Genomic DNA, 60,948 nt, shown 5'->3' with positions numbered 1-60,948 from the left:
AAAATGGAGCCTGGCTGGGCCATCTATGGCCCTCCCAATCTCCATTTCTGGCTGGGATGGCCTCCTGCAACCCTTTGCCAGCGAAAATGGAGCTCTTGAGGACTGCTTGCGAGACAGAAATAGAAAGGTATTTCACTGGCAGAGCCACTGCAGGCCGGTCCTTTGCTGTTTCCAGGGCAGTGCCAGGGGCCAGATCTAAGCAGCCTGTGGTCCGGATCTGGTCCCCGAACCTTGAATTTTATACCCTTGCTCTAGCTGGTTGCTATAGAGTGGGATTCAAAGTTCATTCTTCTGCAAAACCATATTGATATCTAGCCTTGATATTTGATGTGGAATTCACTATGCATATACTTAGGTAACACCTAATTCTTCTCTGAACAGAGGTACAGGTAGGGTTCAACTTACAGCCATTTGTTTAGTGACCATTTGAAGTTATCAGGGCACTGAAAAAAGTTCTTGCACTTAGCAACTATTGCAGTGTCCCCACAGTCTCACGATCAAAATTTAGGTGCTTGGCATGATTGCTATGGTAACCTGAGTTTGAGTTTGAGTTTTATTAAATTTATATACCGCCCCCCTCTCCCCACAGGGACTCGGGGCGGTGTACAGACAGTACATATAAAACAACAAAGCAAGAACAACAAAACATAGACAACCAACATAAACATACGGTCTGTAAAATACCTGAACTCATTTCAAGTTAAAAACAGTCTAAAACCAAATTAAAACCCCAAAATTTACAATATTAAAAAGCCATCCAGGAAGGTCAGTAATAGATTGTACTTCTGAGCCGACTTCAATCAAGCAAATTCAGTGGGGACGCAGGATTCAATTAACTAGTTTAGTTTAGTTTAGTTTAGTTAGTTTAGTTTAGTTTAGTTTAGTTTAGTTTAGTTTAGTTTAGTTTAGTGTCATTGCACATCATACAACTAAATTAAATGCCATCCTCAGCTGTGGCAAAAAAAGGTTGCAAAATTGAGCTTAACACCTGTCTTAATTAGCAATGGTAATTTTGGTCCTGATTGTGGTCATAAGTCAAAGACTACCGGTAGTATAGTTATTTCATTTCATTTTGTGCTTCTTTTTAGGAGGAAAAGGTCAAGCTCAGATCTGACAGAACTGCCACCTTTCTTGCATCCCAAAGTATAATTGGATCTCCAAAAACTATACAGGTAGTCCTTGACTTACTGACCACAAAGCAGCCCAAAGTTTAAGTTGCTAAGCGAAATATTTCTTAAGTGAGTTTTCCCCCATTTTACCTTTCTTGCCACAGTTGTTAAGTGAATCACTCCAGTTGTTAAGTTAGTAACACGGTTGTTAAGTGATTCTGGCTGCCCCATTGACTTTGCTTGTCAGAAGATCGGAAAAGGAGATCACATGACCCCGGGACACTGCAACCGTCATAAATATGAGTCAGTTGCCAACTTTGATCATTATGCTGCAATGGTTGTAAGTGTGAAAAGTTAATTTTTTTCAGTGTTGTAACTTTGAACAGTCACTAAATAAATTGTTGTAAATCAAGGACAACCTGTAAATCTAATAATCACTGACCAGAAGACAGGAATTAATCAATGCAGAAGCGATTCCTAAAATCGAATGCACCATTTTCAGGAAATCGGAACTCTGCACTATTACAAGAAAAGAAAGAGAATGCAAAATGAAACAGAAATGACTGCCACCCACCAATTACCCTGACTGTAACCTATTCTGATTACATTCCTTATATTTGTCAAGCTTTCTAAATCTTTCATCATTCCGAGACCAAATCCAAGTTCCTGGGAATAACACTACAATGAAGTATACTGTACAAACAGCACATTTGTTTGTTTTTGATAAGCTAAGTTCCTTCTAAGTCAGGGTCAGAGGTCGAGAAACCATTTGGCATTGATACATTTTTTTATAGTGGCTGGGGATGTGATCTATGCATTTGCAAAATGGCTGGCAGTGGAGGTGAAGCCATACTGCATAAGTCCCCAGAAGGCAAATGGATAGGATACTGCCACACACACACACACACACACACACCAGCCCTCTGCTCCCATCTTACACGTAGCCATGATTTAAATCTTCTAAGAGTGTATTTGCTGTAAATAAAGCTGACATTAAAAGCTGTGTTTTGCTTTGCCCTTCTTTAATTTTATTTAGGGCAAAAAAAACCTTCCAAAGGGGAGAACGGAGAAGTTGGTAGGTAGTAGAGAAGATAATTGGGAGAAGATGAATAGTTTTTCTAATTGGAAAAGTTTAGAAGATCATCTAAAGTTTGGAAGATCATCTAAAGAACATCTAAAAAAAGAGACCAAGGATCTAATCTTGATATCATAGGAATACTGTATTAGACTTTGGTGACTTCTGAGGCTTTGGTGCCAAAGCATCAGAAGTCTGGTAGACCATTTTCCAACTAACCAATTTGTAAAAGCATTTAATAAATCTTGTTACAGGTAATCCTCGGTTTATAGCCATTCATTTAGTGAACATTTGAATTACAACAACACAAAAAATGTCATATCTGTTTTTCACACTTATGACTACTTGGATAGCCATCTGTCTGAAACAGTATAGGGTTTCCTGCCTAGGCAGGGGGTTGGACTAGAAGACTCCAAGGTCCCTTCCAACTCTACTATTGTATTGCATTATTGTATTGTATTGTATTGTATTGAATTGTATTGTATTGTATTGTATTGTATTGTATTGTATTGTATTGTATTGTATTGACTATTGCAGCATCCCCAAGGTCACGTGATCAAAATTCAGGCTCTGGGCAATTAGCATGTATTTATGATGGTGGCAATGTCCTGGGGTCATGTGATCAACATTTGCGACCTTTGGACAAGCAACATCAATGAGGAAGCCAGATTCACTTAACAACTGTATTACAAACTTAACAACTGCAGTGATTCACTTAGCAACTGTGACAATTGTAAAATGGAGCCAAAACTCACTTAACAACTGTCTTGCTTGACAACAGAAATGTTCGGCTCAATTGCGGCCGTAAGTCGATGACTACCCGTGATTGGAAAAAACTCCTGCAAAGATCTGTTCCGTTTCTGAAAATCCACACACTGGTTCAATGAACAATAGAGTAAAGAGGCCAATTGCACATTTGCATTATTTGGGAAAAGAGGATGGGGCTGTCCCTCTGATGTGCAAATAGTCAAAATTATTTCAGCAACATTTGCTGATCTTCTTTGCTCTGTCATGGAAAGGAAAATGAGCCCTCTGTGAACTCCATAATCAGGAAGTGATGGCAATTGGAAATAAAAGCAATTGCTCAAACATTTATGAGAAGGACAGGAAGTGGGCCTTTTTTAATGGGCAAAAATGAGGAAACTGCGTGCATAGTTGGACGATGCACTGAATCATAAAAATTAGAAAGAAATCCCAATAGAAAGGAAAACAAACTCAAATACCCCTCAGAGGTGTCCCCTGGCTAGCTGAAAGACAGAGGGTGAAATATGGGGGTGGAGGCCTGCTACAAATTCTTAAAACACCCCAAAAATCCAATGTAAGATCCCCTTTCACACTATAAAAGAGAACTGAAATGCATTTATCTATTGTCTATCGTCTGCTTGTCTGTCTGTCTGTATATCTATCAATCTATTGGTATCTCTAATCTCTAATCATATATATACACCCATTCCATCCACCCACCCACCCACCCATCATTGCTTTCTCCCCCCCCCAAAAATGTAACTTCTCTAGTATAACCTTTATTGTCCTTGTACATCATGTATACAATGAAATCTCTAATCATCTCTCTCTCTTTCCTCTCTCATCTATCCATCCACCCACCCACCCACCTATCTACCTACCAGTATTTATCATCTCCAATCATCTCTCCCCCCATTCTCTCTCATCTGCCTGCCTGCCTGCCTGCCTGCTTATCTATCTATCTATCTATCTATCTATCTATCTATCTATCTATCATCTCCATATCTATCTATCTATCTATCTATCTATCTATCTATCTATCTATCTATCATCATCATCTCCATATCTATCTATCATCTATCTATCTATCTATCTATCTATCTATCTATCTATCTATCTATCATCATCTCCATATCTATCTATCTATCTATCTATCTATCTATCTATCTATCTATCTATCTATCTATCTATCTATTTATCTGTCTTCACTGATCCATCTTTATCTGCCTACCTTCCTACCTATCTTTATTTATCTATCTTTATCTGCCTGCCTGCCTGCCTGCCTGCCTGCCTGCCTACCTATCTATATAATCTCTATCTATCTATCTATCTATCTATCTATCTATCTATCTATCTATCTATCTATCATCTATATATATATATATATATATAAATATATATCTATCTATCTATCTCTATCTATCTCTATCTATCTCTCTCTCTCTCTCTCTCTCTCTCTCTATCTATCTATCTATCTATCTATCTATCTATCTATATCTATTTTTATCTGCCTGCCTGCCTACCTGTTTGCCTACCTGTCTATCTATGTTATCTGTCTGTCTGTCTGTCTGTCTGTCTGTCTGTCTATCTATCTTTCTATCTTTCTATCTGTCTATCTGTCTATCTGTTTATCTGATCCGTAGAATTACCAAGAGTTGGATATGACTGACTGGATTATACCATCATATCTGTCTGCCTGTCTGTCCTTCCATCTATTTACCTGTCTTCTTTCTTCCTCCCCTCCCTCCCTCCCTCCCTCCCTCTCTTCAGCATACAGGGGGATCTCTGAAAGGACCTCGGTTTATATTTTAGTCTTCTGTCAGTGCTCTTTCTATCCTTATTCCCATTTTACAAATAGACTGACTACTGGTCTAACCAATTACAATTTGTTCCTAGCCGAAAGGTTGGCATAATGATGCCACACCCTGATCCAAAGTTCCTCCCTTTGAATTCTCTTGAAAGTTCCTGATGGCATCTAGCAATATTTCCTAATTCTCTTCCTGAGAAACATTTTGGAAACAGACAAAAAGATGCTTCTTAGGAAATGCTCAGATAAGAGAAGCTGTAGCCTGCAACTGCATAACAGGTGGCGAAAGAGACTCAAGAGAGCAGGAACCCTTTGTAACCGCTGAGGCTGTGAAGGAGATAGTAGAAGATTTGTACTTTCAGACTTGCAAGATTATGTTAATGTAGGCTTAACACTTAATAAAGTAATATTAATACATCTGATTGCGTTTTCTGTCTGGTCTACCTGGAAAGATTGATATTTCCTTTTTCTTCCAAACTGCTGACTTAAAGATATTTTTTTCCTGGAGAGATTTGAGGGCTGAGACCCAGTTAATATGAAGCCATTGAATTTTGATATATTTAAACAATCATTTTTCAGCATCTAGTATCTTGTTGATGACATGGATCAAAGAGTAGCTTATATTGTACGTCTGGTTATGTTTTATTAGGCCATAAAACACTGAAGTTAGGAAAGTACTAAGAACAAATTAAGTATTATAATGCACTTAGTGCAGGGCAATCATGATATTTGCATATGTTCCCATTGGCAGTATAAACTTTTTTTTAAAAAGCAGGATAGATCTTCAGTCTTACCAGTGGGGTCCAACCTCGGTGGTTTTAAGACCTGTGGACTTTAATTCCCAGAATTCTGGGAGTTGAAGTCCGCAAGTGTTAAAACTGCCAAGGTTGGACATCCCTGATCTAGGATTAATAAAATCATGGAAGCATAAAATGACAGAATGGAAAGAGATACTGGAGCTCTCTATAAAGAGTGCAGAAAAGAGCAACAAAGATGATTAGGGGACTGGAGACTAAAACATATGAAGAACGGTTGCAGGAACTGGGTCTGTCTAGTTTAATGAAAGGAACGAGTAGGGAACACATGAAAGCAGTATTCTGATATCTCAGGGGTTGCCACAAAGAAGAGGGAGTCAATCAGTGGTGGGTTGCAAGCAGTACGCCCCGGTACGGGCATACTGGATCCTGCCTGGAGCATTGGGTACCGTTCTGGTACGGTGCTCTGGAGGGCCCACCCAGCCGCCCGAGCTCCTTGTCGTCTTTTAAAGCTGTCGGCGCTTTTGCGCATGGTGCATACAGCGCCTGTGCGACACTCTGCCAAGCAGCTGGAGCGTCGTGGAGGCTTGCAGAAGCGTCATTTCCAGCTACAATGCATGTCCACGCTGTGCATGTGCATGTAGGTGACACCGGGGTCTTTCCAACCGTACTGGTTGGAACGGAATCCAGAACCCACCACTGGAGTCAATCTATTCTCCAAGGCACCTGAGGGTAGAACAAGAAGCAATAGGCGGAAACTAATCAAGGAGAGAAGCAACTTAGAACTGAGGAGAAACTTCCTGACAGTTAGAATGATTAATCAGTGGAACAGCTTGCCTCCAGAAGTTGTGAATGCCCCAACACTGGAAGTCTTTAAGAAGATGTTGGATAGCTATTTGTCTGAAACGGTATAGGGTTTCCTGTCTAGGCAAGGGGTTGGACTAGTAGACCTCCAAGGTCCCTTCCAATTCTTCTCTTCTCTTCTCTTCTCTTCTCTTCTCGTCTCTTCTCTTCTTTTCTGTTCTCTTCTCTTCTCTTCCATTCCATTCTATTCTATTCATATAGTCCAATCCTCTGCCCAGTTCAGGAATTGACCATTGGAGCCTGTGACATGCGGTGATGTTTATGACTGGTGAGGCTGGTGACCCCTGGTTGCTCCGATCACACGGGCGCAGCCCAAACGGAGAAGTTTCTTTTCTCAGAAATGTCAGAAAGGGACAGACAGGCTGCCGCAGTTCCACTGAAAAGACATTTCTGAGAAGAGAAACTTCTCCTTTCTCCTCCTTCCCCCCCCCCCCTTCTAGCACTGACGTTGTTACCTAGGCATTTTTTGCATCGGGCGAGCCCGGGATCCTTGCAAGGGGAATGGGAAAATGTGTGCAGGCGGCTCCTCAGCAGCGCACAGCCTCAGATTAGTGCAGCTGTGTTTCCCTTCCCCTGCACACGTGGTCCCATTCCTCTCCTTCCTAGTCAACATGAAGGGGACCGTGGCTGAGCTGATTGAGGCTGGAGCTGAGGAGCCTCAATCAGCGCAGCCGCGGTCCCCTTCATGTTGACTTAGGAAGGCGAGGAATGGGACCACGTGTGCAGGGGAAGGGAATCACGGCTGCGCTAATCTGAGGCTGTGCGCTGCTGAGGAGCCGCCTGCACACATTTTCCCATTCCCCTTGCAAGGATCCCGGGCTCGCCCGATGCAAAAAATGGCGAGATCGGCACACTTGGGGCTGCTGCTGAGATGTCCAGGGAGGCTAAACCAAGCCGCGCGCCTCTCCCAGCCACTTTCGCGGCTTCCCGGAGTATTTTTTTTAAATTTTTCATGATGAGAATGGTGCGGCTCTGCCTTCCCTGCCTCCCCTGACTACACATCACTGATTGGAGCATTTAATTAATCGGGATCATTTGTGGAGGGATGGAAGGGGGTATCCAAAAAGTCAAATGGGTGGCTACATCCTTGTGATGGAAGTCTCCCCCATGTTAGGTATATTGCACATGCAATGCACATTAAAAGGGGTTGAATCACAGTCATCTCCCTGCACTTTTGGGATGCCCCTGCTTAAAAGATTATACAGTGAAACTCCTGTTGTGTCAAGCTTCAGTGTTATGACGCTCCAGTAATGAACTAGCCCTCATGAGGCACTTATGATACATGGCAACCCACACTGAACCCAGTTGCGGGTTTATGGATCATGACTTTTGGTTTCATGTTAAATCAGCCTTTGCTGTGAACCAGATGTGAACCCCAGGCTATGATATTCTTGATGCCAGAATTTCTCCATTAGCATTATTAGCAATAGACAAGATTCGTAACCACCCGGAGTGACTCCATAGGTGCTAAATGCTCGATCTAGCATTTCTAGCTCCGTGATTTTGGTGTTAGGAATTTGACTGCGCCCCCTTACCAAGGCCATATCAAGGGCTGAGGAATTCCCAGCCATTCAGCAAGACAAGGCAGGCCTGTTTCTGGATCACCTGTGCCTAAGGAAGGATTCACACAACTCCTCCCCTTTTTCCCCACCTGACACGTGGCCTCTTCTCTCTTTTCCACAGCTCAGTCATCCTCTCACACCTGGCAAACAACCATCTCAGCCAACGCTACCTGAGCTGGCCCATTTAGCAGAAGCCAAGCCTCCCTATGAACCCCGAGGGGAAGGGGGAGTCTGAACGTGTGTTTAATTGGCACGTATGACAAAGAAAGCAAGAGGGGGAGAGAGCCATGATCTCTCACAAGGGAGTGAGCCTTGATGTTAGGGCTGCGCTCTTGGCGGCGGTGACTACATGTCTTACATGTTCAGTGCTGACGAATATCATCCGAGGCCTGACCTGAATATTGGTGTGGTTGATGAAAGCAGATGTCCATCAAGATCCATCTTTTGGGTTGCCCTTCCTAGGTGCTTGGAATGCCATATTGCCAAGTCCTGGTAAGCTATTTCCCCCCATCCTTTGACCCTTGGAATATAGGTTCCTTCATACCCTGCCAGACCATGCTATTAGGCACAATAATAGCTGCAGTCAGCTCATGTGATTGGCCTTAAGTTATCAAAAGTTATCCATGAGAATGTTTTAGACTTTTATGACCTTCCAAAGACCTTGTGGCTTTTGTTTATTTTCGACTAAAATCTGTGGCATAAACCTCAACTTTATACCATGGTTTATGTTGCAACTGTAGCCACCGATGTTTTCTCAGTAAAAAGGAAACAGGATTATAAGTATAGTCTTTATTGTCATTGTACTTAATTGCAATGAAATTGGTTGTATTTGGATTACACAAATTGGATTACACAAATTCGTAGAATTAAAAGTGAAAGAAGAAGAGCAGATCTCCTTCTGGTCAACCCAACACCTAGTGACCTCATGGACATGCCTTGGTAGTTTCATGATACATTGCGGAATTGGCCTGTTGTGACCCTTTTGTCTTACTACAACTCTACTATTGCTAATAGTTCCCCACCTATGTCCTTGCTTCATTGTTCTACCTCACTATTTGAGATCATTCAAGGTCAGGTACTGACAAAAAATGGGTAATTTTTTGTTGTCCTTCCTTGTCCACCACTTAAATGGTGTTCTCCTGGCCCATTCCTTCTTTTTATTAATTTTAGACCAGTGTTTCTCAACCATGGCAGTTTGAGGATGTATGGGCTTCTACTCCAAAATCTCCCAGCATAGCATAGCTGGCTGGGAAATTCTGGGAGTTGAAGTCTACACATCTTAACACTGCCAGATTTGAGAAACGCTGCTTTAGATAAATTCTTGGATTTTTCTAGCTAATCTTCTCCTAATTCTGGTTGTGAAAGTTGGCCCATAAGAAAGGCTGAGCGTTAAAGAATGGAGGCCTTTGAACTCTGGTGCTGGAGAAGACTCCTGTGAGTCCCTTGGACTGCAAGGCGATCAAACCGGTTAGTCCTAGAGCAGATCAACCCTGTCTGCTCTTTAGAAGGCCAGATCCTGAAGATGAAACTCACTTTGGCCATCTGATGAAAAGAAAGGAATCACTGGAGAAGAGCCTAATGCTGGGAAAGAATGAGGGCAAAAGAAGAAAGGGATGACAGAGAATGAGGTGGCTGGCTGGAGTCACTGAAGCAGTAGGCGTGGGCTTAAATGAACTCTAGAGGATGGTAGAGGACAGGAAGGCCTGGAGGAACATTGTCCATGGGGTCATGATGGGTCGGACACGACTTCGCAACTAACAGCAACAGTTCTGGTGGGCAGTTCCATCTTGGAGAGCTAATCTCTTTGATTCTCCCTCCTTCTTGTTCTCCTTGCCAAAGGTCTGAGCACCCAACATAGCAGTACACATAGCACCTGAACACTTCTTGCTTAACCTGTCCATCTCTACCTTTTTCTACCAACCTTGGCCAGAGGGAAGGAGGAAAAGGAAGAGGATGTGGAGAGGGAGGGGGGACAGGAATAGAGGAAGAGGAAGGAAGAGCCTCCAAGAATGAGGCTCTTGAAATGTGGCAGTGATTAGATGATGGCTTAGAAGTTTATTTTTCTTTGGAGGTGTGCCCTGCACAGTTTTTCCAAAAGCAAAATATATGCATTGATCTGAACATTGGTGGTCCAATCTAGAAGGGGGTTGCAGCAACCACAAAGAAAAATGAGTTCAAATAAGGGATCGGGAAAGCAGAATATGGTTTCCACTAAAAGATAGCAACTTGACATTTGTTTAATGAACCTTAATTGCTGTTCCTGTTGTTTGTATTGCTAAGGAAAACAGTTGTAGAACATTTTGTGATAAATGCCAGCCTAACTTTATCATTCCTGGCTAAGAGACCCAGAATGATTCATGGATGCTGCTTTATGAAGGTAGTCATTCAAACACAGTTTCTTATCTTACTCCTGGGAGAACTTTGAAGAACAGGAAGATACATGTCATTCTAGCTAAAGAGAGACTGAGCTCATGTGCTTGGCTGCAGGTCCATTCACACATCCACAATGAGCTGTTTCCTCCTGTCCTTGAAATAGAAGGGAAGATATTACTTCAGAGAGTGCGGACCCACACTTACTTTTTATAATGAGATGAGACAGGAAAATAACTCAGGTTGCCTTCAAGGGAGTAGTTGGTTCTCGAATGCTGGGGAGAAGCAACTTCATTTCGCTTACAGATCTCTAACCAAAGAGGATTGGATGGGATCGCTGGTGCTTTCTGAGCTTGTTGGTTTTCCTGCGAACGTTTCATTACCAAACTAGGTAACGTGATCAAGTTTAAAATGTGTAATCCTTAACTCTGATGATGTTACCTTCACACCTTGATTGGTTAATGAAACATCTGCAAGAAAACCATTAAGCTCAGAGTGCACTGTGGATCAAACAATTTAACCCTGAGCTACAAGTATTCTCTTCCATTAGAATTGGATGGGATTGATACCACAATGCAGCTCAAAAAGAGAAAAAATGTAAGGACCAAAAAGATTTAAGTAGCCGAAAGAACAACACGCACCAAACTGGGACTGCAGCATTATAATTCCAGATTTAATAATATAAATTTCTAAACAAGACAAGCGCAGTTCCAGAACACCAACTCCATCAGTCAGCAACAAGAAAAAGACAGGAAGAGGCCAAAGAACAGCTAACCAACTTATAATTCTGCTTTTTCACTAGCCCCTCAGAGTTTTCATTCCTCCTTGATGCCTAAGTTTATCTAGCACCTTGTAGGGAAAGGGGGAAGGCTGCAAAATGCTGGGATTTGCTGGGAGGATCATCCCCTGGCCATGTAGAGCAGTGTTTTTCTACCTTAGCAACTTTAATATGTGTGCATTTCAACTCCCAGAATTCCCCAGCCAACATGGGGAATTCTGGGAGTTGAAGTCCATACATCTTAAAGTTGCCAAGGTTGAGAAAAAAACAACACTGATCTAGGGACTCAAGTCAAAGCTGAAATCCATTCTGTTAATTGTCTCAAAGGTGCTTTCTCAAGAAGTGACTGGACTTTCTGGGTTTTTCTTTGAAGACATATCACTTCTCATCTAAGAAGCTTCTTCAGCTCTGGCTGGCTGGTATCTGGAGCATTGGCAGAAAAAGGGCATCAATTCCCTCTGGCAGCCACTATAGAAATGGACATGTGGGGCCCCACGGCTGAATGGAAAAGGTAGAATTGCAGTGAGAAATGTCTGGAGCTGATTGCCGTGGGTCCTGTCTTCCTTACTGATTCATTTATCAAGTGTCTTAGCCACCCATCTCCAAAATTACTCAATTTCACAAGATTTTTTTTTAAGTGAATAGACCACATGAAACAAGAGTATAGTCATTCATCCGGATGGAGTAGATTAATAAAAAATCTTTCCTACGTCACTCCCAACTTAACAAGACCCACCAAGTACCTTAACTCAAATTCTGGAGAAAGAACCACATTTTAGGGCTCCTTTGAAGGCGGGCAGGATAAGTGTCACATAAATCTTCGGGTGGGGGGGTGGGTGCTGTGTTAGAGGAGGCTCACTTCCTGGATTCTTCTAGATAACATTGATTGATTGACAGGACCCCCAGCAAGCCAACACTGTCAGGCATGTCCAGGATGGCTGAATCGTTATTTTTCTAGGACTGCCTGAAAGAATTTGAGCAGGGAAAGGCAAAACAAAGAAGGGGAAATAGCTGAAAGCTGAGGCCATTTGAGGGACAGAATCAGGGGTGGGTTCCTGCCAGTTCTAACTTCTTCTATAGAAGAGGTTCCACAAATCTACCGTGCCATTTAGAACCGGTTCCAGCTCCCTCCCCCCACCCGTCCGCACCACGCTTGCCCTGCCCACCTCTAAGAGTCCTATCTAAACCTTAAAGTCTTAAAGCTGTCCAGTTTGAACATCCCTGGGGGGTTTTTTTCTAAAGGGATGGGGAAGCAAGGGTCTTGTAACTTGACAGCTTTAAGACTTGCACACTTCAATGTCAGAGTTCCTGATCCAACATGACTGGAGGAGGAATTCTGGGAGTTGAAGTCCGCAAATCTTAAAACTGTCAAGTTTGAACACCCCTGGGGTTTTTTTTTCTAAAGGGTTAGGGGTGCAAGGGTCTTGTAACTTGACAGCTTTAAGACTTGCGTGCTTCAATGCCAGAGTTTCTGAGCCAACATTTTGGTTGCTAAGCAAGAGCGTTGTTAAGTGAGTTTCACCACATTTTACAAGTTGGCCATGCCCACCCAGTCACATGACTGCCAAGCCACTCCCACTCAGTCACATGGCTGGCAAGCCACTCCCACTCAGTCACATGGCTGGCAAGCCACTCCCACAAAGCAGGCCACACCTATAGAAGAGGTTCTAAGAAATTTTGAAATCTATCACTGGACAGAATATAACTGTGGAATTAAGCAAGTTGTCCGTGTGGATATTTGCGTTTTACTGTATTTGTATATTTATAGCAATTGTAGTTTTCATTAAATGGCTGATATGAGTGTGTGTTGTTGCCGAGGGGGTATGGGGGTTATTTTATTATTTTATTATTATTATTTATTTCTTCTACATTGTGTTTTTATTTTCTAAAATGCCATGAGCAAATAGGCATCTATACAAATTTTCCAAAACAAATGAATAAATAGTTTCCACAGGGGATCAACATCAGCTAAAGCATCGTGATGCAGTAGCAAAGAGGCATTGCAATGCCCTTGTCCACCATCTTACCTGTATTTCCCATCGAACGCCACTGAGCAAATACTGCAAAAACAGCTATAGATCTGGAACTCCTCCCTGCTTGGGGAAGATGGGAAGCCTGGAGGTACAACCGATTTGATTTCCTGTAGAGCTGGAGTCAACTAATCTGCGAGCAGGAATTATGGGCACTGAGAGCTTGGAAAGGCAAGGATTGTTTCTATCTGTATCCTTGAAAAGGAATTCCTGCATATATACGACCCAAAGAATCAGCAAAAGCTGGCAAAAAAAGGTTGTCTGAATCCATCTTACAAGAGGCAAGGGGGAAGCCACATAAATTCACCCCCCCCTCCGATTCCTAAATCAGCAAGACCATTGCTGTCAATATTTTGGCAAAGCATATTAGGTCCTTGGTGGGGGGGAGAGGAAGATGACTAATTTGGCTTCAGATTTACACATGCTGAAAAATGCCAGATTGTGCAAGGCAGAAGAGGTGTGGTGGGGGCGGAGCGACCCAGGGATCCTCCTCCTGCAACATGCCTAGAATATATATAAACCTTGAGTCCTGCAGAGAACAAGCAGATGCAAAGAAATAACTTGGCAAAGATGACCAGACAGATAAGATCTGCCAACATTGGGCTGATTCTGGCCTTGGTCCTTTTGGGTGAGTCGCTAAGCTTGGATAAAGGGTTAGTGAGACCAGGTGTGTGCCTGGGCTTTAGAGCGCTAATTTGATTTATAATTTATTACAAGTTGATTCAGTTTGGTGGTTGGATAATCTGCAACTTGTTTATTTAAAAGGTGATTGGGTGAAGCATCTACCTTCTCAGCAAACATTGTTCTGTGGCAACAGAAAACAAAGCCAAATTTGTAAGCCAAACCCAGTATCTTTGGCTAAACAAATATTATCTGTGGTAGATTAGTTATTAGAGTTCTACCATGTGCCATATGGTACTCATGGCTGGATAATGGGTGGGAATAAGGGCCGTTCATTACCCTGCCAATAAAAAATCCTTATAGTATTTACACTTTTATGGGGGTAAGAGATGGCAGAGGTGCGTTGGAGGGAGATATATTAGCAAATATGGTAGAAAGATTAGCAAAAAGCGGGGAGGGTATGCAAGTGATCCGTGCTTTATCAAAAAAGTGCAAGAGACTGGAACTTAATTCTTGAAAGTTGCACAGTTTAATCTCATTTGATTCTGGCTATTTCTGAAAAAATGGGATGTACTCAGTATTAGAAAAGATCAGCTATGGACGCCATATCCTTTTTGGGACAAACTGGAATAACCAATAACATAAGCTTAACAGCAATCTGATTCTGCAATCTGGTACTTCTGTTTAGAATAAGTTTAATAATGTCTGGAAGTGGTGCCCATGGAGGCATTCAGTTCAAAATCTCCCCATCACTCATTTTGAGAGGGAAAAGGGTGAAAGAAGGGGGACTAAGCAAAGCCAGCTGCGTTGACTATCCTGGCTGCTCCAGGCTGATCTGTAAAAATCAGTACGTTTTTTTCCCCAATGTGGCAATAAGGATGAGCATCCCTTCCTCTCTGCAAACCAGGGGTTCCTATTAGTCCTGGAAGCAGGCGATTTCAATATATATTTTCCAATTTTGTACAGGAAATGAAGACAGTTTCACAAGAGAGCAAGGGGTAGTGATGGAGGGAGCTGATTCACGTATGACCCTGAGCTGACCCTGAGCTAAAGTTTCAAACTGGAGGATTACCGTTGATGATGCTTGTGTAACATACAGCTGCCACCTTTAACAAAGTGCAGTGTACATATTGGATCTAGACCAATGTTTCTCAACCACAGCAGAACTTTAAGATGGGTGGACTCTAATTCCCAGAATTCCCCGTCTTAAAGTTTCTAAGGTTGAGAAGCATTGGCCTAGATTTGTCTAATCTCAGTTTCCCACTATAATCAGTCAAGCTTAGGCTATTCATAGCTAACTTTTCATATGTGTTTCTGTGAGTCTTAAAACATGGTTAAGGATGAACCCAGTATGGCACGGGAGAGCACACATGTACTCCTACTGTAAAACTTCCCATGGGTAATATTTCTTCCACTGAGGATGTTACAAATGAAGAACATATTGTACAATATTCTTCTGTCTGTTTGTATAGTTCTTGATAAGTTTGCAATTATGATCAATTGATCTCCCTCCCTCTCACCCTCCCTCCTGCCAACTAATTGTCTGTCTGTCTGTCCATCCATCTGTTCTAGCCAGCTAGCCACTCTGCCAGCCCAATCTCTTTGTGCAAAGATGTTATACTGGGGAAATCTCCCCCTGTTGAATTTTTGCCTTTTATTCTTGCTGCCATTCCATGCCTTGGAGACACCAAAGCAGTCAAGAAGAACAAGCTACCATCTTCCAGGGGAGCTATCAGCTAATGTAAAGTGGTTTCTCAAAAGTCACATTAAAAAGCTGTTGTGTCTTTAGTTATGCATTCACACCCTTCATCTTGAACATCCCCCCCTCTTTGCTTCCTGGGGGCAGGTTTCCTTGCTTTTTCCCTGAATCTCTTTCATGGAAGGAATCTGAAGAAGTGGGAAAGCCAAAGAGTTGTAGTTTTATTTGCTAAAAAGGTCAATATTGGGAAAGGTGCAATTATAAATCTTCTTTCCCAGCTGAGCAGCACAACCTGTTTTAAATGTCAGGACTCCAACCCCTTAACCTATGAAATGCTAGTTTAAAAATACCAGTTTTGTTTGCCATTACCATTCCTTATTCTATCAGACACAAGCGGGAATTCCTTTGAGATTCCAGATCTCAAAATTGAACATTTCATTTGATTTTTCTCAAGATTTCAAAGCAGTTATACAAGGAAGGGGCTAGCCACGAGCAATGACTGCAGAAAGCCTCAGCATCCGTTGGGGAATTGGGAAGAGATCAAGGCAGGAAGATGGCAACTGTAGGTCCGCTCACAAAACAAGGAAGTTTTATACCCAGAGTCTCTGGTGCCAAACTGGTCAATTCGACTTTTTGGACTTCGCTTTAGAGAGTGATTGAGAGAAAGGCACCAATTGTAGGCATTCCTGCATTAAAACCAAGTTCGATGTGCTGGCACATTATGATTTATTGATTACTAAGAAACAGGGTAGCCATTTTTCTGGGGTTTCCCTTTCTTTCTCAACCCTTATAACCTTCCATCACGAACACTGGGCAGACAAAATATTGAAATAAGAGATTTATCCCACCTTTTGTGAGTTTCCCACATTTCCCAGCTCTTTTGTTCTCCTGTGCTCTGCGCTAGTGCTTGCTGTATATCCAGTTACTGCTGTTGCTCAAAACTGGCTTCCTAATCTGGTTTTTTTATTCAAATCCGCCAACCATCAGTAAATGCAGCCATTGAAGGAGGGATTGGGGGGTTGTAGAAAATGAAATCCTTGGTTCTTCCTTCCCTGCTACTGCCAGCTGAGATCCTGGGGTGTACGCAGGTGGGTTCAAAAGCCAAGATGGCAGCCATAACTATCTGGACATAATAAGAGTGGCATGGCCATTTTGTTTTTTTGTTTTGGCCGCCATCTTGATTTTTGTTGTGGCTGCCATCTTTTTTTGTTGTGGCTGCCATCTTGATTTTTGTTGTGGCTGCCATCTTGATTTTTGTTGTGGCTGCCATATTTTTTTTTGTGGCTGCCATCTTGATTTTCATTGTGGCTGCCATCTTGATTTTGTTGTGGCTGCCATCTTGATTTTCGTTGTGGCCGCCATCTTGATTTTTTGGGGAACTCTTCCCGGTGCATAGCCTGGAAGGTCTACCAGAAGATAAAGGGTTTGTCCCGCATTCCTCTCAATTTTGAATCATAATTTAATTCTAAGGAGGGTCTGGCCTATGAGACAAATGTGGGAAAGAGAAAAATCCAGAGAAACATAAGCACCGTTTCAGTTTTTTTTTTTTTAGCAGCCGGGGGAAAAATTAATTCTTTTTCAAACAGCTAGAAAATAAGGAATTTAGCTAAATATAGGCTGTTTTTAAAGGAAAGCTCTATTTCCCTCAGGGTGATATTTTTTCTTTTTATGGACAATATTCAAAAGGATTCCATACACACACACACACACACACACACAGAGGAAGAGAGCTGCAATCTATATAATTGGTTCAGAATTTCATGCAGGTGGTTCTCGATTTATGACCGCAATTGAGCTCATAATTTCTGCTGCGAAGTGAGGCAGCCGTTACGTGCGTTGTGCTCCATTCGACGACCTTTATTGCCACAGATGTTAAGTGAATCACTGCAGATGTTAAGCGAACCATGCGGTCGTTAAGCAAACCTGGCTTCCCCCAGTTGACTTTAAAAGTCACAAAAAGGTGATCATGGCGTGACCCTGGGACAGTTGCAACCATTTGTAAACACACAAAAAGAGCTACATTTTGATCACACAACCACCGGGGGATGCCACGATGGTCGTAAGTGCGAAAAACAGCCCTTTCCTCAGTGCCGTTGTAACTTCAAGCAATTACTGAACAAATGGTTGTACATCGAGAATTACTGCTGATTTGTACTCGCTGTATAAATTGAACTGGATTCAAAGGATGAGGTCATGAATGACGAACGGGAAGGCGGATGTGGGCCCCGAGGGAGCAATCCCCATTTCTTTTTTTCGGGGATAATCTTGCCTCCGTAAAATCTTGTTTCAGGCAGCAGGCCTCTGAATAAAAGGCATTAAGTCACGCTTTGCAAGCGTTACGCCTACCGGGAGTTTATCTTAGCTCATGCTAAAACTCTTAGTCAAGGCGGCTGGCGTGTCCCATGTTGAGAGAGGGGGAAGAGTTCCCATTTGACAAACAAAGCCACACCAACCTGCGTTTTTAGTGTTTCATCTGGATTTCAGCCTGTCTTGATGGCTCCTGGTCATCAAACAAAACATGCATCCAACTTCAGCTGAACAGACGTGATCTCATTATATTATAAGGTTGCAAAGCAAATAGATTTTTTTCTGAAGCTGAATTGAGCCTAAGGGAGCAGTAGAGGAGGGTTGTTGAATCTAAATTTGCCAATCTGGAGAGCAAAGCGTGACCCAGATGTTGACTTTTAGAGCAGTGTTTCTGAACCTTGGCAGCTTGAAGATGCGTGGACTTCAACTCCCAGAATTCCCCAGCAGCTGGCTGGGGAATTCTGGGAGTTGAAGTCCACGCATCCTCAAGCTGCCAAGGTTCAGAAACACTGCTTTACAGAACATCTGGTTGGATGGAGCAGATTGGTATAGATCTGACCTGTATTCCCTTCAACATGCTAACTCGAGTTCATCCTATTTAACTTTCAACATTTACTGAGGCTCTTAATGGCAATTTGCAGGAATAAGCAATTTACACTTCCATTCAGTTTTACTATAGATAGCCCTCAACAACCATTTGTTTAGTGAGCATTCAAAGTTACAACAGCACTGAAAAAAGTGACTTATGACTGTTTCCTCACACTTACGACCATTGCAGCATCCTCTTGGTCACATGATCAAAATGCACACTTGGCAACTGGCATGTATGTGTGATGGTTGCAGTGTCCTGGGGTTACACGATCCCTTTTGCAACCTTCTGGCAAGCAAAGTCAATGGGGAATGAGGATTCACTTAACAACCGTGTTACTAACTTAACAACTGCAATGATTCACTTAACAGTGAATGTGGTAAGAATGCTCATAAAATGGCACAAAACTCCCTTAACAACTATCTTGCTTAGCCACAGAAATTTTGGGCTCAATTATGGTCATAAATCAAAGACTTCCTGTACTTAACCAACCGCTGCTGATCAAAGTCGAGTCCCTTTGGGGAGAGGGGGCGGTATAAAAAATCTAAATAAAAGTAAAAGTAAAGTAAAGTAAATAGAAATATTTGTGACAACCAATGCTAAAAAGAAGTCAATTCAAATATTTGTGGCCAAAATTTCTCATCACTTCATTGTTAGGAAATGAGGGAAAAATCCCTACAGGAGCAATTGAGGAAATTGCTTCTATTTGTTAACTGTTGCAAGCAGCTGGAAATTGCCTCTCCAAGTGAGTAGCCCCTTTGAACTGAATAAGGCATGACTAACATGTCTGAAATCACACAACTGCAGAGATAACCCAGGACAAACATGACCATTTATCTCAAAGGCAATTCTTATCTATCAAATAAATTGACTTAGAGCCAGTTAGATATTCTGCAGAAAGCTGAGGACATTTGTGGATGAATTTCTAATTGTTGATACTTTATCTTAGTTGTATGAAATTTTAAATGTCTATTTTGTAGCAAAGGGGATTTATATGTGCATTTAACCAACTGTTCAGATATTGGATTTTTTAAAGGGGATTTTAACACAACCGTGTTTTTTGTTTTTACCAGCTCTTCACAAAGGATCATCAGTTCCAGGTATGATTATAAATGGGCCATATTTCTCTTTTATTTTGCAACTTTCTAATTATATAAAATCACATAAAGGTTGGGCTGAAAATGGGCTGATTAGTCTGGGAGCCTTCTATCCTAGGCCTGAAAGGCAGCTGCAAACAATATTTGGGTGGGCTTAAAATGCTGTCTTCTGGGTTTAAATTGGAAAAATTGGTCTTGCATCATATTGATGTGATCAGGGCTATGTCAGAAACAAAGCATGCCCCCCCCCCCAAAAAAAAACCCAGTTACTTGCTTTGGAGCTGTGCATTTCACCAGTTAGTAAGAGAATCAAGCTGGGCGGATTTGACCTCGTAGACACCCTCCTACCTGTCAATGACTACTTCAGCTTCAATCACAAGCACACAATAGATATAAACTTAAGATAAACCACTCCAAACTCGATTGCAGAAAATACAACTTAAGCAATAGAGTGGTCAACGCCTGGAATGCACTACCTGACTCTGTGGTTTCTTCCACAAACCCCCACAGCTTCAACCTTAAACTCTCTACTGTTGACCTCACCCCATTCCTAAGAGGTCTGCAAGGGGTGTGCATAAGCGCACCAACATGCCTACCGTCCCTGTCCTAATGTCCCAATTTTTTTGTATCCATTTCATGTATTCATCATCATGTTTATACTTATACCTGTTATCTTATACATGCTTGACAAATATAATAATACTAATACTAATAATATAATAGGGCAAGACTTTACTGCTATTAATCCCATATGGTTAACTGATTATACTTTTAATAATTTTAAAGAGAATTTTGGGAGTTGAAGTCCACACATCTTAAAGTTATCAAGGTTAAGAAAACCTGCTCTATCAGGTGAGGGCCAGTTTGGTACAGTTCTTAAGACACCAGGCTAGGAACCAGGAGCCCGAGTTAGATCCCACCTTAGGCATGAAGCCAGCTAAATGACTCAGGCCAGCCACTCTCTCTCAGCCCTAGGAAGCAGGCAAGGGCAAACCACTTCCATAAAACTTACCAAGAAAACGGCAGGGACTCATCTAGGCCATTTCCAGGAATCAACACTAGCTCCGAGAGATCAAAACAAAATTGGATAACCTCTCTATAAGATATCCTTTTTAATTTTCCTTTTCCCCAACCAGAATTAACATGTGGACTTCAACGGCCTGTTCTACGGATAGCGGGTGGCGTGAACGCCCAGCCTGGCGAGTGGAGGTGGCAAGTCAGTGTCCAATATCAGAGCCAACATATCTGTGGAGGAAGCCTCATCAATAATCAATGGGTTCTCACTGCTGCCCATTGCTTTTTCGAGTAAGTGAAGATGGGTACCCTTTTCTTCACGCCCTTAATATGCCTTATACTTTCCTTATACTTTCTGGTGACTCATTGGTGGCTCAACCTACTTCTGCCACCATTCCCCACTGAGGACTGTTTTGATTTAAATTGGCAGTAGAAAGCTGCTTTTGTTACAACTTATGTAGTTAACTTTGGGGCAGCCGCATAAAAATCCATTGAACCCCAAAAGGCCAATTTTCTGTAATGCTGTTCTGTTTCTGCATTCTCTGTAGCTATAATTCATTTAAATGTTTGATAGTATCACTTTGTTGTAATTTTAGATGTTATCATATTTAATGTAATTTTAGACTCTAAATTAGAATTTTAATTCAGGCTGCATCTTGGACCTCACTTAATGTTAGATTATTTAATAAATGTGTTTTAACTTTGTCTTAGAATTGATTTTGTTCTTCACCACACACAGACACACAGACACACTAATATCCATCCATATGTCTGTCTGTCTGTCTGTCTGTCTGTCTGTCTGTCTGTCTGTCTGTCTGTCTAGCTATCTAGCTAGCTATTCACAGAGTATTCCTCTTGTACTAGTCTACAATTGAAAGGAGTTGAATCAAATTGAGCCAGTAGCTGCTGAACACCAAACTAAATAATTGGGTTGGCTATTCTGGAACTAATTCTCCAGAAAGATTAAAGACAGGTGCACAATTTCCCCTGGGGATCCCTAGGACTGGTACTTTAGGAGCCCCTGAATGAAAAAAATACAAGTATTCCTCGACCTATGACCACAGTTAAGCCCAATTTTTTTGCTGCCAAACAATACAGTTGTTAAATAAGTTTGTCCCCATTTTATTACTTTTCTTGCCACAATTGTTAAACAAAACTGTAATTAAATTAGTAACACGGTTGCTAAGTGAAATCTGGCTTCCCCATTGACTTTGCTTGTCAGAAGGTCACAAAAGGTGATCACATGACCTTTAGACATTGCAACCGTTATAAATATGAACCAGTTGCCAAGCACCCGAATTTTGATCATGTGATGATGGGAGATGCTGCAACAGTCGTTAAATGTGAAAAATTATCGTAAGCCACTTTTTTCAGTGCCGTTGTGACTTCAAACAGTCACAAAATGAATGGTTGTAAGTCGAGGACTAGCTGCAATTAACAGGCATTTCAGAACTGTTCTGTCTGTCTTTACCAAAATGATCAACTCTTTTCTATCAATTAATTACAAACTTAAAATATTTACCCCAAGGTAATCTTTCTTGAACACAGTGCCTCCTGTTGGAGCCCTGTGTTTAATCATCCTCAGTCATTTATACCGACCGTGAATCATGGGAATTATGGTCTGGCACATCAGAATCAGAATCTGAATTGAGTTGGAAGGGGCCCTTCGAGGTCTTCTAGTCCAGCCCCCCGCAGTAACTGTCCAATCCCTTCTTAAAAGCCTCCAGTGGTGAAGCGCCCCTAATTTCTGCAAGCAAGCTCTTCCACTGGTTAATTGATCTGTTGGGAAGTTTCTCCTCAATTCCAAGTTGCTTCTCTCCTTGATCAGTTTACATCCATTGTTTCTTTTCTTACCTTTGGGAGCTTTGGAAAATAAGTTGAATTTTCTTTGTGGCAGCCCCTCGAATATTGGAGCACTGCTATCAGTTCCCCCCCTAGTCCTTCTTTTCTCCCAACTAGTCAAACACAAATCCTGCAACTGTTCTTCATATGTTTTAGTCTGCAGGGCTTTATTCATTTTAATTGCTTTTCTTTGCACTTTTTCCAAAATCTCAGCACCGTTTTTTGTAGTGTGGTGAACAAAGCTGGATGCAGTATTCTAGGTGTAGATGGCAGAAAGTTGGGTGGAATTACAGCTCTCTTACACGGATGTTGTTTTATTCCAGGATTGGGAGAGAAATCCACGTGCAGCACTGGAGCGTGATCTTGGGAACCGTAAAGCTGAGCGGCAGGAGGTTCAGAGGGACAAAACGGAATGTCTCCATGGTTATCCCTTACGAAAACTACACCAGCTTCATCACAGGCCATGACATCGCTCTGGTGCGCCTGGCCAAGCCTGTGCGCTACACCAAAGACATCTCGCCCATCTGCCTGCCCTTCGCCGAGCACCGCTTTGCCTTTGGGACCCAGTGCTGGTTGACTGGCTGGGGAGACGTCGCGGCCAACGGTGAATAGAAGGGGTTAGAGAGTGGAGAGGCCTGGAGGGTCTTCATATCTGGCTTCAGGAATATGTAAAAGACAGATTTTTTTTTTAAAAAAAAGGTCTGGAGTTTCTTATTGATAAGGAGAAGGGTTAAGGCAGAGTTCCCCATCGTTTCTGGCTTTGCGGACTGACAGGGAGGAAGAGGGGATGGTTTTGCATGAGTGGCAGTCAGATGCGCAGCTCCATCTGCACAAGCAGCGAGCATACACACACACCGCTTGCACAAATAGACTACATGTACATGCGCTCAGCCACTGCATGAGCAAGTGTGTATTCCTCTATGCACTCGCCTACCACTTCCGCAGCCTGGTTCTGACCAGCTCAAGGCCCCACCCAGGGGTTGGTCCTAGACACGTTAAGTGTCGATAAAACTATGGCTCGTCATCATCTTACTAGTTACATTCTTTCTCTCCCTCTGTGAAGAGAAACTGGCATACTGAGAAAGAGGAAGTCCCTAGGTCAGGGGTGTCAAACTCGATTTCATTGAGGGATCATCAGCATTGTGTAGATCTCAGGAGGCAGAGTGGGGGTGGCTAGCTATATGTCACTCATGTCAGGGCTGCCTGTGGTGGCCCAAGAGCTCTGCTAGCGAAATTGGCTGTTTCCAGGGTGGCCCTGTGGGTCAGATTTAAGCACCCCGTGGGCTGCATCTGGCCCCCAGGCCTTGAGTTTGACAGCCCTGCCCTAGGTGATTAGAACCCAGGATCCATGGAAGCTGATGGGATTAGTGGATACAGCCCCATAAAGAACCTGGAAGAAATGGGGGCTGAAGCCAAGCCGAAGTGGAGATAGAACAGGACAGTGTCTTGTCTAAGAGGCTATAGGTAGTCCTCAACTTATATTCGTTTAGTGACCAATCGAAGTTACAAGTGCACTGAAAAAAGTGTCCATTTTTTACACAACCACAGCGCAGCAAGGTCACACGATCAAAATTCAGGTGCTTGGCAACTGCCTCATATTTATGACGGTTGCAATGTCTCGGGATCATGTGATCAATTTTTGTGACCTTCTGACAAGCAAAGTCAATGGGGGAAACCAAATTCCTCTAACTACCATGTTACTAACTTAACAAGTGCAGTGATTCATTTAATAACTGTGACAAGAAAGGCCATAAAATGGAGCAAAATTCACTTAACAAGTTTCTCACTTAGCAAGAAAAACTTTGGACTCAATTGTGGTCATAGGTCAAGGACTACCTGCACAAAAGGCAAGAGAATCAGTGTGCATGTGCAAGCAAGCTAGTTTTTCTGCGTGTGTGCTTGAGTTTATCTGGAGTGTGTGCATGCATGTATTTCAGTGCAAAATGTTGTGTTTAGGGTTACCGTTTCTGCAGGTTTAACTTCATTTCTTCTTGTCTCCCAGTCCATCTGCCAGACCCCATGCCCCTCCAAGAGATAACCATGGATCTTTTGACTGTTGACACCTGCAACTGCATTTACAGCAATCTGCGCAACAGGCGGATCGTCAACCCTGCCTTGCCTGGCATGGTCTGCGCCATGACTCCTGACCGCAAGAGAGGACCTTGTAAGGTTAGTCAAACATCACACTCCCAACCTCCAAAGAAGCATGTGTTTGTCTGCCACTTCCTAACTGTTGGAATACATGTTGGGGTGTACTTTATATTGCAACAACTACAGACGTATTCAGCCAGTAGATGGCAGTATTTACAAGTTTGGATCTATACATACTCTATGCTCTTTTGTTGTAAGTAGAGTTTCCTGTTACAGTAATATAGTTGAGCGGTAAAATACATGGTGATTATACTCTTTGTTTGCTCTTATGTAAATCACTTATGTGGTGCTTTATATAAACAGAATTTCTAACAATAACACTGCTGACCTGTCAGGGAATTATGACTGTCCAAATGAAGTCAAAGACACTGACATGAACTTGTAGTTTATAGTTTTATATAAATAAATATATTTTACATCTATATTTACAGCAAACAAGATAGTCAGGCAAACAGAAGATCATGAGGTAAATCACAGAGCATATAGGGCAGGGGTGTCCAAACTTGGCAACTTTAAGACTTGTGGACTTCAACTCCCAGAATTCCCCAGCCAGAGTTGGCTGGGGAATTCTGGGAATTGAAGTCCACAAGTCTTAAAGTTGCCAAGTTTGGACACCCCTGATATAGGGCATACCGGGGAAAAAAGGCAGGGAAAAAGGGAAACTGCCCCTCCATACCCACAACCACCAATCACGGCGTAGATTGCCTCATGTAGGAGCCAGCCCTCTCCAACCAATCAACTACAACTGTGTGTTTTGGCTCATTGTACAACCCCACTCTTCCAGCTACTAAATTTAAATATTTTCACATGGCCCTACCTTGATAGAGAAGAGTTGGTTGATAATTTTAAAGCAAAGAATGTAAATCACGTTTCTAGTCCTGTAGGTCTGAACTTGGGATTCTGCAGCAATGCTTGAGGAAATCTTTGAATTCAGAGGCTAGAAAATGTTTCAGGAAGTTGTACAGTTCCCTCTTTTCCCTCCATTTTTTTTGTGTATGGCACAGAGGGAATGCAACATGGTGAAGAAAAGGAATTCAGCCGAGGGCCTTAAGTATAACTTGAGATAATTAGATCTACCCTAATATAACATAATAACAAGATTGGAAGGGATCTTGAAGATCTTCTACTTCAAACCCCTGCTCAAGGCAGGAGACCCTATCCTATGCCATTCCAGACAAATGGCTGCTAGTCTCTTCTTGAGAGCCTCCAGTGATGTAACACTCACACCTTTTGGAGGCAGGTTGTTCCATTGATTGCTCTGTCACGAAATTTCTCCTTAGTTCTAAGTTACTTTCCCTGATTAGTTTCCATTTGTTGTTTCTTGTCTTGCTTGATACTGTTCAAAATAGCTTGACCCCTTCTTCTTGGTGGCAGCCCCTCAAATATTGGAGCACTGTTGTCATTTCATCATAGTCCTTCTTTTCACTAGACTAGACACATCCAATCAGATTTATTCTCCAGACCACCCAAGGGCAGGACAAGAAGCAGTGGGTGGAAGCTCATCAGAGGAGATCAAATCTTAAAATAAGGAGGAGCTGCTTAACTGTGAGAATAATTAATCAATAGATTAATTAATCACATTTTTGAAGTTGTGGATGCCCCATTGCTGTAAGTTTGGACTAGAAGACCTCCAAGGTCCCTTTCAGCCCTATATTTCTATGATTAAGACCAACAGATTGCCAAGTTTTACTGGATGGTTTTATCATCAGTGAATTCATAATTCTCATAATTAAATAAAACTAGAGATAGGAGCCAAGGAAAAGAATTATGAATTCATAATTCTTTTCCTTGGCTCCTATCTTTTTTCCCTTCATCTACTCTTTAATTTAATGTTGTTGCCCATCGAAGGCTGGGGAGGTTCAGCCTGAGGCATCTCCTTGCCATTAGCTTCCAGTGGTGGATCATGCAGTAAGAACCTGATAGCAAAGGAGGAAATGGAGACAGACACCAACCAATGTGCATGTAGAGAAAATGCAAAAAAAACCAACAACAACCCTCTTTCCACCCTAGGGCGACTCGGGCGGCCCGCTGGTTTGCCTAGAGAACGGCCGATGGTTCCAGGTAGGGATCATGAGTTCCTCCTTGAGCTGTACCCAATTCTACGGACCCACCCTCCTGACAGACGTGAAATCCTACACCAGCTGGATCCAGCATCATGTTGAAGGAGCCTCATTTGCCAAACAGATTGAGCCCATACCTAACACCACTGACAGTTACATGTGCACAGGTAAGCATCTTCACATCTGGTTACTGTGAAAACCTTCATTGACAACCCACCTGTCCAAAACCTCCCTTCAGGATTTTGGTGACATTCCGTACTTTCTCCCACTTGCTTTCCAATCCAGCTTTCAGTTCTGCATTTTCTTTTTCCAGAGAAGGAAGGTTTAAGCCAGAGGTCCTCAAACTTGGCAACTTTAAAACTTGTGAACTTCAACTCCCAGAATTTCCCAGCCAGCCATGTTGAAGGCCAGACATCTTAAAAATACTAAAGTTGAGAAACATTGCTCTAACTAGTCACCAATTCTATATAATTGCTGTCTTAATGTCCATGCAAAACTGGCCCACATTTTATGGAGCAGTGATTTTCAGCCTTGACAACTTGAAGATGGGTGGACTTCAATTCCCAGAGTTCTCCAGCCAGCCCGGCTGACTGGAGAATTCTGGGAATTGAAGTCCACCCACTCTAATCTTAATTTAAGACCCATTTAGTGCATCAGAGGGAAGAGGGATCAATAGCCCTTCCTACCTTGAACTACAATCTCCATCCCCACCAATGATGTTGCCTGGGATGATGGGAACTGGAACACAATCACATTTGAAAGGCCACATGATTCCCATCTGAATCTTGCTTCTTATCTGGGCATATCATAGTTTAAAGCTGGATGCTCTCATCAGTGCCTTTTTTGTGATGGGAATTATATGGCTTATCTGTTCATCTAGGCATTCAAAGGTCACATCCAGGAGGATGTGTAATAATTCTGTTCATGTGGAATAGGAACCTTTTGGCTACATGTGGATTGAAAAACAGAAAAATGTTTTCCCTTTCACAGTGACTTGCTAGGCCTCTTTTGCTTCTTATTTTATTGTCCCTGTCAACACACTGTGAAAATCTTTAGCATCACATGTGTGCGTTGCTTGGAGATGTTCAGGATTCATGACTGGCACAGCCCTGCCAATGTAGAAGAGGGGATGATGGGTGTAGCCATATATATGTACTGTACCTCTTGCCTTTGGGGACATAAGATGAAAAGTGATGCATCATTTTGCGGGTAGTCCTCTTCTTACACCTACTTGTTTAGTGACCGTTCTAAATTACGGTACCAAAAAAAGTGACTTATGACCGTTTTTCACACTTGCAACCATTGCAGCATCCCCATGGTCACCAGATCAGATTTTGAACACTTGGCAACTAGCAAGTACTTGTGACAGTCGCAGTGACCCTTGTGGCCTTCAAAATGTGATTGTGTTCCAGTTCCCATCATTCCAGGCAATATGTGATGCAAACTTTGACAAGCAAAATCAATGAGAAGCCAGATTCACTTAACAACCGGGTTACTAACTAAAGAACTGCAGTCATTCCCTTAGCAACTGTAGCAAGAAAGTTCATAAAACGAGGCAAAACAACTGTCTTGCTTAGCAATGAAAATTCTGGGCTGAATTGTGGTCATAAGTTGAGGACTACCTGTCTTCTTTATTGATCTCCAGGCTGTGGGGTCCTGCAACAGGAGAACAAACAGTGGCCTTGGTATGTAAGTCTACAGTATGAAGGAGAGCACGTCTGTGGAGGCACTTTGATTGGGGAACACCACATCCTGACTGCTGCTCAGTGCTTCATCGGGTGAGTAGAAGATGGGGGTGAGGCAGCCTTTGAGTAGGGAAGAACCCATGTTGGTCAATATCCACATTCATCTCACTGGCTCTGGATTAGATCTGAGAACTTCTTTTCAACCAATGGTGTCCTTTGAATGTTCTCAAGCTTAGCTAACCTGACCCATTCATTTCTCTGTATCGTAAACATGAATGAATCTGGCACCAATCTGGTTCTGATGGTGACTATTTATTTATTTGCATCCTGCCTTCATTATTTTCACTAGGTGGCAAATATATCCAATGTGACTTCACTCTTCTATTTTCCCTCAACAGCAACCCTGTGAGGTTGGTTGGGCTAAGAGAGAATGACTGGCTCAAAGTCACCCAGCTGGCTTTCATGGCTAAGGCAGGACTAGAATTCCCCATCTCCCGATTTCTAGCTTGTGCCTTAACCACCAAACCAAACTAACTATGGTGGAATTTCAACTCCCAGAATTTTTGGTCTGATTTTTACAAAAATCAGGATATCTGGAAACCCTCCCTCTTTATATCAAGTCAAACCCCAAAACTGCAGTCCAAAGTGATTACAGACAATCCTTGACTTACAATTATTTGTTTAATGACAGTTCAACGTTACAGCACTGCTGACAAAAAGTGACATGACCAGGCCTCCTACTGATGATCACTGCAGTGTCCCCATGATCACACGATCAAACTTTGGGCGCTTAGCAACCAGCACGTAGTTATGACGATTGCAGGATCCTAGAATCACGTGATCACCTTTTGTGACCTTCCCGCTGGCAACTTTAATGTCCATTAGGGCATTTTTTTGGGAAACCTGACACCCATGGGCTTACAGCAAACAAACTCAATGGGGGATTTTTCAACAACTGCAATGATTTGCTTAACAACCACATACATTTGCTTAAGGAGTGGGGCAAAAGAGGTTCTAAAATTGGATGTGACTCAGTTAATGTCCACATTGCTTAGCGATAGAAACTCCAGTCCCAAATGTCATAAATGGAGGACTATCTGTATTCAATCCAATCTGATTGCACAGACTTTCTTTTTTTGTTTAACTTGGGCATCATTCTTTTTCCTTCTGCATGATGTTTTCCAGACGCCAGGAAACGGAAGGCTGGGGGGTATTGCTGGGAGAGTATCTGGAAGGAAGGCAACAAAAATGGCAAGAGAAGAGAACTCTCAAAAACATTGAGCTTCATGGTCTCTACGTTGACATGATGGAAGGTTACGACATTGCAGTAGCCACACTGGCGCAACCTGTGGTGCTCAACAACAGCATCTGGGCCATTTGTGCCCCATATGCTGCCCACCAGTTCCCCCTTGGCTCTACTTGCTGGACCCGTGGGCGGAGAATTGGTACGTTGTGGATCAGAAGGATGGGAGAGGGTGATGGGCTTTCCCTCTGGGATAGGCTTTTAATAGAACTTGTAATCTGATACAAGATATGGTGAAAAGAGAGGTTGTCACAGCTCAGGATGCTGCCTAATGTTGAAGAAATCTATGGTGCTTTGCAGGGGAAAGAAGAAAGGAGATTAGAGATTTAGAATTAACCCCCCCTTTTTTCCCCCCTTTCTTTTAACAACCACGTAATCTCTTGCATTGGGGTGGAGTTGGGGTGACTGAATGGAGCTGAGCTGGCTGGCTGCCCTTCCTGATGCCTATATGGGGTTCATAGCAGATATTTTCTCTTTGCATCCAGAGAGAGAGAAATATCTGCCACTACCTAGCATTGAATTCACAGTCTCCTGATTGTAAGGCAAGAGCTCCACCTCTAGGCCACCATGTCACTCATTTAGAATTACTCCCCCTGTTCAACAATATTGTTCCCTCTTTATCCAGATGACGGTGGGATCCCAAGCCCTCTGCAAAGTGTGCAGGCGAAAATCGTTGGCCCAAAGAAATGCAACTGCCTCTACAATGCGACGAGTGATCCTGGGAGAGAAATCCCCATCATTCCTGAGATGATCTGTGCAGCGCCACACAATAGATCCATGCGTTGTGAGGTAAGGCATTACCATGTCTCAGCTTAGAGGTGTTCATAAATGATATAAGTGAAAAAAAATGGGAACTGGGTTATCTCCCTAAAACCGAATTGTCCAGGTCTTTTTTCTTGCATGCAGCTCCATTCATTAATAAGAGTTTTATGCAATAAAAAAAAATCCACTTTAGATTTTTGCACGTTTCCCAAGCACTTTTTGATAGATTTGATAACATACACACATCTACATGGGTGCTGAACTTATTTTCTGCAAAATGGGAGTCAATGCTGTTTCTTACTTTCAGAAGGGAGTGCACCCATTTTGGAAAAAATAACATTTTTTTTTGTTAAACACCAGTGGTGTTTCCTCATTCTCCTGCATGGATTCAATTGAATAGGGAACAGGAATGCTTCTTTCAGCGCAGCTTTTAGATTTGAATGTTCCCTGAATGCCAAACTCTAAATTTTTCCTCTGTTTCCCCCAAAATAAGACCCCCCCTGGATAATAAGCCCAATCGGGGTTTTGAGCACATGTGCTAAAATAAGCTCTACTCTGAAAATAAGTCCTCCCCCCAAAATATTGCAACACAGTAGCAGCCATGAGGTGACCACGCTCGTCGCCTTTTGCACCTCAAAAATAATAAGACCTCCCCCAAAATAAGACCAAGTGCTTATTTCAGGGGTCAAAAGAAAATAAGACCCTGTCTTGTTTTCGGGGAAACATGATACTAAAGTGAATTCAGGAGTACTCTGAGTTTATCCAGTGATACAGCAGCTTTGGGTGTACTATGAAAAGATACCATTGCTGGAATAAAGTTTTCATTACATGCTGTGGCTTAGAATCAATGGAATCAGAGCAAGGGCCTTTGCCCTGATCATTCCCACAGTCAATTGTTATGAGCAGCACAATGCCAGAAGACTGAATTTATGCAAATACTGGGATTTTTCTTTTTAAAGATTTGAGATTTCTGGATTGAACCCTGAAAAAAAATGAAAGGAGCAAATATATTTGATTTTGATGTCTTCTGTTTTAAAATTAATATGTGATTTAAATATGGCCTGTTTTGTTAGATGTTTCAGAGATAAATTATGTTGAAAATGGTGCACTTAAACATTTGTGGAAACTTTTTTAATGCAAATTGACTTGCTTGGTGTAGACTGTTTCCTAACTTCAGGGAAACTATAATTCCTTGCCGCAGTAAAAAGCCAAATGGACAGAAAATACCCTAAACTTTGAATAGTTAACTATTATTTACCCATTATTAACTGAAGCACTGATATTCCCTAACCAGAGATAAAGCAAAATTCAGGGCAATAACCAATTTCGTTGTATACATGATGTACAATGACAATAAAGGCTATACTACGTAAAAAAATCATTTTTAAAGCAGTTGAGCTGTCCATCGTTTGTGGTGCTGAAATATTCAATACAGGGCCATCTTAAGGCTGTGACCAGCTTCTCATTTCAAAGTGCTTTTTGTCAAGTACGTTGCCTAAAATTTATGTCATTCCCCTACTCACAACTTCAACTGTTGTCTGTTCATGCACATCCTTTTGATGTGCATGAACCTTTGGGTGATGAAACAACACCCTGCAATCCAAAGTACCATAAACTCTCACAAGTTGTTTCTTTGACTGTTTCTTAACTTTAATCCAATATAGAATTCTTTATGTTGATTGGAGATGAAACCCAGAAGTTCTGTCTCAGATCTTTTCCTCTTTTAAGTCAATGAAACAAAAAAACGAAGCCTAGAATTTTCACCCATCTGTGTCACATAAGAGACACTGAAGAAATACCATACTATTGTTGATAGGCAGTACCATTAATGGAGCTCTTAAGCAAAATAGCATCTAGCTGACCTTACCTAGGCATATAAGATAAAGCTATTATGGAAAATTGAAAAAAAATGCCACAGAATAAAGTGGGATAAAAATGATTCCCCAGTTCTTACTTAACACGTAAAACTTTTGAACATTATAAGAAGAAGCTATATTTGAGACTAATAATCAAGGACAATTGAATTATGATTCACAACTGCTGGTAATAATTTTTTTCTAGAATCAATATCCAGATAACCCAAATAGCATTGCTTATTTCTGCCTGCATTACCTCTGCTTCCTTACGATTTGGAACTGTTACCCTGCAGCTTCCCATTTTGTTGGCTTGAGATGGTAATCTTGTTATTCTTGAATCTCTAGGTAAGCATCGGAGACCCCTTGGTTTGCAGCCAAAATGGGGTGTGGTTCTTGGCTGGAATTTCCAGCTTTGGGAATGGATGTGGAACTATAATTCGTCCAGGAGTTTTCACATCGGTCAAGAACCATGAAGAGTGGATCATGAATGCTGCCTGGTCCGCATACTATAATGTGCAAAAGCCCCCTCTACCAAAGGCCGTGGATCAAGAGACTTGCCTGACTGCCTAGCCTTCTTGTTAACATCTAGCAAGCTCATAAATCAGGATTTCTCTTACAGTGAGGGGTTGAAAGCAAACTTTTGCTTCATCTTATGATCTGTATGTACATCTGTCTTGAAGCAACTTGAATCTTGGTGTAATCCGACAAGCCAGAGAAATATCTACAAGACCAGTCACATCCTTGGAAATTCTCTAGTCACCACTGCATTCATTTATTTATGTTTCTCAACTGGGCAATGTTTAAGATGTATGGATTTCAATTCCCAAAATTCCCTGCCATGTGTCTTAAAGCTGCCAAAGTTGAGAAACACTGCCTTAGGCACCCTGTTCATACAGTTACATTTCTCATTTCATTTCATTTTTTAAAGTCTGTGGTTGTCCACTCCTGAACCTGAAATATCAGGATGGCAAATATTTATTTCCTTTTTTTCCACTTTCAAATAAGCCTGGGACTAAACTGATCAAAACTGACTTGCCCATTTTTTACACTCCTAAAAATCCATTTTCAAAGGCTGTGAAGCTTGTATAGTCAATATGCCCTGCTCTTTAATGCTTTGGAATGTTCTTATTATTTTCTAAAAAACAAACCACACACACTAAGTAACCTGTGTACTAAATATGAGCTTTTTAGTGTAAGTAGAGTCTTGCCAATTGGTTACAGACAGCCCCATAAAATTTACATTTTGTTTCAGTGATTATGACTCTCTAGTATCTCAATTGAAATATTGAGACTGACATACTTCTCCCAATGCATTAAACCATGATATGGTTTGTTTCCTTAAGCTTTAGCTATTCTACAAACTTAACTGCTGTGCTTTATGGCTTAGCCATTTGAACAAACCTTAAGGGTTGTTTGTTATACTGTGTATGCCATGGTTATATACAAACCTTTGTACCATGTTAGCACAGACTACAGATTCCTTGGCTTTTGTAGACAAGCCAGGAATCCAGGTTTCCTGCCCTCCTCTTTGCTTTCTTTGAGCCTCAGCACTTTATTTTGAAAGCAAGATGTGGGTAGAATCTTGGATTTCTTGTGTGAATTAAAAAGCATCCAAGCTAATCTTGAGGGTTTCTTTTTTGAAGATGATAAAACTGACATGGATTTGTTGGTGTATTTATTTTCAATGTTGCATTTAATGAAGTAAGTTATTTAAACATCTCTAAACTCTGTCCGGTCAACATCTGATTATTTGTGCATGATAACGTTGCTGATTGTATAGGCTTTAATTGTTGGAAACCAGCATCTTGTACTCTATAAGCATTTGATAGTTGATCTTCGTCTTTTTAAAACGTCTTCTTCCCCAGGCTGATTTATAATATGCTACTATAATATGATACTTTTCTATCTCTGTGTAGATAGATAGATCTATTTATATTTGATAACATGTATTTATTAAATTTTGTTTTTCTATTATGTTACTGTGAAAATTTGTTTGGAAAAATGGGATATAAACAACAATAAAAGAAAGACAAGCATTACCTTTGTTTGTAATTTAATATTGCCACAATAATATTACAGATGGTCCTCAATGTAATGACCATAATTGAGCCTGGAATTAGTTCTGGTCGTCAAGCAGGTCACCATGTGACTGGACCTGATTTTATGTCATATTTTGAGGCAGTCGTTAAGTGAAAGCCCTGGTTGCCAAGTAAATGCATTTTATCCAATGTGTTTTTTTTATTTTCTCTTTTTTGCTGGAAACCAGCAAAAACTGTTGAAAATCAGAGTCACATGATCGTAGGATGCTGCGAATAGCCATAAAGGCAAGTTAGTTGCCAAGCACCCAAAATATGATCACGTGACTACAAGGGGTGTGCATGTAGTTGTGCAGCCATCGTAACCTCAGACGCAGGTTGTAACTTTTTTTTTGGGGGGGGGGTGTCCATTGCAACTTTGAATGGTTAGACTACCCATCATCCTAAAATATGTGTCTCCCTCAATACAGTTCAGCAAGATGTCTATTCAGTAAGACGATTTCCCTATTTATGGACCCTTCAAGATAAGCTTAAAGCTACAGAAGGGCACATTTGCGCATCTATCTAGTCATTGACAATTTGGCACAAAGCTCAAACTTGCCCAAATCTCAACAGATTTTGAGTTTTATGCTCTTCTTCAGGAAGCCTAATCTTAAGACGCCTTTGAAAACGAGCACCGAAAAGCCATCGCTTGGATCAAGGCACTCCTTAAAAGTCGCTGCTTAAAGCAGCACTTTTGAGGAACTCTGGAAATTATCACCAAGTTGTCGCTGCGAAGCTTTGGAATCACATCTGCACCACCGTCCTCGTTGATGTGTGTGGGCGTGTGTCCTCGGGATATGTATTTGTGTAAGAAGTGTTAAGATGGTCGCCACAACCGTGAGATCAACGCCTGGTCCTTTTTTGCTTGCGTGGTAAAACTTGGAGGGGGGAAGGGAGTAATTGCACAGTTGTGATACCATCTTAAGTCTTCTTGAACCCCTGCTTGGGGACAGCCCTCCTGCTGCATTTCCTGGCAAGAAAAGGCCATCTCAGCTTGGATACAAATTATTTGGCTATTCACAGAGCCCACCGCGGGTTCTTGGGTGCCTATTTGCAAGTTATTCCACAGACAGGCTTTTAATTATGAAACCATCAGGGGCTAAAATTGAGCCTCCCTCCCTTCCTCCCTCATCACAAATTAGGGCAGGGCTTAAAACATTCATTTATATATAACTGTTCACTAGAGCATTTCTTAGCCGGGGTTGTAACCGTTTTATATATTCCATCAGAAAACACATCTGCCATCTGGATTCGTAAATGCAGAGGTCCCCAACTTTTTTGCTTTGTTTTGTGGACTGGTGGCGGCGGCTTTGGGGAATGATTTCATGTACGCAAACTGAATCCTACGCATGTGGAAGCTTCGGGTGCTCACCAGCCACTTCGGTGGTTCATTTCCCTATGGGCCACAGACTGGTAGCAGACCACAGCCCAGGCATTGGGGGACCCCTGCATTGATGAGATCTCTCTCCCATTCATCCATCCATCTATCTTTCATCTATTCATTCATCTATCCAATCGTTAATCTTTCATCTATCTCAGGGGTGTCAAACTCAATTTCATTGAGGGCTGCATCAGGGTTGTGTTTGACCTTGGGGGGCTGAGATGGGTGTGGCCAGCTCAACATCACTCATTCAGGGACAACTGCGGGGCCCCGAGTGCTATGCCAGCAAAAACCAGCTCTCGAGGTGCTTTCAGCTGTGACAGCCTCCTGCAACCCTCTGCCAGTGAAAATGGAGCTCAGGAGGGCAGCATACAGCTCTCCCAAGCTCAGTTTTCGCTGGCAGAGGCACTGAGGGCCAGTCCTTTACTATTTCCAGAGTGGCCCTATAAGCAAGATCTGGGCCCTGGGCCTTGAGTTGACACCCCTGATCTATCTAATCATTCATCTTTCATCTAATTATTCATTTAAATTCATTTTTCCATCCATCCATCCATCCATCCATCATCTATCTCATCATCATTAATCTAATCTATATAATCTCTAAACAATTGCAAAACAACTGATATTCAAGATGTTAGAAAATGGTTGGTCCAGTCAGTGTTACCGAATGCCATAGGCTGCAAGGAAGCTCTTAGAAATGGATCCCATTGATTTCACAAGGCTTCGCGAACACCACCTTACTCAGATGGGGCCCCAAATGTTGGAAAAGAAACAGGCCAAAATGGAAAGCCCCACTGGAAATTGTCTTTCTGTAGGCTCCAGTCTGCAGACGACAAAAAGGAAGCCTAATGCCAGACAATGGCAATGAGTAGCTTGGGTAGGCCTTGGATTCACCCAAGGGTAGACTTTACAGCCTCGGGAGATCAAGCTAACCGATCTGTCTGCTGCTTTGCTGAAGACCTCAGCTAGCTTGCCTGAAAATAATTTGACCACCCCCTCTCCATATTCAAAACAGCAGATAAAACTTACTTTAAAATTTTTTAAACTGTTCATTGAAGTGTTTCACAGTTCAGGCCTAGGCACCAGGGGGCACCAGATAGCTTTCAAAAGAAATTCCCAGGCCGCTAGACATAGTTAGGAGGCCTCTTCCTCTAATCAGGGAAAAATAGCCATTACTTGCTTGGTAACCTGAACTATAGCACCAGTTCCTGCCAGACGTATGCTGGCTGGGGAGGATGGGGATTGTAGTCTAGCCCATCCAGAAGATCTTGATTTGGGAAGGCTGGGGAGCAGAGTATCAGTTGTTTCACCATCTTCATGAGGGCAGTGGCAGCTGTGGGTTTGTATGTCAGAACAGTAAAATATGTTTGAAAATGTCTCCTCCTTCAATTCTGCTTTCTTCACCACCACACGTACACAAGTACACACACACACACACACACACACACACCATCCAGGAGCTTTCAAATCTAATGACATCAAACCATGTCTTGAATCGTATTGAGTGCCTGCGCTAAAGGAGGAGGGGAAACATTTGAAAACGTACGAAACTCAAAATTTATTTTCCTTTTGTGAGGTTTCTTTCTTTTTTTGCTGAACCAGAGCTAAAATGTCAGTTATCCAAAACAGCAGCATAAACAGGAGTTGATCGTCAACATTCTGGAGTTATTGGGCATCGTTAAGGATAAACATTGAAGGCAGAAGGAAAAAAAAAACACCCCCAGATTTCAGCTGGCGAAATAAACCAACATGAGTCCCTCCCACACCCTATGAAAAATATTACCCGCCTATGTTAGAAATTCTATAAAACTTTAATCACAAATGAAGAGCTCTTACCTACTTAAAAACATTTATTCTTTCACTGAACCAAATTCTACCTGAATGAGAACAAAATTGGGAGCTGGCCTCAGAGCAGTAGTGAAACAGGTACCCATGCCAACCCCAAAACAGAAGAAGATAGCCTGGTGATGGTCAAGTTTCTAGTCCTCTTGTTTATTTTTTATGTTTTCATAATCCCACCCACCGCATCCCTGTAGTCTAAAAGCTGATCACTATAAACCATTTGCAAATTCTAGGGATTATGAGGGTGACAGCTCTTTGATGCGTCCCCAGTAATCTCTGGCTGTGCCTTGCAGAACAGGGGAAGCACATGGGGATGCTTCATTTCAAGTCATCTGCATTCTGGCTGTCTTTAAAAAAAAAACACCCCAGGGTGTTTGAAAAACAAGCCCATCTAAGGTGGTTTCCCCTTCTCTGTTTTCCAAGCTGTAGTGAAAAGCCCCTCAGGGGTTAAAATCCCTTCTCTGCAATCTGATCTGCATCCAGATCAACTCTAAAGGGATCCAAGCACTCTGGGCAAAATAGAACGGAAGGGATCAGGAGTGCTTCCATAGTTCTCTCAAATGGAGATTTCTTTCGGGACAACAGAAACAAGGAAATCTTCCCTTTCCTGCTCTGTTCGTCTTTCCAGTGTTCGACTGCCAGGCGTATTATCCTGAGCCACCCTCGCTGCTGCTTTGCATTGTTAGCCTTGCTTGTTGAGAACTGACATGGGGAGAAATAAGGGGCATTGTTTCATATTGGGCAGGATTAGGTTCGGTGACTCTTTCTCGGGGGGAATTTAGGGCCAGGGTGGATGGGAGAGTAAATGCCGCCATTAACAGAAGGGTTTCCTTCTAAAAAGAAATACAAACAATCAGGGGAAGAAAGGTGGCCTGATACCATTTGTTCCAAACCCTGTGCAAATCCCATGAAGAACAAGACTAATTAGCTTTCCACACCAGCTAGAATCCCAATTATTAGGCTTATACTAACAGTATTATTTATGTTGGGAAACACTCCCCCAACCCCAACCCCCCATCCTGCCTGGCATCTTAAAGGCAAAGTGGCAATTGAAGAGAAATCGAAGAAGAAATTAAGTGCCTTCCCCGCCATCTCAAAATTAACGGCAGGACCAAAACCCATCGGGATGCGGCAGAGCTCAGAAAGTCGAGCGCCTTGGAAGTTTTCTTCCAAAATAAAAAAAAAGCACCCCAGGAGCTTCTCTGAACCTAATCCCGTTTGGCGTAAAGAGAAACGAAGAACGTGAGATCGAGTCTGGCCATGAGAATCACCCTAAGGGAGAGTCCGGATCATAAAGTGATCTGTGTGCATTGCTGTCCCTTTTCCCGCATCAGCTGGTCACCCCGTATCATCATCTAAAAAGATGGACAACCAGGAAGATCTTGGTCCAAAAGATGGTGAGGGTAGCTAAAGCCAAGAAGCCTTCTCAGAACTGGCTTCTTCCAGATGCAATTGATGGCAGCACCCATCACTCTCAAGTCAATACGGTGGTAGGGGTGGTGGGCCAACCCATTCTGGAGGATGCAAGGGGGAGATCAAAGGGGGGGCTAGAAAGATGGAATCTTCCTCCCAAGAGATAGGCCTTTAAGAAGTCTCATTAATTTCAGGAGGTAAATGGTGCTTCTTAATTACTCATTTACAAAATCCCCAATTTTTTTTATTTTTATTTTTTGCTCAAGACCTATTCTGATAAATCACAGCCAGCAGAGGTTTTGCCAAGGAGAGCTTCCTCACCCACATAAACCTAAAACTTTCAGTCAAGTTTCTTTAGAAAACTTTCCACATAAACCCTAGTACCTTTTAGGATCCGTTTTGAAAGCTATCAAAACCTATGTCTTTCGAACTGTTTTTTAATGTTTCCTTGCATACCAGGAAACGTGTACGCATTTTAATGAAGGAGGTAGAATTTTTTTTAAAAAAAAGAAAAGATTACTCCGCACCAAGGATTATTGTCTTCTTCTTTAAGTCTTTGACACTGAGACCCACCCCCAGTATTCTTGTTTTTTCCTATAAGACAGTACGTTTGCCATTAATTTAAAAAAACCCAGCAATTTAAATACTATATGCAGCTTAAACATGGAGTTAGCTACTCGTCTGACGTCCCAAAAGGATAGAAAACAGTTCAAAAAATGCAAATAGGAGAATATCGATGCACAATCCTCTGAAAGTCCCACGGGTGTTTGAAGTCAGTTCCCCAAAGACAAATCCAAGACAGAAAATATAGGACGTGTTTCCAAGAGACGCCACAGAGATGTCTTATTTTATGTGCTCAACGTAACATTCCGTTAAGAGGAGAAAACCCATCACCGTCCCACCTCGCCTGCTCTTCTATCTGCTGCCAGCTCGTTTTTTTTTCCGATCTATGTTCTAAAAAAAGAAAATCTGGGGAATCCTGGACCCAATTTTCCTCGCCTTATCTTCCATTGATGACCAAGTTTAACCTCCGCCCCCCCATGTGTGGACTGTTGTTCCTATGAAGCCAGCTTCCCACCCAAACCTCGACCATTTCCCTGTAATTGGATCTCCCTGCCATACAATCCTGGGTGCACCTCCTCGCGTGTGCTAACAAGCCCTCAGTTCCCTTCCCCTGCGATGCTGCCCTCAAGGGCATGGTGCCCATCAACCTTGGTGTGCAACAACTGGTGCTGCTGGAAGGCGAGGTGGTGGAAGAACCTCTTCGAGCAGACGGGGCAGGAGAAGGCCTCTTCTTCCTTAGGCCTGCCGTGGACCTTGGTGTGGGCGGCCAACCGCTTGGCCGTCCGGAAGGCCTTGCCACAATGGAGGCATCGGTGGCGCCTCTTGTCCGTGTGGATGTGAAGGTGGTTCTTGAGAGCCAGAAGGTTGTAGAAGTCCCTCTGGCAAGTGGGGCAGTGGTAGAGGCCGGTCGCGTGGGCCTTCTTGTGATTTAGCAGACTACCAGGATGGCGGTACGTCCGCTCACAGCTATGACACTTGTAAGGCTGGTCATCTAGCAGCTTGCCTTTAGGAGTGTCCCCTCTTTCCTCGGCTTGATGCTTTCTTAGGTGCTGCATCAGATCCCTGGAGGCCCGATAAGCTTTGCCGCAATCTGAGCACTCCAAACGTTTCTTTCCACGCACACGGCTGGGGTTCTTTTGGGAGGCGTGGTTGCGAAAGCGTTTGGGCCGCGGCTGGCTCTGCAGAGTCCCAGCGGGTGCCTCTCCAGGGTTGTTCCCCTGGTCCCTTTCACAATCCGCTTTAGTTCTTTCGGGCTCTTGCCCTGCCGTGACCTTGCTGCAAGGACGGGGCCGGCGCTGGTGCCTCTGCAGCTGCCGTTGCCACTTGAAGGCTTTGCCGCAGTCGGGACACTGGTGGCGTTTCACCTCGTAGTGGATGCGCTGGTGGTTCTTCAGGGACATGAGGTTGGGGTAAGCCTTGCTGCACAAGGCACAGGTGAAGTGCCCGACCTTGTGGCTCTTCTGGTGGTTGAGCAAGCTGCCCGCGTGGCGGTACGAGCGCCCACACTGCCCGCATCTATATGGACGCTCTTCGGGGTCTGGAAGTTGCTTAGCAGGGGCCCGAAGGAGTGGGAAGGTCTCTGCCCTGCCTGCCCGCTTGGCCCGAAGGGGCCTCTGGACCGAGTGGAAAGCAGGCTCCGGCCTCCTGTCCCGATGCACACGCTGGTGGCTGGCCAGTTGCTTCTGGAGCCGGAACGCCTTGGGGCACTCTGCACATCGGTAGCGTTTGGTTTCAAAGTGGGTGCGGTTGTGGTTTTTGAGGGCCATGAGGTTGTAGAACTGCTTCTGGCAAATGCTGCAGTGGAAGAGGCCTGTCTTGTGGGTCTGTTTGTGGTTGATGAGGCTGCCGGCATGCTTGTAGCTGCGTCCACAAACATCACACTGGAAGGGGCGTTCTGAGAGAGTGTCTTCCTCTTCTGCCTGAGAGACCTTCTCCTCTCCTGCTCCTTCTCCCTCTTTCTTTATTGTCTCCATTTCTTCTATTGCTTGGTGGGCCTCCTCCTTCTCATTCCCCTCTCCAGGAACATCACATTCCTGAGCTTCTCTGCCCTCCGAGAGACCTGAGCTCAACTCTCCTCCTTGTTCCACTTTTACTTTTCCTACAGGAGGGACAAGAAAAGAATTGCTTGGAGAATCTTCTCCATTTTGGGAAGCCCCACACGGCTCATCTTTCAGCCTCTCGTAAAGGCAAGGCAGCTCCCTTTCCGCAGTAGGGACTGGGTGTCGGAGTTGGGGGACGCTGCTATTCAACTTGCATCTTGGGTGGTTTCGAAGGTGATTCCTATAGGCAGACAAGTTACGGTACTGCCGGCAACAGACGCTGCATTGGTAATCGCCAATCAGGTGGATCTTTTTGTGATTGACTAAGCTGCCACCATGGCGGTAGGTCTTGCCACATTGACCACAAGCATAAGGTCGGCTGTCCAGCAGGTCATCAGCAAGAGGAAGTGTTTCCACCAACGGTGGGGGTAGAGGAGGCGGGTCATCCTCCATGCGTGGAGCTCGCCGGAGCTGGATGGAAGTGTCAGCTAAGGCGGCCGCTTTCTCTTCCAGATGCCCGTTGCTGTGCTCTTCCAAGCTGGACATATCATCAAATGTCTGTCCACAGTAACCACAGATGTGCGAGAGAAGCTGATCCTCCTCTGGATCCCCTCCATCATCCAGCTGCTCTTCCGTTTCCGTTTCCAGCACATCCGGATTGTCGCCCTGACTTTCATCCTCCTCGTGCAAGAGGCTGTGGTGATGCTGAAGGATCTGTTCACTGGGGAAGATCATGCCACAGAGGCTGCAGAGGAACGGCTGTTCCTCAACATGGTCTTTGGAGTTGTCCTGGCTGGATGCTGTGGCCTTGGCATGCCCATGGAAATGGTGTTTTAGAGCGAGGAGGGTGGGATACTCTTTAGGGCAGACAGAACATTGGAAGATGCCAGTTTGATGAGTCTGTCGGTGGTCAATCAAGGTTTTGGCCTGGTCAAAGCCCAGACCACACTGTTCACAGAGATAGGGACGGCCTTCAGAATCGTCAGGCAATGGGGAAGACGCTTGTGATTGGGACTGCCAGCCATTGGCTGTGGCATCTTTTTCCAGAACGCTGCAACTATCTCTCAACTGCTCTGCCAAAGATAAAATCATAGGCATGGCAGCGCCAGCTTCAGTGCCAGTCTCCTCGTTCGTAGTCACCAGTGTCTCGGACAGTCCTCTCCTGGGTCTCTGATGGCCACGCAAGTGGCTTTTAAGGGAGGCCATGTTTTGGAAGTGTTTGCTGCAAAGCGAACAGCTGAAGTCACCCGTCTGGTGTGTCTGCTTATGATTGATGAGGCTTCCTGAGTGCCGGTATGACTTGCCACACAGCTCGCACTCATAGAGACGCTGGATGGGGAGAGGTGGGTCGGTTCCTTCCGCCCCCCCTTCCAAACTCTCCCCTTCACTGCTGTGTTGCACGGCGTGAGTCTGCAGGCCAGCCAGGGTAGGAAAGGCCAACCCGCAATGGTGACAAACGTGAGACGTCTCTGAGGCCGGAAGGATGTCCTCAGCCACTGTTGCCCCATTCTCCAGGGCTTCTACGTCCTGTTTAATAGTCTGAAGGAGATCTGCTTCCTGACAGTGAAGGACGCCAAGCCTAGGCTCCTCGGCCACCTCAATGTCCTCTGTGCAGGGAAGATGGCGCAGCTGATGAAGCTGGAATTCAGCCTCCTCCTCAAAACTCTCTCTGTCATTAGTGGAGGTCAAGCTGTCCCCTAATTCTTTGCCCCGCATGCGCGCGGCCCGCAAATGGACGCGGACGTGGTTCCGGAGTGCCATGAGGTTGGAGTATTGCTTGGGGCAGATGGAGCACTGGAAGATTCCCGTCTGATGAGTGTGGCGATGGTTCACCAGACTACCGCGGTGGCGATAACTCCGTCCGCAGTCTTCACACCGGTAGGGTCGCTCTTCCTCCCCAAGAGTCCTTTCTTCCTCTTCCTTGAGACAGGCAGCTGGTCCTTTCCAGGCATCTGAGGGCTGGGTTGGGCAGTCGTCAGGGCAGTCCTGCGCTTTTGGTGGGTCCAGGATCCCAGACGGGTGCTGGGAGGCCTCTTCTGGGGTCGAGGAGTTGAGCTTGGACTTGAGGTGTACCCGCAAGTGATTCTTCAAGGCAGCCAAATTGTACAACTGTTTTGAACAGACAGTACAACTGTACACCCCAATCTGATGGCTCTTCCGGTGGTTAATGAGGCTCCCTGCATGGCGGTATGTCCTCCCACAGTCCCCGCAGCGGAAAGGACGCTCTTCAGACATGGGAAAGGCTTCCTCGCTCTTCAGACGGGCTTCCCAAGTTTCATTGGAGCTGGGGGCTGCTTGGAAAGGGCTGCTGCCCTCATCCTCTTCTTCTTCATCTGCCTCCTTTGGGTAAAGGCAACTGTGTTCCTCCAACTCCTCCTCGTTGGCGAAGGTCCCGCCACAGCGGACACACAGCTCTCCATCTGGATTACAGCGTTCTCCACCACCGGCCTTGGAGGCATCTTTGAGGCTGCAGGGCACCCTGTCCCCAAAGCCTGTGCCCATGGGAGGTGGCTGATAAATGTCCAACTTTGCTGATGTTTCTATGGAGTCCTCCTCCCAAACGTCGTGCTCCGAATCCTCCCAAGCTGACGGGTCTGTGGACTTGCTCTCTTCCTGGCTGTGGGCTTTCTGGTGGCTCAGCAGCTCCGAGGGCAACCGGAAGGCTTTGTGGCAAAAGCGGCACTTGTAGGGCCGATACTCCGAGTGGAGACGGGCGTGGCTTCTGAGGGCCATGAGGTTGGAGAACTCCTTGTGGCACATGGCACACTGATAGACCCCCAGCGTGTGGCTCTGCTTGTGATTGGTCAAGCTGCCGGCATGTTTGTAAGCCTTGTCACACTGGTTGCATTTGTAGCGGCGCTCGTCCTCCAGGGCAGCTAGCAGCCCAGGCTCCTCCCCGCCCCCCTCATGCCCCGGGAGCGGATCCTGCTTCTCCCGTTCCTTCTTGATTTGGAACTCCTGCTGAGAAAAGTCGGCTGGCACCACCGACTCAGCAATGTACTTCTCCAGGTTGGACAACAGGCTCCTGCTGCTGCCTTCCATCCCAGAACGGGAGTCCACATCTGGAGAAGACATGCCCTGGCCACTTTGGAAGCTGCAACTCCCATCCCTCTGGCCTTTTTCCTCCTGCTCCTGGATGGCCTGAGCTGGGCAGTGGTGGTTTGGAAGCTGGGATGAAACTCGGAAGCTTCTGCCGCAGTCTGGGCATTTGTGACGCTTCTCTTCCATATGAGTGCGCAGATGACTCTTCAGGGACATGGGGTTGGAGAAGTCTTTGTGGCACAGCAGGCAGCGGTAAAGGCCTACCTCGTGGGTACGGCGATGATTCACCAGGCTGCCGGCGTGGCGGTAGCTCCGTGGGCACTGCTTGCATTTGTACGGCCGCTCCTCTTGACCCACAGGGGGCTCACTGCTCAGAGCAGCATCACCCTCAGCCATTGCTCACGTCCAAAGTCCTTCTTAATCCTGGCACTCGTTAAAGAGGAAGCCACAGGCATTTGGAAGCACCCCTCGGTCTCATTGCAGAGGTTCGGGTCCCCTCTTCTCACCCAAACATTCCAAGACCTGCAGAGACAAAGAGGGGCAGTAATGAGGAAGAATCCCCTGGAGTGAGCATCGCTGGAACCAAGAAATAAGTTAAATGCCACAAATCACATCTTTGCATAGAGCAAAATGTTTCTCAACTTTGGCAGATTTAAGGCATGTGGACTTCAACTCCCAGAACTCCCCAGTCGGCACACTGGCTAGGGAATGCTGGGAACTGAAATCCACAAAGCCTAAGAGTTGCTAATGTTGAGAACCACTGGGGCAGAGTCGAGACTGAGTGGGTTTTTGATTTCCTGTACAGAATTTCAGTTCATGTTTCATGTCAAACACCCAAAAAAAAAGGGTGGGGGATCTATGGTATACAAGTAATCCTTGACTTATGACCACAATTAAGCTCATAATTTATGTTGCTAAGTGAAAATTTTTGTTAAGTGAGTTTCGCCCCATTTTACCACTTTTCTTGCCACACACTTGTTAAGCGAATCACTGCAATTCTAAAATCAGCAACATGGTTGTTAAGTAAATCTGGCTTCGGCATGGACTTCCCGTGTCAGAAGGTCACAAAAGGGATCACGTGACCCCGTCATACTGCAACCGTCATAAATATGAACCAGTTGCCAAGCATCCAAATTTAAATTACGTGCAATGATCATAATTGTGAAAAATGGTCATCATCAGTGGTAGTACTTCAGCCAGTTTGGACTGGTTCAGGCGAACCGGTAGCAGAAATTTTTGGTAGTTCGGAGAATGCCACACATCTGGTTGGCCCCGCCCTCCCACCCCCGTCTTATAGTCCCTTGTTTTTTTAGCTCAGCTGATTTGAGCGGCAGAAAGGACTGCTGTGCCTCAGCTGCGTTAAAAAACCAGCTCAGCTCAGCAGCGCTGATACCGAGGGCGGTCTTGAGCGCTGCAAGCAGTCGCGAAGCTCTCTCTCACAGAACTGGCAGGGAACGATTTGGAAACCCACCACTAGTCATAAGTTGCTTTTTTCAGTGGCATTACAGCTTTGAATGGTCATTAAATGAACTGTTTAAGTCGAAGACTACCTGTGATAGGTAATCATACAAACTGGTAATCAGGGAGGATAGTGAAAAAACCCGGATATCTTACCAATAACTTATAGTATTTAACAGAGATGGGAAGACTTTTTCCATAAGAGGTGCCTAATTTTCGGGGGGGGGGGGATTGGCAGCAGGTGGGCTGGGTAAGAATCAAACTGCTTTCACTATAGGCCACCACTATAGGCCAAAGTTCATTTAGTGACCATTCTGTCACTCTTAATTTAGTAATAATTTAGTTGATAGAGAAAGATCAAGGCTTCCTAGAGCAGCGTTTCTCAATCTTGGCCACTTTAAGATGTGTGGACTTTAATTCCCAGAATTCCTGAGTGAGCAAGTTGGTTGGGGAACTCTGGGAGTTGAAATCCACACGGTTGAGAAATGCTGCTTTAGAGCTTGATGATGTAATTGTGGAGTTTCCCCCCCCCCCCAAACTCCTTTTGTTGCTCCACTTATTTCAAATTCTTTCTTACACTGGGTCGTTTCCTGTCGTCCCGTCCCCCCACCCCACCCCAATATTCAGAGCCAGCCAACATACTACCCATCTGTTACATCACTTTAATTAAGAAAAACTCTGCCAAAAATGCAGATGATGTTAATTACGGATAGCTTTTTATTTAGCTCAGGATTCCTTCAGGGGCAGTTTCTTAAACGGACTTTTCCCCTCTGATTTATTTCCTTATTTATATATTTTTGCCACTTCACTACTGTTTAAAAATCCTTTTGCACCATCTGAAAGGTCTAAACCACATTAGTATCACCTGCAAACATGGAACCAGGGTGCTCTTTCCTGCAGTTTCAAAGATATCTTTAGAAGCAAGGATGCAGCTTCACCAAAAGGAACCATTAAAAGGAAGTGGTCCGCATCTTTTCCCCCTCCCCTGCTTCATTAATAGGAAGTTGTGCCTACAAGTCAGTCTTGACTTCTGGCGAGCCACCTGAAGTTTTCTTGACAATTGCTTTTCAGGAGAGTTTTCTTGGTACTTTTATTCCTAGATCTGAGAGGAAGTCACTGCATTGGCTTCATGTCCAACCCACAGATTTCCACCTTCGTGTCTGAAAGCATTACACCAGCTGGCCTCAAGATCTACACAGGCAGTCCTCGACTTACAACAGTTTGCTTAGGGACTTTTTGAAATTAAAATGGCACTGAAAAGAGAGACGTAGGGTCATTTTTCACACTTCTGGCCGTTGCCAGCATCCCCATAGTCATGTGATCATAATCAGGTTGCTCGGCAACTGACTCATATTTATGACGGTTGCAGTGTCCCGGGGTCATGTGATCCCCATAGACTCTGATAAGCAGAGTCAACGGGGGAAGCCAGATTCACTTAACAACTGTGTTACTAACTTAACAATGGCAGTGATTCGCTTAACAACTGTGACAAGGAAAGTCATAAAATGGGCCAGAACTCATTTCACTTAGCAACAGAAATTCTGGGCTCAATTGTGGTTGTAAGAAGAGGATTTCCTGTTGGTTTTTTTTTCATTTCTTTTTTCACAGGGACGAAGCTTTTATGAGGTTATGCACCAAAATGCTCCCACCCTCCAGAGAGGGAAAAGACAACAGGAAAAAACACAGTGGCCACTTAGTCTAGAGCAGGAGCAGGGGTGCCAAATTCAAGGTCCGCAAGCCGGATCTGGCCCGCAGGGTGCTTGGATCTGGCCCAAGGGTCTGCCCCGGAAGGAGCGAAGGACTGGCCCGAGGTTCCTCTGCCAGTGAAAACAGAGGTTGGAGGGTTGCGTGCAGGCCGGCCGAGTTGTTTTCAGTGGCAGAGGGCTGCAGGAGGTCATCGCAGCCGAAAATGGATGCAGAACTGGCCATACCGCCCTGGCCACACACCCCACCGAGGTCAAACACAACCCTGATGCAACCCTCAATGAAATCAATGTTGACACCCCTGGTTTAGAGGATTAATCCCCGATGGGACAATACTAAAATGCATAAGCTTTTGTGAACTGTATCACAATCATTACCTTACAAGAGGAGGACCCAACCTCCAGACTGCGGCACATTACTTGGCTGCGGCTCATTCAAAACTGGTCCATGCAAATGGTGGGTGAGCACACAAGCGCATGTAGCTCCAGTTTTGTGAGTAGCGAGCACACGGGAAGCTCCATTCGTGTGAGTGGCAGGCACTCGCGGGCAAAGCTCCATTTGCATGCAACCATCACTCACAAAAATAGAGCTGTGTGTGCTCATGTGTACATGCCAACCACTTGCACAGAACCATCCTCTCCCCACCTCCCATGGGCCACTAAGCTGGAAATATTGGGGACCGCTGCCTTACAGCAGACTTCTGAATGATTGTTTTGGCAATTGAGGGAAGAATTGCTGAATTTGCATAAAGCAAATGGTTTCAGCCCATCTCTACACACAAAAAATGGGGGTTTTATACCAGGACAAATCATTAAGTGATAAGGTACTTGAAACCCATCATCACTAAGTTGCATCTACATAATCAACCAGTTTTCCTCTCTACCTCATCCCAGTTCAAAACCTAAGTGTAGCTATTCCAAGTGAAACTAAAGCAAGTGAGGCCTAATACCACTCCATAAAGCCCTAGTAAGACCACACCTAGAGTACTGCATCCAGTTTTGGTGACCACTCTATAAAAAAGATGTTGAGACTCTAGAAAGAGTGCAGAGGAGAGCAACCAGGATGATTAGGGGACTGGAGGATAAAACATGGTATGATAGACATGATAGCAGTGTTCCAATATCTCAGCGGTTGTCACAAAAAGGAGAGGGTCAACCTGTTTTCCAAGGCACCCTGAAGGCCAGAGAAGGAATAATGGATGGAAACTGAACAAGAAGAGATTCAACCGAGAAATAAGGAGGAACTTTCTGACAGTGAGAACAATCAACCAATGGAACAGAGGTTGCCTTCGCAAAAGTTGTGGGAGCTTCATCATTAGAGACTTACAAGAAGAGATTGGACCGCCAGCTGTCAGAAATGGTGTAGGGTCTCCTGCTTTGACTAGATGACCTACAAGGCCCCTTTCCAACTCTGTTAATCTGTTATTCTAAGTGGAGCTCATTAAAGCTTTTAATAAAGGTTGGCTTGTCTGCAAAGGTGTTTTCAGACTTCTTCTGTCAACTTCAAGCTCTAAGCAATTTTTTGGGTCCCTGTAAGTGGGAAAAGCTCAGGCTCCTGGAACTGATGTCGGAGTGGCTGTCTGAGTTTACTTTGGCTAGTCGTGCTAATGAGGATTAATGTGAATACTGCGACCCACCACAATAAACAGCAATCCACAGTTTTCAAGCCACAGTAGTTCAGTTTACACAATATCTTGGGGCTGTGTGACTCTTCGTCACGAATTAAGTACCACAGGTAGTCCTTGACGTACGACCACAAAAGACGCAAAATTTCTATTGCTAGGCGAGACAAATGTTAAGTGAACGCTGCCCCATTTTACGACTTTTCTTGCCGCAGTTGCTAAGTGAATCGCTGCATTTGTTAAGTTGTAAAGTGAATTTTGCTTCCCTATTGACTTTGCTTGTCAGAAGTTCACAAAGAGTGACCACATGACTCCGGGACATTGAAATCGTCATAAATATGAGCCAGTTGCCAAGCATTCAAATTTTGATCACATGACCAGGAAATGCTGCAACAGCGGTGTGAAAAATGGTCCTAAGTCATTTTTTTCAGTGCCATACTTAACTTCGGTCATGAAATAAACTATTGTAAGTTGAGAACCTGCTGTATTTCTCCTCTCGGAATGGCACCTCTGTGAAGAAAACTGTTACATGTACGTATGTATACATGTATGTGCTCTAATTTTCCTACCTCCCTCTTTTATAATGCCTTCCCACAGGAACCAGCCAGTATCAAATCAGAAAAGGAGCATCACAAACATTACCAGTGATGAAAAACAGAATGATCTCTGGAATACCGACTTCTTAGAAAGAGGTCACATCAGGACACCAGAGGAAATGTTGTTATGCCCCGGTTGTAGACTTCCTGGAAATATCTGACTGGTTGTGATAGGTATTAGCATATTGATTATTCACTCTTTGGTTCTTACTACACAATCATGTTATGAAAGCATTGACACAAAAATATAACAATGGTTGTTGCTCAGGTTGTTTTGCAGGGGGGTTCTTATTACATGAGTGTTGTTCTCTTCTTTCAGGGATTAATTTGATAAGATGGGAAAGGTTTTATAACAAACACACGTAGGTGTTAGCTAGTGTCTAAAATAAAAGCTGCACTGACAACAAATGTACTAAATGAACCACAGTGGCTTTTTAAAACCTTAATCAGCAAGTTTCAGCTTCTGGGCCCTAAACCAAAGTAAGAAGAGAGGGCACAATCAAATCAAGTGACCTCAACTTGTGGGTGGGGTGTGAAAAAACTGATTTTTATTGCATCGATATAAAGGTAAAGGGTAAAGGTTCCCCTTGCACATATGTGCTAGTTGTTCCCGACTCTAGGGGGCAGCGCTCATCTCTGTTTCAAAGCCGAAGAGCTAGCACTGTCTGAAGACGTCTCCAGGGTCATGTGGCTGGCATGACTAAGCGCCGAAGATGCACGGAACGCTGTTACCTAAAAGTGGTCCCTATTTTCTACTTGCATTTTTATATGCTTTCGAACTGCTAGGTTGGCAGAAGCTGGGACAAGTAATGGGAACTCACTCGCTGACCTTTCTGATTGACAAGCTCAGCATATTAGCCACTGAGTCACTGTGTCCCCTTCAACATAGAGTACCCTTCTCCAATTGGATGCCTTACATAGCACATTGGAATAATTCCCATTCTCTAAGAACAGAAAGACTGAGAATTGTGTTTTGAAAGGGACAGGAAACTAACTTAGGTCTGAGATTACAGGTCAGAAATCTAGGATTTTCTGATGCAGAACAAAACATTAGTTTTATACCTCCTTCTAAGAAACAAGGTCCTTAGGTAGGTCTAATAAACTAAGCATCTCAGTTCCCAGAGTATGATTTCACCAAATGTCACTCGTTTATTTTTGTTCTGCTCAATAGCATAAATTTCCTTGTATGTACGTCTTCTCTCCTACCCAATTATTTTATTCTAATCACATAGAACAAGGAGAGGTCCAGAAAGTACAGAAGTACTTTAAGCTGAATTTTTCTCACTCAATAACAACAAAAAAAACATGGGTTTTATAATAAACAGAGCTATAGCGCACAAAGGTTTTATTAAGATTACTCTGGATCCAGCTCCAGATGGTTGGGCCTGTAACACCCATCAACCCTGAACCTCACCATGCAAAAATTGCAGTTAGTGGGAGTTCATTGCCGTTTAAAACATTTGGATGCCCAACCAGGCTAGAAGAATTACGCGCTGAATACAAGTGAATGCATGCACGCAGGGACACAAACGTGTTTCCTCACCTGTCAGATCATTCTGAATTTCCCAGATCAGCACAACATTCATTTATCAGGAGCCACCGACACAAACGTCTTTCCTCCCAAAACAGGGAATACGGCCCAGAGCCAGACATATTAATGAACATTTAAAACACGGCACAAAACATGTTGGGCAATGAGCGGTGTCAAGTTGGTTCTTCCCCCCTGGTTTTTCTGGGGCCGACTTTTAAAGCTGCGTCACCTTTCTCCAAAAGCCAAAGGCATTCAAGGCGACATCCCTTCAGGATCCAGGCAAGCCTTCAGAGCCCCATCTTCGGAGCAGGAGGTTATCCAGGAAGCAGCTGAAGAAGAGGCTGAAGGAGAAGAAGACACGTGGAGGAGACCCTGAGTGCTGAGAGAAGAGAAGAGAGTGAGAGGAGCTGGACCTCCAACCATAGGATCCAGTGCATTTCAGGACATCCCAGAGGGAAGCACGACGTTCAAGTTGGGCAGCAACAGCAGCAGCAGCCCGCAGGTAAATTCCAGGCTTTCCTAAGGCGCCGGGAGGAGGCCGCGATCAGCAGCTGCGAGCGGGGCCGAAAACCCTGAGATTCGGATCCAGGAGCACGAAGGGTCCCCAGGCCCTCGTTTCCCCGGGAGGCTCCAGGCGGACGGGCGGCCTTCACAATCCGCGACGGGTCCCGCCCTGAGGTAGAAGAGGGGCCCCACGACGACCCTCCATTTCCCGGCAAGAGGAACCTTTCGCCTCACGTTCGGCAAGCAACGGACGGATCGGGCCGAGGGGAAACCAAACCGACGAAGGGGGAAGGCGAGGCCAAATCCTCTCGGGGGCCCCTCGGCAGCCCCGCCGTTCCCTATTGACGGGGTCCCGCAACACCGGCCCCGCAACGCCTCCGGACCTCCAAACCCCGGGATTTACTGGTAGGAGTCCCGCAGGAGAGGGCAACAACAAATACTTCCTTTTGTTGCTAGGAAACAGGAAATGTGCATCCCTTCAAAGCGTTCCCCCTGCCTGGTTGGACGGGGACAGACTTCCGATGCCGCCTTTTCTCTATGGTAGCCACAGCGTCCTTTTACAAAAACAATCTTCCCCACTCCTCATTACCCTCCCCAATATCATATCATATATATTTATATAAGTTTAAACGCTTATTTCGGGTAAGCACGTACAAATCTCCCGTTATGCTCTCGGGAGGCCTATGACGAAAACCTTCGCGGGGTGAGGTGGGATAGGGGAGTGATTGGCGGGTAGAACCGTTTCTTTAGAACGGAAGTGCCGAAACGAGCATGAAGCGTTCTAAGCGTCTCTATCACTAGGTGGACCGGCCGCTCTATTGTCCTGTTTCCGGTCTGTGATGGAACGGGTTGTCCGATATCCCAACGGTGTGTTAGCGATTCTGCCATAGAGATTCAAAAGGGTAGAGCGGCGCTGAAAAATCTGACATTAAAAGAGAATATTGAACAATGGAAACGCGCGTCAAACGTTCTCAGAAGTTCCGAGTGCATCTTTTATTTTTATTTTTAAAAAAGAATCGCCTCTTCTGAAGGGTCACAAAATATATAAGGCCGTGCAATAGAAACCCTGGAACTGTCTATGGAAATTCTCATTCATCCTTGTCATGGTTGTTCCAAAGGTGCTTTTTCCAAGAGGCATCTGGACTTTCTGGTTTTTCTTTGAAGACGTTTCGCTTCTCATCATTCCCCACCCCACCGCCCAGTCAGAGCTGAAGAAGCCTCTTGGATGAAAAGCGAAATGTCTTCAAAAAAAACCTGAAAGTCCAGTTGCCTCTTGAAAAAATCACCTTTGGGATCTGGGCTGTAGTATAGTCTTTATTGTCACTGTACATCATGTATACAACGATTACAGACTGGACTACAAAGCATCTCTTATAGTGCCTTATAGTCACATTTTCTCTCTCTCCTTAGCGAAATGAGAGCCTTGACCTCAGATCGGCTCCTGAACAGAAATATATCCAAGGAAATCCCCCCCCCCCTTCAGGTGCCATTCATGTCTTGTTGCAATGAAAAGGAACAGCAGCAACAGAAACAAAGCAAATCTCGTGAAAGCAGCTGGTTTTATTGCAGGCGAAGAGATCCAGTGTCGCTTTCTTCTCTAGCCTGTTAGCTCTGATCCTCACTCATGTCTTTGGGGATTTCTTCCCGTGCCACACATTTTGCAAATAGGTTTAGCAAGTTAACATTTGGGGATGGGAGACCATGCCGGAAGGACAAGGAAATCGGGGGGGGGGGATCACCCTGTGAAGATGTCAGGGGAGATTCTCAATCACCGAGGTCGTAGTTGTCTCAAAGGTGTTTTTTTCCCCCAAAAGGCAACTGGACTGTTGTTTTTTTCCTTTGAGGAGGAGGAGGAGGAGAAAGAAGAAGAAGAGAGGAGGGGAAGAGGAAGAAGCGGAGGGGGAGAAGGGGAAGAGGAAGGAGAAGAGGAAAAAAGAGAAGGACAGTAAGAGGAAGGAGAATGAGAAGAGGAATAAGAAGAGGAGAGGAGGAGGGGAAGAGGAAGAAGAGAAAAAAGAGAAGAGGAAGGAAAATGAGAAGAGGAAGAGGAGGGGGGAGAGGAAGGAGAATGAGAAGGGGAAGAAGAAGAGGAGGGGAAGAGGAAGGAGAATAAGAGGAAGAAAAGAAGGGGAAGAGGAAGGAGAATGAGAAGAGGAAGAATAAGAGGAGGAGGGGAAGAGGAAGGAGAAGAGGAGGGGAAGAGGAAGGAGAATGAGAAGAGGGAAAAGAGAAGGGGAAGAGGAAGGAGAATGAGAAGAAGAGGGGAAGTGGAAAGAGAAGAGGAAGAAGAGGAGGGGGAGGAGGGAAAGGAAGAGGAAGGAGAATGAGAAGAGGAAGAAGAGGGGGAGAAGGGGAAGAAGAAGAAGAGGAGGGGGGAGGAGGGAAGAGGAAGGAGAATGAGAAGAGGAAGAAGAAGAGGAGGGGAGGGAAAGAGGAAGGAAAAGTAGAAGGAGAATCAGAAGAGGGGGAGGAGGGGAAGAGGAAGGAGAATAAGAAGAGGAAGAGGGGGAGGAGGAGAAGGAGAAGAGGGGGGGAGAGAAGTAGTTTAGTTTATCATCCAAGAAACTTCATCGGTTGATCAACCGATTCATCAACGGATGAAGTTTCTTGGATGAGAAACGAAACTACTACTTCTTCCTCAAAGAAAAAAACAACAATAATTCCTTATTGCCGGAAGTGCCCGGTTCTCCTCCCTGAAGTCGTGAAGCGAGAAGCACTTCGGCCTGTCACGAAGCACCTCTTGGAAGCGGGGGGACTCCTTGCTGCTCCGCCAGCTTCCTTATTTCGTTTCATTACCCAAACTAGGCAATAAGATCAGCGCTAACCTCTTGGACCCCCCCCCCCACCTCCAACGTCTGGTGCACCCTCCAAACGATTCCCCCGCAGCGGCTTCGCCACTTCCGCTTGGTGCAACGCCTGGCCGCTTCCCTCCGGGAAACACGCCGCACTTCCTCAGCCTGCCCCCCACCCCGCCTCCCCTTACCCCTTTCGTATCCCCCCCCATCCGCCCGCCCCCGCAATCCCCATCCCCTTCTAATCTAACGAGGCGAGCCTCGAGATCGCCTCCCTCCGTCTCTAAGGCGGTTGCTGCCTTTGCAGCCGGGGCGGGAAGAGGAGGAGGAAGAGGGAGGGGATCATCCCTGCAGTTCCAGCTCATCGCTGCTGGACTCCTACCCACCCACCTACACTCCGGTCGCCCCGCCCTGCGCCTCCATTTCCTCTCCTTTCTCCGCGGTCCTAGCGCTCGGCCACATGGAGCCGCAGAGAAAGGGGAGAGCCCCCAGACAAAGGAGCCAGCAGGTAAGGCTGGGGGGGGGGGGCACACACGAGGGACAGGGCGAAAGCGCCGCCGCTGGGGATGGCCTTTGCTCTGCTTCTCCTTCTCCTTCTCCCTCCCGCTGGAAGGGACTGAGCGCCCGGAGACTGCTCCCTATGCAGAGCCCCGAAGCGCCCTCTCCCCAGCCTGGCAGCAGGTCGCTTGTCCCCCGGTCCTAAAAAAAAGCCATTCTGCCGTCTGGACTGTCGAACAGCCTATTTACTTTGGATACAAAGAGCGGCTGCCGTTGTCTCTGCTGCTGGCATCGCCGCCTTGGCTGGGAGGAGGAGGAGGAGGTGGCGGAGGAGAGCCCAGCGGGTGAGGGCGGCTGGCCTCCCGTCTCCCGTCGGGGGTCCCTCGGTCCTAGAGATAGCCATTTTATTTATTTATTTGATTGATTTGACTTGTCCATCGTTTACAAGACACAAGAATAAACATGAGTATGAATGAAATGGGGACGAATAAATGGGGACGGCAGGATAGGGATGGTCCGCTTATGCACACACCCTTTACGGACCTCTTAGGAATGGGGTGAGGTCCACAGTGGACAGTCCTAAGGTTGAATTTGGGGTGTGTGTGTGTGAAAATGTAACAACAGAGTCAGGTAGAGCATTCCAGGCAATGACCACTGAGAACATTTTGCAGAAAGGAGGCTCCCGGCCGGGCGGCAGGAAAGCTTTTTGTCCCTTTGCCTGGCCGATTGAGCATCTCTGTCTCTCAATGCCGCATTTGCGGGCGCGGCATCGGCTCCGTAGGTTGCTGCTGGCTGGATCCTGGCCGCAGAAGCCGCCCAGATCTGCCATCCGCAGTCCGCCTTCGGCTGTTGCTGCTGCTGGGACCGAGCTAACCCATTGGATAAAGTTGGGGGGGGGGTTGTTTTTGTTTTGCAAACAGCCTCACTTTCCGGGTTGGGTTGCAGTTCTGACGAGTGCCAGAGGTTGTTGTCCCTGGGGGATGATGGGAATGAGAGCATTTGAATAGCAATAGCACTTAGACTTATATACCACTTCATAGTGTTTTTACAGCACTCTATAAGCGGTTTACAGAGTCAGCCTATTGCCCCCTAACAAACCGGGTTTTCATTTTACCCACCTGGGAAGGATGGAAGGCTGAGTCAAACTTAAGCCTGGTGAGATTCGAACCGCAGCTAGAAGTCAGTTAAAGTAGCCTGCAATACTGCACTCTAACCACTGCGCCACCTCGGCTCATTTGAACCCATGGTTAGGCAGTTCTAAACACGCAGGCACAAATGGCCTGCGAGCGTTCCACACCCGCCTTTCCTTTGTCCCTTCTGTTCAAAGGGAAAAAAAATGTGTGAGTGTGTGTGTGTTTGTTTTTCCTAATCCTTGGTAAAAGACAGCACACACAGAGTCTTCTCCTGCAGACAGTTTTAACAGTAGACCTCTGCCATCCAGTCACTGGAGTAGGATCATCTGGGGATGCCCTGCCCATCCTATCCCCCTTTGCCACAGAATGAACCGGAACAGGATCTTCTTTGGAGTGGCACCACTAGCATGGAACAGTTCTCCCAAAGGAAGCTATGGCTGACCACTCTTGCTTTGTCCTTAAACCAGTTTTTCCCCCCAGCCTTGAGCATTTTAAGATAACCCCCAGAATATCCCAGCCACCCATGTCCCAAAAGGGCTCCTCCCCCTCCAAAAAAGGAACTTTGGACTTTGTTTTTTTCCTTGAAGATGTTTGGCTTCTCATCCAAGAAGCTTCTTTGGCTCTGACCAAATAGGTAAAGAATCTAAATCTTTCCACCCTCCACTGTTTAGTCAGAGCGGAAGAAGCTTCTTGGATGAGAAGCAAAACAGCTCCAAGGAAAAACCAAAGTCCAAAGTTCCCTTTTGGAAAAAAAAAACAATTTTGGGACAACCATGATCTGGATGACTGAGAATCTCCATAGACATCTAGCCAGCTATGCTGAAGGGGAATTCTGGGAGTTAAACTTCACATATCTTAAAAAATCCTCAAGATTGAGAACCATTGCTTTAGAGACAATAAAAAAAGGCTGCCCCGGGACTGAATTGTCTTTCTAATGGCTCTTTTAAAAATTGTTTTAAAAACTGTTGGTCTACATGGGGTATTTTTATTTAATTGAGCTTTTACAATTTCTACACAAAGTGCTCTGAGCTTCTCTGATGGAAATGAAGGTATAGAAAAGATAGGCAGACAAGATAGATAGATAAATGATAGATAGATAGATAGATAGATAGATAGATAGATAGATAGATAGATGATAGATAGATGATAGATAGATAGATGATAGATAGATAGATAGATAGATAGATGATAGATAGATGATAGATAGATAGATGATAGATAGATGATAGATAGATAGATAGGTAGATAGATAGATAGATGATAGATAGATAGATAGATGATAGATGATAGATAGATAGATAGATATGGAGATGATAGATAGATAGATAGATAGATAGATAGATAGATAGATAGATGATAGATAGATAGATAGATGATAGATAGATAGATAGATAGATGATAGATAGATATGGATGGAGATGATGGATGGATAGATAGATATGGATAGAAATGTTTGATTGATAGGTAGGTAGGTTGATTGATTGATTGATGATAGATATGGATGGAGATGATGGATGGATGGATAAATAGATATGGATAGAGATTGATAGGTAGGTAGGTAGGTAGGTAGGTAGGTAGGTAGGTAGGTAGATGATAGATAGATGATGATAGATAGATAGATAGATGATAGATAGATAGATAGATAGATAGATAGATGATAGATAGATAGATAGATAGATAGATAGATAGATAGATAGATAGATAGATATGGAGATGATTGACAGATAGATAGGAGGTAGATAGATGGACCCTGACAGCTCAGACTATTATGGGACTGCTTTGGAGCATGAGAAAGACTCTGGAGGGTGTTTGGAGTCAGAGCAGGAACTAGAGAGGCCTGTTGGCCACCAGGTGGCATCCGAGGCAGGGAGCAGTGAAGAGGAACTGAGGAACAGAGGGAGGTTGTCCTTGATGTGCGTATGCATAGAGCTGAGAGGAGAAAGGAACAGCTGTGGAGAAGATGTCATAGAAGGAAGTAGGGACAGCTGGCAAAGGTTGTGGCCCCTCCCAAAGAGTTTATAGGTGGAGCAACGGGAAGAGAATCTTTGCAGGAAACAACAGCCCATTTTACTAGCCATTGAGAAAGCATTCCGTAAGTTTAATCTTGGTTTCTTGAAGATAACTTTCTAGGCTCCTAGCCAAGGGGTGGCTTTATCTATGTAATTAGTCATGGCAGACAACCATGCCTGTGTCTGCATATTCATTGGAATCACGGGACAGAACAGATAGATAGATTGATAGGTAGATGGAGATGATAGATAGATAGATAGATAGATAGATAGATAGATGATAGATAGATAGATAGATAGATAGATAGATAGATAGATAGATGATAGATAGATAGATAGATATGTATGTATGGAGATGATAGATAGATAGATGATTGATAGATAGATAGATAGATAGATAGATAGATAGATGATAGATAGATAGATAGATAGATAGATAGATAGATAGATAGATAGATATGGAGATGATAGATAGATAGATGATAGATAGATAGATAGATAGATAGATAGATAGATAGATATGGAGATGATAGATAGATGATAGATAGATAGATAGATAGATAGATAGATAGATAGATAGATAGATAGATGATAGATAGATAGATAGATAGATAGATGATATGGAGATGATAGATAGATGATAGATAGATAGATAGATAGATAGATAGATAGATAGATAGATGATAGATAGATAGATAGATGATAGATAGATAGATAGATAGATAGATAGATAGATAGATAGATAGATAGATAGATATGATAGATGGAGATGGTAAATAGACAGATATGTATGTATGGAGATGATTGATTGATAGATATGTAGATAGGAGATAGATAGATAGATAGATGATAGATAGATAGATAGATAGATAGATAGATAGATAGATGATAGATAGATAGATAGATAGATAGATAGATAGATAGATGATAGATAGATAGATAGATGATAGATAGATTAGATAGATAGATAGATAGATAGATAGATAGATAGATAGATGATAGATGATATAGATAAATAGATGATAGATAGATGATAGATGGATGGATGGATGGATAGATAGATATGGATGGAGATGATAGACAGATAGATAGATAGGACAGGAAATTACAGAAAAGCATTTCAGACCTCTTATCTCTTTTATCTGCTAATAAAATCTGCTGACCTCTTTATCTGCTGATAAAGAGAAAGGGTTTGCACCACTCAGGTGACCCTGACAACACAGATAAAGTTCTTGGATGAGAAGTGAAATGTCTTCAAAGAAAAAACAGGAAGTCCAGTTGCCTCTTCAAAAACCACCTTTGGGACAACTGTGACCTGGATGACTGAGAATCTCCATAGACTTATAGATCTGATTGTGAAGCTTTATATATTCCATCTTACACTGCTATTTCTTACCTATGTTTTTCCTTCCTGCCTCCCTCCTTCCTCCCTCCCTCCCTCCTTCTTGCTTCCTCCTTCCTTCCTTCCTTCCTTCCTTCCTGCCTGCCTGCCTGCCTGGTTAGACCATGATTTCAAGGCAAGCTCAGATGGGTTTTTCTGAGAGGGGAAAGGCGTGAGCTGCCTTGCAAGAACCTCTGCAAATTTTGCTGCCAAAATGTTGTGCTGACGTATGCTTATTGGCCAGGCACCCCACAGCTGGGGTGGGCAGACCTTAGCCCTAGACTTCTCCTGCCCAGCCTTGTTTTTCCAGCCCTCAGAGCACTCCTTCATCAACCATGAAGACGAAACTTGGCAGCAGAAGACTTGAATAAATATTGAGCTGTTCGTTTTTGCAGAATGAAAAAAAAAACAGGAATAACTGTACTAAACCTTTTGTATGTTTGTCTCCTCTTTTGGGACGCAGTGGCTATGACACTGAGCTTGTCGATCAGAAAGGTCGGAGGTTCGAATCCCTAGCGCCACGTAACGGAGTGAGCTCCCATTACTTGTCCCAGCTCCTGCCAACCCTAGCAGTTTGATATCATATAAAAATGCAAGTAGAAAAATAGGGACCACTTTTGGTGGGAAGGTAACAGTGTTCTGTGTGCCTTTCTGTGTGCCTCATGCTGTCCACATGACCAAGGAGAACGTCTTCGGACAGCGCTGGCTCTTCAGCTTTGAAACGGAGGTGAGCACCGCCCCCTAAAGTCGGGAACGATAAAGTATGTGCAAGGGGAACCTTTACTTTTACTCCTCTTTTACCTTTCAAAAAAAAAAAAAGGAACACCCATCTTTCTAATGTCATGATTGCCAAGCTCTCTGCTAGAGCAGGGCTGCTCACCCCCCTCTCTCAGCAGCAAACGTCCATCTTCCATCCTAATAAGCAACAGTTATGCCTTTTTTTTTTGCACCTGCCGTCTTTTTCCGAGAGTCTCCCTACAGCTCCAGGTTTTAAGTTCTTCAGTGCTAAATGAAAGGAAGCTTGTGAACAATTGCAATTCTGCTTGGCGAATTCCAGGCACTCCACTTGCAAGAGGATTGTAATTTTATTTTACCTTCCTCCAAAACCTTCTGTAATTCTAGCTCTGTCTGCTTCTGACGGCCTTCCTTATCCTCCGCCTCCCTTTCTCCCTCCAGATCCTGAATCCAACCATTTTGCAAAGAGCAGGCAATTTCCCCACCATCTGTTCTGGCAGAGTAGAGGAAAAAAGCCTTTTCTGTCTATTCCCCTCACCCTGAGTTA

At 44.2% G+C, this 60,948-nt stretch overlaps 3 protein-coding genes across 5 annotated transcripts in view; 2 read left to right on the top strand and 1 right to left on the bottom strand.

The window, feature by feature from the left end:
* Window positions 1–13,600: 13,600 nt before the first annotated feature.
* On the top strand, window positions 13,601–34,116 carry LOC309402144 (serine protease 53-like). The gene is made up of 10 exons (XM_081971755.1): window positions 13,601–13,722; window positions 19,384–19,410; window positions 20,544–20,712; window positions 22,587–22,867; window positions 24,266–24,432; window positions 26,425–26,641; window positions 28,120–28,252; window positions 29,345–29,604; window positions 30,088–30,251; window positions 32,426–34,116. Exons 1-10 carry the CDS (start codon window positions 13,641–13,643, stop codon window positions 32,648–32,650), a joined length of 1,725 nt encoding a protein of 574 aa, XP_081827881.1. The 5' UTR covers window positions 13,601–13,640; the 3' UTR covers window positions 32,651–34,116.
* Window positions 34,117–37,527: 3,411 nt separating this feature from the next.
* Window positions 37,528–52,302, bottom strand: ZNF646 (zinc finger protein 646). 3 transcript variants are annotated; one of them, XM_081971523.1, is made up of 2 exons: window positions 51,362–52,302; window positions 37,528–44,961 (listed from the first exon to the last, which is right to left on the bottom strand). In XM_081971523.1, the coding sequence occupies exon 2, from the start codon at window positions 44,833–44,835 to the stop codon at window positions 39,955–39,957; it is 4,881 nt and encodes a 1,626-aa protein (XP_081827649.1). In that variant the 5' UTR covers window positions 44,836–44,961; window positions 51,362–52,302; the 3' UTR covers window positions 37,528–39,954. The 3 variants fall into 3 exon arrangements, 2 of the variants coding, with proteins under 2 accessions (XP_081827649.1, XP_081827650.1); XM_081971524.1 differs by having other exon boundaries at window positions 51,579–52,302; XR_014176832.1 differs by lacking the exon at window positions 37,528–44,961 and adding an exon at window positions 46,811–46,999.
* A 2,690-nt stretch (window positions 52,303–54,992) lies between these two features.
* ZNF668 (zinc finger protein 668) overlaps window positions 54,993–60,948 on the top strand; it is a 39,306-nt gene continuing 33,350 nt past the window's right edge. The window contains exon 1 of the mRNA XM_081933254.1: window positions 54,993–55,153. Coding sequence (XP_081789380.1) covers window positions 55,106–55,153 — 48 coding nt within the window. The 5' untranslated portion in view covers window positions 54,993–55,105. The remainder of the gene's footprint in view (window positions 55,154–60,948) is intronic.

This window comes from Natrix helvetica (genome assembly GCF_964273705.1).
Source record: "Natrix helvetica genome assembly, chromosome: Z".
NCBI classification, from domain to species: domain Eukaryota; kingdom Metazoa; phylum Chordata; class Lepidosauria; order Squamata; family Natricidae; genus Natrix; species Natrix helvetica.
This window is presented reverse-complemented; position numbering and strand designations above follow the sequence as displayed.

Bases quoted from the DNA above. Each gene is read 5' to 3' on its own strand.
- LOC309402144 (XM_081971755.1), top strand. From the start codon at position 13,641: ATGCAAAGAAATAACTTGGCAAAGATGACCAGACAGATAAGATCTGCC. The intron at 24,433-26,424 runs GTTAGTCAAACA...TTTCCACCCTAG, and splicing joins GCAAGAGAGGACCTTGTAAG to GGCGACTCGGGCGGCCCGCT. The intron at 29,605-30,087 runs GTACGTTGTGGA...CTCTTTATCCAG, and splicing joins GACCCGTGGGCGGAGAATTG to ATGACGGTGGGATCCCAAGC.
- ZNF646 (XM_081971523.1), bottom strand. From the start codon at position 44,835: ATGGCTGAGGGTGATGCTGCTCTGAGCAGTGAGCCCCCTGTGGGTCAA.